Source organism: Stegostoma tigrinum, chromosome 23 (genome assembly GCF_030684315.1).
Source record: "Stegostoma tigrinum isolate sSteTig4 chromosome 23, sSteTig4.hap1, whole genome shotgun sequence".
In the NCBI taxonomy this organism is placed as follows: Eukaryota; Metazoa; Chordata; class Chondrichthyes; order Orectolobiformes; family Stegostomatidae; genus Stegostoma; species Stegostoma tigrinum.
In genome coordinates, this window is record NC_081376.1 from 15,230,657 (window position 1) to 15,302,745 (window position 72,089).

Sequence of the window (72,089 nt, forward strand, 5' to 3'; positions counted from 1 at the left end):
GCAAAATGTTTCTGCTATAATTTCATTGACACCAATTCTGCTATGAGAGTAAAGTCAGCAGTTCTTTGACAAGCATGAATATTGCAGATAGAAGTACCACCTTGTACTTATTAATTAAAACATGGTATTCATCTGATGAATGTACCAAACAAAGCGAGTTTTAGCATAGCAAAACAATGGAAGGAAGGAAGAAGAAATCACGTTTTAGCAATGTAAGGGAAATAAATTTATTTCAACCCCTTGGATATTTAATTTGATACATACATAACCAAGACATTACTGCTAGGCATTCACATAAAGCATTGATATACAATAACCGATACAGCTGATTAGAGAATGAAACAAACTGTTGAATATATTTTTGCTAATACCTTCAGTCTTGAAATAACCTTTAGATTTCTCTTCCTGCCAATAAATATATCATCTTAAAAATGACATGTAAATGCAAGCTGTTTGATTTAGTAATTTCCTAACAATATTTAACTATTTCACACAATATGAGTATCCCACAAACACTATATATTAACAATAATTTGTGAATGAAGTGAGAGAGTTGAATTATTTTAAACACATATTTTTTCCACATGCTTAACTTTAAGAGTGCTCCACCAAGACAAATATAGACTTTTCACAGGTTTCAATAATTTCATATATTTTAATAAAGTATATTTTAGTGCAGTGGTACAGTCTCCAACTGCTCTTTTTAGGTCATTTGGTTTTCAATAAAATACAGCAATCTGAATTTAGGATTTGAAAAAAAATAATCATTTCTTAGTGAAAATATTAAATTGAGATTAAAGTGCCACATGGAGAGATATATGTTCAAATCTGTACTCAGATCCCTTAGTATAAGCTCAAACATTCCTCACTGTACTAGACAGCATTTAAAGTGACATTGGCTATCAATACAAGGGAAGATTTGAGGATTCGATTCTCAAATGGGGAATTGATACAAGTTCAAATATCAGAGTAAGAGAACCCTCTTCCACAGGGAGGAATTCCATCCTTAGAACATCCAGGTTGCATTCTTTGGAAATATCTTTAGAAATATCTATAGAAGTAGCTATAGAAATACCATTTTTATATACACATAGCTGATGCTGCATTCCAGACTAGGACTCAGAGTACAGATTTTATATATTAGGCAAAAATATTCAATTATTTTTACATTTTCACAACTACAAGGTCTCTTCAGCAAGAAGAATTAGAAACTTCTAATTAGCTTCATATTTTTGGGCTCAAAGTGCAGAGTTTGGATAAGAATTAATTTCCCAAAAGGGTAAACCAGATTAGGCCTCCATCTTGCATTTCCTAGTGATTGGTTGCATAGCCTAATATAGACCTTAATCTGGGAACTGAATTAGGACTCCTATCCATCTTGTCCAGAGAAAGGGAGTAAGAGGAGAAAGGTGTAAAAAGAGAAAGCATTTTGGCATGAAATCTCAGTTTAGTAAACTGGAGGTGGATGATTTTCAACCTGCTAAGCCAGGGAATGAGCTGTATTATGGTACAACTGTAATGATTGTCACAATGGAAATTGCCCAATTTTCATTTCTATCGAACCCAATGCGACTGAAAAGAGGGCAGTTTCTGTAATTTGGATGGCAGTCTATACCCCAGGTCATCAGGTTGCTAATCTACCCTGATAGCTCTGATTGTTGATTCTTATAGACGCCTTAAGCTTTGGTAGAATAAAGTGGTCATCCTTATCAAATGCTATTTACCAAATCTCCTGGCTTTCTACTTTGGACACCATATGTCCATTGAACGTCCTACCACTTCATCTGGATTAGCATGAGTAGTGATGCATAGCACCACCAAGTGGTAAACAAACAGGATTGCATCAGTGGGTTCCCCACATGCCTGGTTGCTGATCAGAGCAGGCCTAGTGGTGCAGAGGCTAAGTGGGTTCTGATGTCAGCAAGGAAGGAAAGAAAACTGGACAATTCCATTAGATGGCCTGCACAGCTTCACAGAGAAGTTGTTTTTCAGTGTTAGTCATTGAAAACATATTACGTGCACTAGAATTGTGGGGAGGGGATGGTCTTGTGGATCGAACAGTAATAATAGCTTACATCTATACTGCATCAATTTTGCAAACGGTCTAAGATGCCTTCAAAGACTAAAGACAACATAAACAACCTTGCAATTATTTAGACTGAAGCAAAACACTGTGGATGCCGAAAGAAAAACAGAATATGCTGGAAATTCTCAACAGGTCAGGAAACATCTGTGGAGCTTCATTTGAGCTGATGATAAAAGGTCACAGAGCTAAAACATTAACTCAGTTTCTCTCTCCATCAATGCTAGCTCACCCAATGAGAATTTTCCATTCATTTGCTGTTTTGCATGTCCTCAGGATGTTCCGAGGTAATCTACAGCCATTGAATTACTTTCGAAGTGCAGTCACTGCTGTTATATGGGAAATCAGAGCTGCCAGTTTGTGCACAGAAATATCTTGCAAACATCAAATGAGTAGTTATGTTGCTTTGGTTGAATTGTTGGCTATGATACTGAGATAGATTAGAAGAGATAAATAGGTTTTAAGGCAGAACAATTCTATAGCAATATTACAGGGTTCAGTCAAAGTTCCTTCACAACTAAGCCTATAGTTCGTAGGTTATAATCATGATACTAGTTCGACACCTTCAAAACGCTTTGTACATTAAAATAGTTATTTTTTCAATTAAAACCAACAACTTCTTTAAAAATCTCAAAAAAACCCAAAAAACATTTCTCAACAAATAGAAATTTTCCAGAATGTATAAATTATTGAGGCTTCCTACTAATAGGATTTTAAAAAGGGGATTCAGGTGTAACTTTGCAGAAGTGTGAGATGATGAGTTTTATTATGCTTCCAGCAATCACATCATTTAACACAGGGTCGCAATCTGGTCTGATGGAGATTCAGAATTAACATGCTCGATCTCTCTAATAGATCACTGCCTGCACACAGATCGCAATTCACTGAATGAGTTAAGGAATTTCTAGTAAAAATTAGTGAAAATACCCTTGACCTGTGCATTAGCTGGGTTTCTATTGATGGCAATTGCATTCAAGGCAGAAAATCATGCATCAAAATCCCATTCCCTAACAACGCCGCAACTGGTCGTTGTTACATTGTTTATGGTACAATATTTAAGATAATTTGCAAACAAAAACAGAGGAAGAATGAGAATCACACATGAAATCAGATAGGACAGTACACCACTCAACCCATCAAGCCTGTTCTTCCATTCAATCCCAAAACTGCTGGCCCTGGGCTTTTACTCCTCTTATCACTCCACTCCCTAAATCCTTTGGTTTCCTGAGAGACTTCAAATCTGTCCAATCCAGGCTTAAATATATTCAACAACAGAGCCCCCAAAATATTCTGGGGAAAATGAGAATTGCAAAGATTCATAACTTTTTTAGTGAAGGAATTTCTCTCATTTCAGTGCTAAATTATCAGCTCCTTATCCTGACAATGAATCTTCAACTCATGGAGAAAATCTCCTGACACCAATCTATTATATCCCATTGAAAAACTGGAGATATTCCCTAATGTTAAAAACTTACCAGGACAAAGCTCTTTTGGAGAATTGATGCGGGTACACAGGTCAAATTCTTTCCTTCTGTACTGTCAAGTTTTAGCTGAACAACATGCTTAAATTCTGGAAAATTTTCTTTCAGTATAGAAATGTGTGTTGAGCCAGAAAATGACATTGTAGATTTAAGACCATTCACTTTCGTGTCACCAGTGCATCATTCTCAACATTAAGCCTTGCCGTCAGCAGATGATCCCAGAAACTCCTTCATATTAAGAAGGTCTTCTCTTCTAGATCGGGAGAGCTAATGTTGCAATAATCAGCCAGGCAAGAACATTAGTGGTGATCAGAATGTAGTGGGATGTTGGACAGGGGCCTCAGAGAGACTGAAACAAAGAACTACGAATACTGAAGATTCAAAACGAGAACTGAAATTGAAACAAAAAGCAAAAACCAAAACATAGTTTCTCCTGCAATTTCTGTTTTTGCCTCAGAGAGACTGATTTATTGGAGCAAAAGGTTTTTTCTTATTCCTATTATTCAGTTGTGATTCTCTGCACAAACCAGCGGAGCCATGAGCTCTTGTTTCTGCTACATTCTAACAGTGACTGCACTGCACGAGTCCCTCAAAAATTGGGAAGTGCTTTGGGCCGTCTGGAAGTCATGATAGATGCTATAAAAAGGCTAAGTCTTTCTATTTTCTCATGATCTGGCCAGTGAATGTAAAATTTATTTTGATTTAGGTACGGATGTTGGAAAAGATTCTTATTCTCCCAATCCGGGCTTCAACCCAAATTCCAAAGAGGAATTGTCAACGACCGACTTCATAGCAACATCCACCATTCAAGCCCACACTTTCAGACCTCCTGTGTCATTCAGCACTGTGCTGCCACTGATTGTAACACATTTTCACAATACAATGTTGGTCGATTTCATTGTATTGGCACAAACTGTAGGACCAAGCCAAGAGGTGCATTTACCCATCATTGAAGAGTCTGAGATGCACAAATTCTTGACGGTCACTTTACGTCCAAGTTAAGACGATCGCAAAAGGATGCGCCTCAAATATGATTGTCTCTGGATAGAAGGCTTGAAATCGGGAACAAAAAGCAAATTTGGGAAAACTCTTACTCCAGGAAACAAATTGACCATTTTACAGACATTTCATCCATGGATCCATGATTGTCACAAGGGAATACAGAAAAAAACGCAAACACATTCACAATATTGGCCCGCAGTGAAGAAATGGAGACACATTTTACGCTGCATTTCTTTCTAGTAAGTGAAGTAAAAAGCAATTATTACAATTTCAGCATAAGCTATTTCACAGTGTGCTGTTGTTGCTAAATAAGGGCATTCAGTTTCTGCTTTATTTTCTGAATAGGTACAGAACACAGTTGATAGATGTTGCGTTCTCTCCTCTGCAAACACATTAGCATTTGGCTGCCTTACACACATAATGAATCTGAAGACATGAACAGAGACCATAACAAACTGCACAACGTGCTCATGCTTGGTAATTTGTAGTATTTATATTTGTTACAGCAATTCATCAATGCTCAGTGTGTGTCAGCCCTCCTATCTCCCACCACCCAGCTGGCTAGCAAGTCATTTACAATCCTGCCACAAACCATCCTCTCAGTCTGAAACAGGTTTCACCCCCATCTCTCTTTCACCATTTGTGTGGCTTCCCCTTCAGCCCTTCTTATAATCAGAATCCTCTTTCTGTCTTGTGAAATCTTAAGCCTGTATTCACTATTGAGATCACATTAGCTCCCCAGCATGAAAGATCACATTTGGTAGAGGGTACATTGGAAACCCCAGCCTGCCCATACCTCAGGGTGGAACCAGCGACAAGATCATAGCCCTCTCCCCCGCTCCGTGCACAGCCCTCATCCTCTCCATTTCACCTTCAGAAAATCTCTCAAAACAAATCCCATTTAAAAAGAACGTTCCGAGGATAAAGCACCCGATTTTATGTAAGTGGTCCAAATTTTGCTGGCATTTTTATACGGACTTTTTCCAACTGCCCTTCAGCTCAGAACATTTCTGCCCTGCAGGTTGCTGCAAATGAGGCTGATGACAAGATTGCGCATCCTGGATGAAGCCCAGAAGTGACAGACTGGCTCTTTAACCAAAGGGATTAAAAGATTAAGAATGAAACTGAGGAATAATGAAGAAGGGAATGCAGCAAATACATCAAACCAGGCCCTGAGAACAAAGATGAAAGGGCGGATTAACAGAGACAAAATAAAATGGCGAACTAACTAACTATTTTTAAAAAAATTTTAAATCAACATCAATCTTCCACAACAATTTGCTACCAATAGGAATGAGACTTGGCATTTTAGACAGATTGCCTTCTGGGTCAGAGGTTGAGGGTTAAGCAGGAGCATACATTTCCTCATTAAAGGAGTTTTTATTTGCTAATACTATCTTTCTATGGTGAGTTTGTAGACGTATGCAGCAACTTGATCACAGTGGCTCAGAAGTTAGCACGACTACTACATAGAGCTAGGGACCTGGGTTCAATTTCAGCCTTGGGTGACTGTCTGTACAGTCTCCCTGTGTCAGTGTGGGTTCCCACAGGTGCTCTGGTTTCCTCCCGCAATCCAAAAATGTGCAGGTTAGGTGGGTTGGCCTTGCTAAATTGCCCATTGTGTGCAGGCAATGGATTAACCATACGAGCATTATAAGGCAACGGGGTGAGTCTGGGTAGGATGTTCTTTGGAGAGTCAGCCTGGGCTGAAAGGCCTGCTTCCACACCATTGGGATTCCATGGATCAGAGGGAGGTGAAGGATGAGCAAGCAGTGTCCTGAAACCTCATGGTAGAAGGACACAAATTTTCCAGTGATCTGTAGTGATTCAACATTTAGGGGAGAATCTCTTTCTTACCATAAATTGCTGGGTGACTTTGTACATTAGTGATGCTGAAAGCCATTAAAGTCAATGTTATTTAAGTCACAAATCCTGGGACATTATTTCAGGGCAGCAAGTGGCTACAGATAGATTAGTTTCCCAAACAGTCTGTTTAGAAAAGTTATGACACAGTTCTTGAGCAGGTGGGACTTGAATGTAGAACTTCTAGCTCAAAGATAGAGACCCTACTGCAGCACCCTTTTCACTGATTAATGGTAAGCTGATGATAGAGGCAGACAAATACCATATTCGCTGCAACTCCTTGCTCAGCCAATGAATATACTCAAAGTATACTCCCTTTTAGTACAAGGAAAGAACCACATCCACACAGCAGTAAATCAGTAGACAACAGGAGCAGCTCAGTGGTTAGCACTGCCACCTCACAGTGCCAGAGACCTGCATTCGATTCCACCCTCAGGCGACTGTCTGTATGGAGTTTGCACATTCTCCCTGTGTTACGTGGGTTTCCTCCGGGTGCTCTGGTTCCCTCCCACAGTCCAAAGATGTGCAGGTTTGGTGGATTGGCCATGCTGAATTGTCAATAGTGTCCAGGGATGTGCAGGTTGGGTGGATTAGCCATGAGAAATGCCAGGATAGAGAAGGGATGTGGGTCTGTGTGGAATGCTGTTCAGAGAGTTTGTGTGGACTTGACGGGCCAAATGGCCTGCTTCCACACTGTACAGATTCTATGATTGCAACAGTCATGTACTTTTTTTTTCTGTCTCTGTTACATTTAAAAAGCAAAATGCTGGATCCTTTACAGATCTACCTCTATTATCAGTCGTTAGAGGAACATTATCTCCTCTTCAGTCTGAGACAGAAATTCTTAAAAGCTATTTATGAAAAATATAGCTGGAAGATCTGAAGGTCTGGAAATTGGATATTTTCAAATATTGGTAAATATATCCTGAAAAATGATCTGCACTTTCTCCCTTCTCTGGAGGAATGCATTTTGGGATCACAACAAGAGGCAGGTTCCAATGCTTCCAGACTGGATACCAAAACAGTTCTGTTTCTGCTGTTGTGAAACATAGATGATAACAACCAGAACACAGGCTGACTAGCAGAGATGATATTTTGTAGGATTTTGTGCAGACAGAGTGTTCATTTCTGTTTGTCAGAATACTGAGCTGCATTTCCAGTCCACAATGCTGGTGTCAATGGGCAGAACTTGTGCCCTCCTGCTTCACGGGTTGGTCAATGGGAAGGGCATTTAATCAGGTAAGTGGTTGATGGCAGGGCTCTGCTATCTTCCTGTCTCCACCCCAGTTAAGTCCTTAGTGGGATGACTCAGAACAGTACTTTCCACTCTGCTAAAAATCGACACCTTTAAAGGGGCAATTATGCCCAATTGTGTCACTCACCCCACTGCCACTGGTATTAAGCCAGCAAGGGGCACTGTAAAGAACCAGAAGGGGAGCTGGGGCTGGTCAGTAGTTCTCAGGTTGGGGGGGGGAAGGTGTGCAAGGAAGTTGGGGAGGGTGGTGGGGATTTGATGCCTCTAGAGCAAAGTTGTGAGATCCACCAAGTCCCATCTCCTGTCCTTATTGCGGATCTCCTCCATCTCCCCCATGACTTACCACCTCCTCCCCCGCCACCCATTACTTCCCTGGGCTTGGCTCCCTCATTTTCCAAGGTTTTGATTGGTGTGGTACAGGCAGATGATACCAACTCCCCAGTGCTGATGTTGGCTATAAAAAGATCCAAAATCTGCCACTCCCCACTTGGACGGAATTTTAAATCAGGAGGAACACGGTGAAGCCCACCATGTTTATTTGGCTTGGACCCTGGGCAGCGAGAGTGGGCATCTTACTCAAAGTCCCTCTTTTCCATAATGGGCACCCCACTGCCTCTCTCAAAGTGTGCCACCCCTCTGCGGAGGCTGTCACCCCAATGCCAACACCCCCAGACTCTCCATCGAGGCCCACAATCCTCTGCCCCCCTCCCTTGGGCCTCACCTCCTTCCCTGGCCTGTAAAGCCCCAGCCCCATCCTGATCTCTGGGGACCCTCCACTGGCCACTGGAGCTCCAAGGCTGAGGTAGAGTGTGTGACAGAAGTCCTGTCACTGACACTTTTCGGAGTGTTAAATGGCATGGCCGCAGGGGTCTGTGATCCGTGGGGATTCCATCTCTGCTGTGCCTTCAGTTGGTGGGGCAAAAATTTCTGTCATCTGAAAAGTCTTGCCCAAGTGGCACAAGGTACAGTAGGCTTTGCAGCCAAGACCCCCAATCCCTTTACAACATTCCCACCTGCTTGGTAACATCTAATTGAGGTGTAGTATGGGATGAATGGGATATAAATCTTCCCCCACTTTACTCTCATGTACCCTTCCTTTAAAAGAGCTCCATCTAGTTGCATCAGTTTTTATTTTCACTTCTCATGTTAGCATTCTCCACTTGGAATTCCAAATAGCTTTGTACTCAAGTCCCACATCCCTGGATTGTGATTGCCAAATTTTCAGAGCTTGAAGGGCTCTTAAGAGGAGAAAACCGCTCACTTAGCAATGCCAGGTTTAAACTCACATGCTGGAGGTGAAAGGGCAGTTTTACAGCTTTGTGCCATTCAGCATCTATACTACTACACTGCACAACCAAACGGTATAATGGAAAACACACACACATTACAACGGAACTGTAATTTTGTTTCAAGATAATGGCTGTCCTCACATAAAAATTTAAACGTGAAGTCAATGATTTCTTACCATGAAATGCATTTTTCAAAGACTTTTGTAAACAGAACCACTAACCCAATGGGGCTGATTGATTCATGAGACTTGTACCACCAGAAATGAAATGCGGACCATTTATTTTATGTGGGGAGTGTAACTCCTTCCATATGTATGTTCAAAGAGTGCCCCCAACTTTCAAAGTCTACACCTTCATTCTTTACCAAAGAGCAACTGTACAGACAGACAGACAGACAGACACACACACACACACACACACACACACACACACACACACACACACACACACACACACACACTCTCTCACATACAGACAAACACACACACACTCTTGCTCTCTCTCTCTCGCTTGCTCACTCACTCACTCGCTCACTCTCACTCACTCACTCACACTCACTCACTCACACACACACACACTCACACACACACACACACACACACACACACACACACACACTCACTCACTCACTCACTCACTCACTCACTCACTCACTCACTCACTCACTCACTCACTCACTCACTCACTCACTCTCACACACACACACACACACAAACACGGAGGACCACCAACAATTGCAGTTAACACTCACATTTAGCCCAAAGTGAGCTCTGGACCTTTAAAAGATTTTGCAGTGCTCTCCACAAGCACTTGGCCAACTACCAAGCAGTGGAGAGCACTTTGTCAGAACTCATGAGCATCACTACGTGTGGCTGGGGCACCTTCCTTAAATCTGACTTGTTTGCATGCAGCCATTTGGTTCAGCCAATCTCTGTGTCATACATGTATCTGGAAATCGACTCTTCTCTTGCTTTTGTTCAGTTGTGTCTTCAACGCCATTGGTCTTGCACGAGCACAGAACTTTCTGGAAACTCTTCTTGAAGTTGTCTGACAGAAACCCATAGAGTACAGGATTGGCGCAACTGTTGGCATAGGAGAGGACCACCACAAAGAAATATATTCCCACAGAAACAGGTTCCTCTGGCAAGGTGGAAATTTGATTAACAATATTCAGGATGTAAAATGGGAGCCAGCAAATCACAAATACAACGACAATGACAATGACCATTCTGGTAACCTTTCTTTCAGACTTTCTTCGTTTGGTTGATCCAACACGTAAACCAGAAGACTTAACTTTGATTATAATCAGTAGGTAACAGAGACATATTATTAACAGTGGGCCAAAGAAGCCCAGAACTGCTGTGTATATGATAAAGGCTGCACCCCAAACTGACTTGGGCTCTGGCCAGTTAATGTTGCAAGTGTTAATATCAGTTTGGACCTCAGAGTATATGATAACCGGAAGAACAACCACAATGGATGATATCCACACAGAGGCATTGATCATCTTGGCAATCCGAGGACAACGCCATTTGGTGGATCTGATAGGATGCACCACCGCAAGGTAGCGATCAATGCTCATGACGGTCAGGCAGAAGATGCTGGTGAACTGGTTGATGCCATCGACAGTTAGGACCAGCCGGCACATGAATGATCCAAACGGCCAATAGCTCAAGGCATTTTGAGCAGCAATAAAGGGCAGTCCAAGCATAAAGAGTTCATCAGCCACAGCTAGGTTCAGGATATAGATATTGGTCACTGTCTTCATTTTGGCATAGCATACAACAACATAGATAACTAGAGTATTCCCACTGAGACCTACTACACAAACAATGAAATAAATTACAGGAAGCACAATGGTGTGAACGCTAGACATGAATGGCTCTCCATGCGTCCCATTATGGGACTCATTCCTGAATGCTGATCCATTGATCTTCTCTGTGCTTTGTTCCCAGATAGGGACAGTGGATATCTTTAGAGGCTCCATCTCTTGCAGTGTAGTCCTCAAGGTTTCACTCTGGACAAAATTATACCTATGTCCAATGTTCCCCTAGGAAAAGAATTAAAGGAAACGTTGAAGGTTTGAAAGAGTAGATAGAGAAAAAAAAAAAATCCCTGTTCAGGGCAAGGTAAGACATAGATCTAATTGATGAAATAGGCTCAACTCATTGAATGGCCCATATAAGAATTTTCCATTTGTAAAATGTTAACGTGACGTGTTTAATTCAATCCATACAGGATGTTGATTCAGGATGTAAGGCAAAGATGGCAAAGCTCCACAAATCTACATCAAGTCTTCCTGGTGTTCAAAACATACAATGCCTTTTGTTTTAATGGTGGGAGGTTTTGTAAGATTTTGGTTGTCTAAACCTGAGGAAATGGTAGGTGACTTGTGACATTTAACTCTCGGGAAGAGAGGAAGAGATTGATCGGGAAGGAAATACCACTCCTGTCAAGTGATTGATTGCAAAACACATATCTTTAAACTAACCACATGGGGAGCAGAGGTCACTCTGCTGTCAGTTAAATCTCTATGTTCCTCATGTTGCATTCTGTTCAATCTCACAGTTTCCGGAGTTTCTTTGTGGAATCCTGCGTGTATCGATTTTATGAGTTTGAACACAATAGGATAACATTGGCAACCTCATCAACAATGACTCATGGACTCAAAACACTTTCGAATCTTTATATTTTGGGTCAAGATCATTGCCACACCCTTGAGTACAATACCTAGAACATAGAACATAGAACATTACAGCACAGTACAGGCCCTTCGGCCCTCGATGATGTGCCAACCTGTCATACCAATCTGAAGCCCATCTAACCTACACTATTCCATGTACGTCCATATGCTTATCCAATGACAACTTAAATGTACCTAAAGTTGGCGAATCTACTACCATTGCAGGCAAAGCGTTCCATTCCCTTACTACTCTCTGAGTAAAGGAACTACCTCTGACATCAGTCCTATATCTTTCAACCCCTCAATTTAAAGCTATCACCCTCATGCTCGCCATCACCATCCGAGGAAAAAGGCTCTCCCTATCCACTCTATTTAACCCTCTGATTATTTTATACGTTTCAATTAAGTCATCGCTCAACCTTTTCTCTAACGAAAACAGCCTCAAGTCCCTCAGCCTTTCCTCATAAGACCTTCCCTCCATACCAGGCAACATCCTAGTAAATCTCCTCGGCACCCTTTCCAAAGCTTCCACATCCTTCTTATAATGCAGTGACCAGAACTGTACGCAATATTCCAAGTGCGGCCGCACCAGAGTTTTGTACAGCTGCAGCATAACCTCAAGGTTCCAGAACTCGATCCCTCTTTTAATAAAAGCTAAAACACTGAATGCCTTCTTAACAGCCCTGTCAACCTGGGAGGCAGCTTTCAAGGATCTGTGTACATGGACACTGAGATCTCTCTGCTCATCTAGACTACCAAGAATCTTACCATTAGCCCAGTACTTTGCCTTCTGGTTACTCCTACCAAAGTGCATCACCTCACACTTGTCCACATTAAACTCCATTTGCCACCTCTCAGCCCAGCTCTGCAGCTTATCTATGTCTCTCTGTAACCTACAACATCCTTCGTCACTATCCACAACTCCACCGACCTTAGTGTCGTCTGCAAATTTACTAACCCATCCTTCTACGCCCTCATCCAGGTCATTTATAAAAATGACAAACAGCAGTGGACCCAACACTGACCCTTGCGGTACACCACTAGTAACTGGTGTCCAGGATGAACATTTCCCATCAACTACCACCCTCCATCTTTTTTCAGCAAGCCAATTTCCGATCCAAACTGCTATATCTCACACAATCCCATTCCTCCGCATTTTGTACAATAGCCTACTGTGGGGGACCTTATCAAATGCCTTGCTGAAATCCATATACACCATATCAACCGGTTTACTCTCATCTACCTGTTAGAGACGCAAGCTCCAGTGCTGGAATGAGGCAATGCTATACAATCTAAGATGCTGCCTTTCAAATGTGATGTTAAACTGAGATCCTGAGGACTGAGACTCCTGAGGACTAAACATTACCATATATTGCAACAATATGCGAGTGTAAATAGAGTCTAATCCTAGAGTCCAACTGCCTCCAGAGGGAAGTTGATAAAATCTCTCTAGAACAGGACGAGCGAGTCAAACTCAACTTTCAATTTGCCCATTGACACAGTTTACAATTCTTTGGTTTAGCATTGATAAGAAGATCAAATCACGGGTATGAAACCACTGTGGTGTTGATCTAGAGATGACATTCTATCCTGTACATTCCACGAAGTTGATGGATAATGATTCCCAATGAGGAATTAATGATTCCGACAGTGATTTAATTTTCAATAAATTAGCAGTCATTACTGATAATCTCTGAAGGCAGCAGTAAAGTAATCTGATCATTAGCTTATTTTTCTACTCATAACATTGTTTTAATCAGGAAATATCGTTATGAATAATTCAATACATGTAACAAGTCTGTATGATTATCAATGAGTCTGTCTAAAACAATGGGTCACTGTTTTGAACCGAATGAACCAGATATAATGGTTTTTCTCCACTTCAGAAGTAATGAGGCAAAAAGCAGGCCAATTGCCTGAACACCTCAGTCCACTCCCTGCTTGTCTTTATCTGCAATTGAAATTCCCTGTACATCGCTGGCGTGTCTCCTAATGTGACGGGGAAAGGTTTTAATCTCATCCTGTTTGAGAAGGTTGCAGATGGGATTTGCCAGACTAACACCAGAAATGTGGGGGCTTCAGTTACATGAAAGACTGAAGGAAAACACATGGTTCTACTTCCAGCAGGGAAGCTCATTGAGAAACTGATGTTTTTGCTGGTGAGTAACTGAAGGGCAGATGTTTAAGGGGAGCTGAGGAGATTTTGAATGCAGTGGATTGTTAAGATCTGGAATGCAAGGCCTTACTAAATAGTAGTAACAGATCCAACAGTAATATTCAAAAGAGAATTGGATATATGTTTGAAGGGGATCAATTTTCAAGGCTATGGGGTTGTGCTTCGGGAGAGGGACTCTTTTAAACAGCCAGCAGTGGCACAATGGATCAAAAAGCCTTTACTGTAACTGATTGTCTATCATTCATTTTTGAAAAATGAGACAATAAGATATAAAAATGCTTCATATTTCAGTATGGTTGAGTGATTCATGTCAATTAGACCGGAAGATTTCTCAACTGTATTGGATGGCAGCTGTGTGATGCCTCCCTGGTTTGAATAGAAGATTTTGTCACTCTGGGCATGCAGGAGAGGGGGCACCCAAAGACAATCTATTTCCTGCGGCTCTAAATGTTTTAACTCCTCATTCTCACTTTAAATTGTGCCTGATGATATCTAAGCTCGTCGTTAAACTGAGAGAAAGTAACTGAAACAAAGGACTTGGAATTAGTGTTATGTATCATCATTTTCATGGCACTAGATTTGATTCTTCTTCCTTAATGCTGCCTGATAAAAGCGATTTGTTGGAAACCTTTGCCAGTTTATCAAAAAAAGCTGAAAATTAATGGAAAGAGAAAAAGGTTTGTGATAATGTAGCTGCTTCCATGACCTCAGGATGTCCCAACATGCTTTACACACAATAACATGCTTTTAGAAATGTAGTCAGGGTTTCAACATAGGAAATGCACCAGCCAGTTTGTACACAAGGAATTTTCAAACACAGCATTGAGGGCAGGAAGAAAACACTTGTTTTAGATTTGAGGAAGAGTCACTGGACCTAAAACATAAATTGCTTTCTCTCCATAGATGCTGCCAGATCTGCTGAGTCTCTCTAGCAATTTCTGCACTTATTTCAGTGATGTGTTGGTTGGGAGGCAAGTATCAGACAGAACACTTGGAGAAACTCCCCTGGTCATCTGCGAAATGGCACTATGGGATATTTCATCCCCACCTGACTGGGCAGACTAAGCCTCAGTTTAATGGGCAGTACCTCTGACAGCGAGTGCAATGTTCTCTGGGTAATTACGATGTGGAGTTGCCTGTGTTGGACTGGGATGGACAAAGTCAGAAGTCACACAACACCAGGTTATAGTCAATGGGTTTATTTGAAAGCACAAGCTTTCGGAGCACTGCTTCATCACCTGACAAAGCAGCAGTATTTTAAAAGCTTGTGCTTTCAAATAAACCTGTTGAACTATAACCTGGTGTCATGTGACTTCTGACTCTTGAGCAATTCAGGGATATTCATGCTCACATCTCCTGGGGTGGGATCTGATCGCACAACCTTCTGATTCACAGACAAGCATGCTATCAAGGGAACCACAGCCAGAATTCAACATGTGAATCAGTGGTGGGCCATTCAGCCCTTTTAGGCTCCTCTCCTATTCAATAAGATGATGGCCGATCTGACTGTAATCTTAATTCCACTTTGCCACCTCCCCCGATAACCTTTCACCGCCTTGCGTAACAAGAATCTACCCCTTTCTGCCTCAGAGCTATTTAAAGATCTGCTGTCACCACCTTTTCAGGAAAAGAGTTCAGAAGACCCATGACCCTCTGAGAGAAAAGATTTCAACTCCCTGTTTTAAATAGACAACGCTTGATCTTTTAAACATAGATCCTGGTTCAAGATTCTCACACAAACATCCTACCCACATCCATTCCAGCAAGTTCCCTGAGGATTTTATACGTTTCAATCAAGTCATCTCTTACTCTCCTGAAGGTACAAGCTTAGCTTGTCTGACCTTGCCTCAGAAAACAGCCAGCTTATTCCAGGTAGAAGTCTGGCAAACCTTCTCTGAATCACCTCCAACATTTTTACATCCTTCCTTATTTAAGGTGACCAATACTGCACACAGTACTCCATTAATCGATTACTCAGTTAATAACTTACCAGGCTTATCGAACAAAGAGTAAGAGGCGTTAAGGGGCACTGAGTAGCATCTCCTGGTTAAGCTTCAACTGGACCTCACTGCATTCCAGGGGATTCCTTATACATTAAACTTTGACAGCTCATATTTCTGATGCTTTAAGGTATACAACTCGGGTTTGTCCTTGGTGCGTGCATAATGTCTAAATCTCTATACATGACAAACTTCATAAAAATAGATTGCTCAGTCACAATGTTCAGATGTCATTAAACACAGAGATGTTGCTTTCCAGTTGAGACATTAAATTGAGGCTCCCACCTGCCCTCTCAAATGGATGTGCAAGATCTGCTTGAGGGGTGACCTATTTGAGATTTATAAAATCACGAGGGGCATAGATAAGGTGAATAGCCAAGGGCCTTTTCCCCAGGGTGGCAGAGTTCAAAACTAAGGGAGATACTTTTAGCTGAGAGCAGAAAGTTTAAAGAAGGACATGAGGGACAACCTTTTACACATGTGTGAAATAAACTGCCAGAGGAAGTGCTGGATGCAGGTCCAGTTACACCATTCAATAGACATTTGAATAGAAACATGAATAGGAAATGTTTGGAGGGATATGGACCAGGAACAGGAAGGTGGGACTAGTTTAGTTTGTGATTATGCTCGACATGTACTGGTAGGGCTGAAGGGTCTGTTTCCATGCTGTACGACCCTATGGCTATATGTCTCTTAGTGCAGAGATGTTCGCTCAAGTGTCCTGTCAAATAGGTACCTCTCAAGCCACACTGCAGACGCAATGTTTTTAGCCCTTATGATATTACTGTTTGCAGGAGCTTCCTGAATACAAATTTACTAACATTTCTTTTCTAGGTTACAACAATGGCTATGCTTCAAAAACACTCCTTTGTCATTTCAGACATCCTAGATTCATATATCAAAGCAAGCGTTCTCTTTCTTTGCAAGGCTTACTTAATAAGTAATAATACCAATGACCTCAGTGTTAAAAAGGGGAAAACCGATCAGAATCTTGCTCCTGACTAATGAGCAATGTTCCCTTTGAGAATTGCATGTGCGGAGGTATCGAGTAGATGATATCTGGACTGAGCACAATGGGTTGCCTTGGTTTACCAGAAGGCTGCTGGTGTCCACGAGGAGACAAAAACAACATAAGTTATTCCATTTCTAATAGGCAGTCTGCGTTAATATTGCTCTACCAATGCTAACCCATTGGGACTTGACATAATAGGGTAACTAAAGGCAACAATTCTTGTTTTGCATTGAGATAAATAGAAAGAGTGTCAGTAATCAGCTAAACACCCAAAGAATTGAAGCAATACTCAGCAAATTGTGAATAATTTTGACATTGTCAATGAATCTGGCAATAAGTGGCTAAATTGATACTGTCAAATTATTGTCTAAAGATAAAATGATCCATTGCTGGTGGAAAGCATAGTGACTGCAAAACCAGTCTGAGTTGCTCCATGCCATACTTACAGTCCCGCTCAAATGTGATAAACAGCAGATAAGGACATTCAAGGTTGAAATATCAGTGTCACAAAAGTGTTACACTTCTTAAACCATTCCTTTGTCTCCCCTTTTACATGTTTCATTTTAAAACATTGACTGAGATGAATGCTGAGTCACTTTCTTGTGCTCCAGGTGTTGGTGCAAAATCCGTAAGTAGACTTTACACTTGGAAAAGTACTGGTGTATCTCCACCACTGCTTCAGCAAATCAAACCAAGCTGACAGAAGTAAATTATCTCTTCTCTGCTGACCAGTATCCGAAAGCAAATGAGCTCAACACTTGTAACTAAATTCTTGGTGTGCCCATGTCCACCGCACAAAGATTACTCATTATGTTGACACCAGCTGGCAATGATATTTATGCCCATTTCCCAGCAATCCATGCCATCTTTCTAGGCCTTTGAGAACAGTGGTAGGGATATTATGACAGTGCCAAAAAAGCCCTAAGACTAGACTAGCATTCCTCTTCAGATTGAAGATAAAGTAATGATGACATAGTTCTACTCCTTGTTAAAGAGAGATGACTAGTGATGAATTTAAAATAACAAAGTGTGTAGCTGGATGAACACAGCAGGCCAAGCAGCATCTCAGGAGCACAAAAGCTAATGTTTCGGACCTAGACCCTTCATCAGAAAGGGGGATGGGGAGAGGGTTCTGGAATAAATAGGGAGAGAGGGGGAGGCGGACCAAAGATGGATAGAGGAGAAGATAGATGGAGAGGAGAGTATAGGTGGGGAGGTGGGGAGGGGATAGTCAGTCCGGGGAGGACGGACAGGTCAAGGAGGCAGGATGAGGTTGGTAGGTGGGAAATGGAGGTGCAGCTTCAGGTGGGAGGAGGGGATAGGTGAGACAAAGAATAGGTTAGGGAGGCGGCGACAAGCTGGGCTGGTTGTGTGGTGCAGTGGGGAGGGAGGGGACGAGCTGGGCTCGTTTTGGGATGCAGTGGGGGAGGGGGAGATTTTGAAGCTTGTGAAGTTCACATTGATACCATTGGGCTGCAGGGTTCCCAAGCGGAATATGAGTTGCTGTTCCTGCAACCTTTGGGTGGCATCATTGTGGCACTGCAGGAGGCCCATGATGGACATGTCGTCTAAGGAATGGGAGGGGGAGTTCAAATGGTTCGCGACTGGGAGGTGTAGTTGTTTATTGCGAACCGAACGGAGGTGTTCTGCAAAGCGGTCCCCAAGCGTCCGCTTGGTTTCCCCAATGTAGCTGAATTTAACCTGAGTGTCACCATCACCTCAGGCAAGGGGGAAGATTGGGAAGGAACTGGGTCCACACTGTTGGCTTCACAGTGCATTGCAAACCAGCCATCCAGTGAACCGAGCTAACTGACTCCCATTGAATATTTTTAATTAACCTGTTCAGAGATGTTATGACACACCTCCGGAGCAGGTGGGAGTTGAACCCAGGCCTCCTGACTCAGAGGTATGAACGCTACCATTGTACAACAAGACCCCAAACAATTCCCATTGAAGATGGAGGGATGATCCAAAGCAAGTGTTAACAAGTAAAGAGTTTTATAGAGTGAGGAAAGTGACTGCGGTACCGTCACTGCCTCTAAGCTACGAGACCAAGGTTCAGGTCCCACCAGCTCCAGAGAACACGGAAGAGGTTTATTCAAAAAAATGGGTAGAAGAAATTGGAAACCGTTTCCCTCAAAAAAACTGTTGAAGGTAAGGGGTCAATTGAAAATCTTCAAATCAAAACGGATGTACTTTTGTTAGGCAGAAGTATTAAGGGATATGGAATCAAGCAAATGGATGGAATTAGAAAAGAGATCAACCAAGCTCTAAGCAAATGTCATAATGGGTAAGAGGAGCTGAATTATTTACTCCTGGAGGTCAGCCTGTTGAGGATAATGGGTACCTCGTATTCCTATATCATTGATTAGCTGCAGCTAAACGCGGGTTTTTGAGTACAGTACTGAGGGAACACTGCACTAACAGTGGGGACATTGTGGGATCAGACTAACAAACAGTGAGCCTTTTCAGATGATTTCCAAGATTCCATGCCATCACTTGAAAAAGGAATTAGATGTTGCCTGCAATGACAGGGTCAGTAATTATCGCTCAGTTAACATCATTGAAGAATTGTGTTTAGTTATAAAGTTACATTTGGTAGAATATACACTGTATGAACTAGATGCCATTAAGATTATATACTCAGAAGTTTCACTGGGTTTAAAACAGTTTGGAAGATGAGGTCATGAAATATAGCAAATGTAAGCCTTATGCTTCTCTAGCGAAACAAAGATGAGGAAAGACAGCCTGGCATACAAACATATTTCTCAACACTGGCCTTGCATTTCCTGCAAATTTCAGTGACCTGCAATCCTGTCTGATTCCAGTTCCAACACCATCCTGCATTCTCGCCGCCTCCCAGGCTCAACACTACCTGCATTCCCTATTCATCACAGTTCCAGCACTATCCTGCATTCCCAACTGGTCCCAGTCCCAAAAATGTCTGGCATTCTGTACAGATCCCAGTTGCAACACTGTCGTGCATTCTGTACTAATCCTAGTCCCAACATTATCCTGGATTCATTACTGGTCCCAGTCCGAAAACAATTCTGCATCTGTACAGATCCCAGTCGCAACACTGTCCTGCATTCTGTACTGATTCCAGGCACCAACACCATCCTGCATTCTGTACTGATCCCAGTCCCAACACCGTCCTGCATTCTGTACTGATCCCAGTCCCAACACCGTCCTGCATTCTGTACTGGACCCAGTCCCACCCCTGTCCTGCATTCTGTACTGATCCCAGTCCCAACACTGACCTGCATTCTGTACTGGTCCCAGTCACAACACCGACCTGCATTCTGTACTGATCCCAGTCCCAACACCGTCCTGCATTCTGTTCTGATCCCAGTCCCAACACCGTCCTGCATTCTGTACTGATCCCAGTCCCAACACCGTCCTGCATTCTGTACCGGTCCCAGTCCCAACACTGTCCTGCATTCTGTACCGGTCCCAGTCCCAATACTGTCCTGCATTCTGTACTGGTCCCAGTCCCAACACCGTTCTGCATTCTGTCCTGGTCTCAGTCCCAACACCGTCCTGCATTCCGTACTGATCCTAGTCCCAACACCGTCCTGCATTCTGTACTGATCCCAGTCCCAACACTGTCCTGCATTCTGTACTGATCCTTGTCCCAACACCGTCCTGCATTCTGTACTGGTCCCAGTCCCAACACCGTCCGGCATTCTGTGCTGATCCCAGTCCCAACAACGTTCTGCATTCTGTACTGATCCCAGTCCCAACACTGTCCTGCATTCTGTACTGATCCCAGTCCCAACACCGTCCTGCATTCTGTACTGATCCCAGTCCCAACACTGTCCTGCATTCTGTACTGGTCCCAGTCCCAACACTGTCCTGCATTCTGTACTGATCCCAGTCCCAACACTATCCTGCATTCTGTACTGGTCCCAGTCCCAACACTGTCCTGCATTCTGTACTGATCCCAGTCCCAACACTGTCCTGCATTCTGTACTGATCCCAGTCCCAACACCATCCTGCATTCTGTATTGATCCCAGTCCCAACACCATCCTGCATTCTGTACTGGTCCAAGTCCCAACACCGTCCTGCATTCTGTACTGATCCCAGTCCCAACACTTGTCCTGCATTTTGTTCTGATCCCAGTCCCAACACTGTCCTGCATTCCGTACTGATCCCAATCCCAACACCGTCCTGCATTCTGTACTGATCCCAATCCCAACACCGTCCTGCATTCTGTACTGATCCCAGTCCCAACACTGTCCTGCATTCTGTACTGATCCCAGTCCCAACACCGTCCTGCATTCTGTACTGATCCCAGTCCCAACACAGTCCTGCATTCTGTACTGATCCCAGTCCCAACACCGTCCTGCATTCTGTACTGATCCCAGTCCCAACACCGTCCTGCATTCTGTACTGATCCCAGTCCCAACACAGTCCTGCATTCTGTACTGATCCCAGTCCCAACACCATCCTGCATTCTGTACTGATCCCAGTCCCAACACCGTCCCGCATTCTGTACTGATCCCAGTCCCAACACCGTCCTGCATTCTGTACTGATCCAAGTCCCAACACTATCCTGCATTCTGTACTGATCCCAGTCCCAACACCGTTCTGCATTCTGTAAAGATCCCAGTCCCAACACCGTCCTGCATTCTGTACTGATCCCAGTCCCAACACTGTCCTGCATTCTGTACTGATCCCAGTCCCAACACCGTCCTGCATTCTGTACTGATCCCAGTCCAAACACTGTCCTGCATTCTGTACTGATCCCAGTCCCAACACTGTCCTGCATTCCGTACTGATTCCAGTCCCAACACTGTCCTGCATTCTGTACTGGTCCCAGTCCCAACACCGTCCTGCATTCTGTACTGGTCCCAGTCCCAACACTGTCCTGCATTCTGTACTGATCCCAGTCACAACCCTGTCCTGCATTCTGTACTGATCCCAGTCCCAACACAGTCCTGCATTCTGTACTGATCCCAGTCCCAACACCGTCCTGCATTCTGTACTGATCCCAGTCCCAACACCGTCCTGCATTCCGTACTGATCCCAGTCCCAACACCGTCCTGCATTCTGTACTGATCCCAGTCCCACCCCTGTCCTGCATTCTGTACTGATCCCAGTCCCAACACTGTCCTGCATTCTGTACTGATCCCAGTCCCAACACCATCCTGCATTCTGTTCTGATCCCAGTCCCAACACCGTCCTGCATTCTGTTCTGATCCCAGTCCCAACATCGTCCTGCATTCTGTACTGATCCCAGTCCCAACACCGTCCTGCATTCTGTTCTGATCCCAGTCCCAACACCGTCCTGCATTCTGTTCTGATCCCAGTCCCAACATCGTCCTGCATTCTGAACTGATCCCAGTCCCAACACCGTCCTGCATTCTGTTCTGATCCCAGTCCCAACACTGTCCTGCATTCTGTACTGATCCCAGTCACAACCCTGTCCTGCATTCTGTACTGGTCCCAGTCCCAACACTGTCCTGCATTCTGTAAAGATCCCAGTCCCAACACCGTCCTGCATTCTGTACTGATCCCAGTCCCAACACCGTCCTGCATTCCGTACTGATCCCAGTCCCAACACTGTCCTGCATTCTGTACTGATCCCAGTCCCAACACTGTCCTGCATTCTGTACTGATCCCAGTCCCAACACCGTCCTGCATTCTGTTCTGATCCCAGTCCCAACACCGTCCTGCATTCTGTTCTGATCCCAGTCCCAACATCGTCCTGCATTCTGTTCTGATCCCAGTCCCAACATCGTCCTGCATTCTGTACTGATCCCAGTCCCAACACCGTCCTGCATTCTGTTCTGATCCCAGTCCCAACACCGTCCTGCATTCTGTTCTGATCCCAGTCCCAACATCGTCCTGCATTCTGTACTGATCCCAGTCCCAACACTGTCCTACATTCTGTATTGGTCCCAGTCCCAACACTGTCCTGCATTCTGTACTGATCCCAGTCCCAACACCGTCCTGCATTCTGTACTGATCCCAGTCCCAACACTATCCTGCATTCTGTACTGATCCCAGTCCCAACACTGTCCTGCATTCTGTACTGGTTCCAATCCCAACACTGTCCTGCATTCTGTACTGATCCCAGTCCCAACACCGTCCTGCATTCTGTACTGATCCCAGTCCCAACACCGTCCTGCATTCTGTACTGATCCCAGTCCCAACACTATCCTGCATTCTGTACTGATCCCAGTCCCAACACTGTCCTGCATTCTGTACTGATCCCATCCCAACACTGTCCTGCATTCTGTACTGATCCCAGTCCCAACACCGTCCTGCATTCTGTACTGATCCCAGTCCCAACACCGTCCTGCATTCTGTACTGATCCCAGTCCCAATACTGTCCTGCATTCTGTACTGATCCCAGTCCCAACACTGTCCTGCATTCTGTACTGATCCCAGTCCCAACACTGTCCTGCATTCTGTACTGATCCCAGTCCCAATACTGTCCTGCATTCTGTACTGATCCCAGTCCCAATACTGTCCTACATTCCCTGCATTTCCTCTCTGTCTGAGACCCAACACTGAGCTGCAACAGCTGATGATGTGAACCTAAAGACCTGTCCTTTCTGGCTGGCTGATAACATTGCCACTAGTGAAAGCTAACGCTGACGGAAAGAACAAGCACGGCTCATTCTCCCGGCTTTCTACCTGCAGACAGGTATCTGGAGCGCTGCCATCTCCACCACCGGGCTTAACCCTTTACCCACCTGAATTGTTGAACACAGTCAGAATGCGAATAGCGTTAAACTCTTTTAACAGAACCCTGGCCTGAAAAACCCACTGTAATGTGATGTTAGTGTTAGATTCTCTGTTCACTCCAGGCCTGCTCGCGGTTTCTGAGTTAACATTCCACAGCATTTGCTCGTTCACCACATCAGCACTAAGACTCTCGAGTCAGGTATTTCAAACAGCAATCCCGTTCAAATGAAGCCTTCACTTCCTTTTTAATATTTGATTGGGAAAATAATTGGCAAATTAAACTGGCCTGGCCCGGCAGTCCACATTAAATTTAGAGGGTGCTGTAGAAATGTGAGCGAGCAGGGAAATGAAACTTGGCAGCAGAACTCCTCCACCTCCCAGCCAGCTCCTCATGACGGGAGAATAAGTCAGCACAGAATGAGGCCGTTCAACCCATCTGCCGGCCGTATGCACGAGCCAGCCTCCCTTTTATTTTTCCACGCAGCGTTACAAATGCGAGCTCCTCCATTATTTAGACACTCCCCACTTTTTTTAAGTTATTAAACAAAACGCCAGTAGTCCAGTTTTATTTAACAACATTTTTTTCTCTCTCTCTCATGGTCCTACCAGAATTTACCAACTTGGCAGCACGACCTGAAATGGACAGACATCCACTGGCCACTCTGTTCGACGTTAAAACACTGGAAGAACTCTCCAATGTCTACACGTATAATGTGGTTAGTACAGAAATGTTGGCTCGTTCGTACCCAATTTCCGTCATTCCGCGCCTTTCTATTCCGTTACCTGGTGGGTTATTTCCAGCATATGTGCCATCCAATCGTGAGGGTTGGAGATCTGGAATTTAAAAAGGTCCGACAGGAGAGCGCAGGGCAGCGAGGGCTTTTCAATAAGCTCTTGACCTTTAAAGTGGTTCAAGGAAGATGCTCCAGGACAGTTCAGGAGCGTGTGAAGCAGATCGAAGGAGCTGGTTATAGACACCTGATCGGAGACAAGCAGCCCTGCTGGCTCTAAGCTTGTTCAATTCTAAGCGACTTTGCAGAACATCTGAGTTCCTGTCTGAGGCATTCAGTGATTAGGAGAGCGAGAGAGGCATTGGTTGCAGACTGGATTCTCTCTCTGTGTGTGTGTGTGTTGGGAGGGGAGTCTCAGATCTGCATGTACTCCCCTCCTCAAACAAACTGTCGAATCAGTAGATCGTAGTGCGTATGAGTCACCAAAGAACACAAGCATTACATGTGGAACACACAGCCTCTTAGCTCCAACAGATGTAACCCGATCCATTCATCAGCCATTATACAGATTCAAATGTGGCACTTAACCCATGAGTCTTCACCGACTGAGTGAATATTAAAAGTGAGCAAGAGTGCATGTTAATTGACTGAGATCTTCCCAAACCGTCGAATTTTCCATCTGAAACAGAACTACAGACGCATGTTCCGCTGGTCACAAACTCAGGAGCAGTGCTCCGTGGTCATCTCGCCTCCTTTCAGGGATGGGTTCTCTTCCTTGCTCGCCCCCTCTCCGGTCTTCCTCTTCACACTTCCAGTCACTTCTCGGCTCGTTCCCCAATTCTGGGCAAAACCATGTCTTCTGTTCCAAAGCACACAGAGGCCGAAAGGTAACGTTGATATTTGGAGGGGGTCAGTGACAGCCGGTACTGAGTGCCTGTATAGTTAACTAGACGGGTAAATCAGCTTCTCTCCTCCCTAGGACGATTCACTTCTATACTAATGCAGTCCATAGACTGACGATTGTTTAACAGGGGGTGTCTCAGTTTGAAAGTAACATGTCCCGGAACCTGTAAGGCCGATGAAATAGTCATGAAAATATAGTCATTGTTGTAGACTTCTATATTAACCTAATGTTTCTCTTTTACACGCCCGATTTTAAATGGGACGCAGCTTCACTGTACGCGAGTGTTATAAAACGCTGGAATGCCACTAAATAGCAACGAGGTTTGATGTTCCTGTGTCCGTTGCGCTTTGTATTTTAAAAGCCTATTAACATTTAGAAACTGCGCCATCAGTTAATTTTTAAAAGAATAAAGGCGCAGTACGATTGGAAAACTTTCCTAAGTCACATTCCACGTTACAGAGAATGAGGTTTTATCCTCCTGTAAAATAAAATGCAAAAAATAAAGGAAATGATGAACGAGGTTCACCAACAACATAAAAACCCGGGGTATAGCCAACTCGCGTATTCCTGAAGACGGGCAGGATGATTTGATATCATTAGTATGGCTCCGCTGTGTGGAACGAGAAACACCAATTTGTCCTGGGATCGTTTGCAAAGTGGAACAGGTCAGTGTCTCAGCACGATCAATAGCTCCCTCTGGCGACACAGCAATGAGTACAGGCCACACAGAGGCGTAGACTGGAACAGGTCTGCCACAAACGGGAGGGCTAGCGATAGGGTTTGCTGTGTGGGCGCGAGCAAGACCATTATCGATTGCACATCCCTAGTTGCCCTTGTGAATGCGTTGGGGGTGGGGGGGGGGGTGGTCTTGAACTAAAGAAAACCCAAAGAACTGCGGATGCTGCAAGTCAGTTCTTCTTGAACTGTTGCGAAGGCGCTTTCACAATGTTAATAGCTGGGGAGTTCCACATGGAGCGATGGATTAAAATCTGAGCAAACCATGTTATGTAACCTGGAAAGGAACTATGGAATTGTAGTGTCCCCAACCTTTTGCTCCGTCTGTCCTTGCAGGTGCTGAAAAAAGGGGTGTGGAATGTACTGTTGAGGAATCCTGGATAAAGTTATACAGCATATCCTTGCCGCCACCATATGCTGGGATTGGAGGGCGTGGAGGCTGTGATTGCAATGTTAATTAGTAAACTGTTTCGTCCCAGTTAAAGTCAGTACTACCCAGACCAAAAAGTGTTATTTGTATTTATAAAGTGATTCATCACATTTCATAGGTGAGCTAATGTGAAGTGTGGTGACATTCCTACCTTCTCAAGAATAGGACAACAAAGATAGCGACAATACATCTGGTATCTGGGAGACAATGAGCTAATTACTGGGAAGTCTAAAGTCGCTGCCTTTCTTTCATCCAACAAATGCCATTCCTTCACCATCTCCAACCCTAACAACTGACTTGAGCTGAGCCAGATTTTCATCTTGCGTTTGGTCCTGAGACCACCTATCAATCACATATCCATCCTGTAATGAAACCTCTTTCCACCTCTGCAGTACCTAATTCTGCTCCAGCCTCAGTGCCTCTGTTGCTGAAACAATCACCTTCTGACTTTGTTAACTCCGAACATGATTATGTCATTGCTCTTCTGGCCAGCCTGTCAGCTATCACCTGCCTCAAACTGTTTTAATCTCATCCAAAACTTTGCTGGCCCTTTCTGAACTTGTTCAATGCTCCAGTCATCCATCACTTGAGGACTTGCTGTCATGTGCAGATGGAGGATTGACAGTGCCTTGCTTTCAAACACCTTATCTTCCTTTTCAAGTTCCTCCACGGCTTCACACGTACTCATCCTGAATCTCTATCTGCCCCACAATCTTCCAAGATGTCCATGCTGACAGAATTCTATCCTTTTGGTTGTCCTGGACTTTAACCAAAGCCTCTGCATTCACTTGCACTGAGCCTAAACCCTGAAAATCCCTCTGTAACTGTCTCAACACCTCACTTTCCCTTTTGTCCTTTAAGATCCTTTAAATCTAATTTCCTAAAGCCTACCCCCTTGAGTATAAGGTATCAGAATGACCAAGGCTTTGGTTATCAGTTATCAAAAATATATTGGTTAATAATACAATTGCTAAGCACCATGGGACATTTTGCTACATTGAAGGCACCATCTAAATGCATATGGTTGTTAGGTAGGCAAACAGGACGAGCATTTCTAAACAAAAACAGGATGAATGGCCAATTTGAAGTGAGGATTGATTACACACTTTAAGGTTGCTGTGTTATGAACTGTATGATTTGGGCCAGTCTTGTTGATTATTAGCACTTGACTTCCTAATGTTGTACGGAGTAATTATGCTGCAACAATTAATCTGTTAGTTTATTATATGTCAATATTATACAGGATGCAGCACACAATATATTGGTGTCTGCTCCTCACCTTGCTGAGACATTATTGTAAAGCTTTCTCACCTGTGCCAGTCTCTAAAATGCTCCTTTATAATCTGCCACATATGTTTGTAAAAAGGTTTTTCTTTTAAAAAAGTGTTTAATTCCCCTTTGCTTCCCTCATCTGCAATGCTGCACCTCCTTAATGACAGTCCTTATCTTCAGGTCCCTCAAATGCTTTGCTTCCCCTATCCTTGCCATCGTGTCTAATCCAATGATATGTCACACCTCCACTGGTCTTCAAGCTTTGGTCTACTCTCCTCCGCTCTTTCCCAGAGACATACATCACTCCCCAGCCTGCTGCCTCATAGCAGCATTTATAAGGCTTGTTGTATATTAGGTGACATGCTGGCTCAGTGGTTAGCACTGCTGCCTCATAATAGTAGGGACCCTGGTTCAATTCTAGCCTTGGATAGCTGGGTGGATTTCCCCCACAGTCCTGAGAGGTGTAGGTTACATGGATTGGCTGTGGTAAGATCTGCAGGCTGGGTGGGTTAACCATGTGAAATGCAAGTGAAGAGGATTGGGTCTGGGTGGGATGCTCTTTGGAGCATTGATGTGCACTTGATGAGCCAGATAACTTGCCCCACACTGTAGGGGTTCTATTAGACAAGTGGTAAACAAAAGATCTTTCTTTCTTTCATTTTATCAGTGATGTTCTCAGTTTGAGGCTTATAGATTCAAGTCCCAATCCTGAGTTTTGAGTGCAAGCGAGGCCCATATTCCCAGTGCAATATTGGAGGCACGCCTTTTATATGAGGGCCCCAGTGCCCTCTCAAGTGGAATCAGAGGCAGGGGAGCTTTCCATGGAATCCTCAACAATATGTACCCATGAACTATCATCAAACATGGCATATGCTCACCATTTCAATGCTGAATCTGTAGAGCTTGCAAATTAACTGCACTGTTTCCTACATTACAAAGTGACTATACTTCAAAAGGTCTTCATTGACTTTACAGCTCTTGGGGTATCCTGAGGTGGTGAAATGTAATGTAGAGATTGTTTCTTATTTCTTTACCACTGCAGAGTTCTGAAAAATTGATGTGCAGAGCATTAGTTGATAAGTGCATGCTCATGTTTTTAATGACTTTAGCTGAGGCTTACTTTGAGGTGATAGTCCTGATGGTGTTCATGAACATGATTACTCGGTGATTGTTTCTCTCTAGATTGAGCTGCTTTTGGCTTTAGGGCTGTGTTTACAATATATTCCTTTGCCTTTTATTTTGTAAGTTTTGTATCTCCATAAATATTTCAAAACTACTAACTGGTTGTAAATGTACTACCATACCCTTTATTATGAATCAGAATTGAAAATTACATTTGTGCAACCAGAAGATTATCCCTAGGAATTAAACTCTCCCCTCAAGTTACTGTCAGCTGGAATAGAAAGACCTAAACTCTATTTTTGAGCATCATTCTGATCCCTGAAGCTGAATGAGGCTGTTCGCCATGTTCATGATGTGTTTGACCTTGTGATAAGCTTCCAACCATTACTGGTCTATCATCAAGACTGTCGACTTTCACCTGCTGAACATTACTCAACTCTGCAGCTTAAATCCTGACCTATACCTTTGTAACCACTAGACTCTATCCATCTTTGATCCGCCTCCCCCTCTCTCCCTATTTATTTCAGAACCCTCTCCCCCTCCCCCTTTTCTGTTGAAGGGTCGAGGACCAAAACGTCAGCTTTTGTGCTCCTAAGATGCTGTTTGGCCTGCTGCGTTCATCCAGCTCTACAGTTTGTTACCTCAGATCCTCCAGCATCTGCAGTTCCCATTATCTCTGATACAATTTTAACCTCACTGCGAAGCCTCTTCCAGGGATGCCTAATCTGAAGAAGTTACCCTCGTCCCTCCGGACCAACCTCAGGGAATCTCTCTCCCACTGCAACAGTCTTCTCTTCTATCCATCTTTGATCCGCCTCCCCCTCTCTCCCTATTTATTTCAGAACCCTCTCCCTTCCCCCTTTTCTGATGAAGGGTCTAGGCCCGAAACGTCAGCTTTTGTGCTGTTAAGATGCTGCTTGGCCTGTTGTGTTCATCCAGCTCCACACTTTGTTATCTCGGATTCTCCAGCATCTGCAGTTCCCGTTTATCTCTGACTCAATTACAAAGCTCTTATGACTGGCCTCCCATCCTCCCCTCTTTGCAAACCCTGTGCTCTTAACCCAGTCTAAATCTTGTTAACCAATTACCTTTTGTTGATTTATGTGTTGAAGCCGACAACACCTTTTTTTTAAGTCTTTTGCCCTGTTTTTAAATTCTTCCCTAATGTCACTCTCTCAATCTCCTCCAGTCTGACAAGCCTTCGATACATCTCTGTGCTCCTCCAATTCTGGTGTGTTCCTCATTCTCGATTTTAATTACTGTGCCGTTGTTGGCAATTCTTTTAGCTGCCAAAGTTGTAAAGTCTGGAAGCCCCTCTGTAGATGTCTCTGCTACTCTTTCCTCTTATAAGCTGTTCTTTAAAATGTATTTCCTTGGCTCAGCTTTCAGCCATTTGCCTTAATTTCTGTCTCTACAGCTCCATGGTGAAAACTTTTTTGTTAATACTACTTGTTACTAGCTCCGTATAACATTTAAAGATGCCATGTAAATACAAAGTATTAATGCTGTTGTTGGAAGAAACATAAATTCAGGGCAGACCTTTCAGCCCCTCAAAAATTATCCTGCCACATGATACAATCACAGCTAATCTAGTCATAGAGTCAATGCATCGTAGAAACAGACCCTTCAGTCCAACAGTCCAGGCCAAACATTATCCCAAACTAAACTAGTCCCAGCTGCCTGCTCCTGGTCCATATCCCTCCAAACCTTTTCTATTTATGTACTTATTCAAATATCTTTTAAACATTGTAATTGTACCCACATGCACCGCTTCCTCAGGAAGTTCATTCCACATGTGAACCACACTCTGTGTAAAAAAATTTCCCTCATGTCTTTTTTAAATGTCTCTCCTCTCACCTTTAAAATATGTCCCCTAGTCTTGAAATCCCTCATTTTAGGGAAGAGACAACCACCATAAATTGATTCCACAACCCCTTCCCTAACAAAATCTATCAATCTGAACTACCAAACGCACAGTTGTCCACTTGCCACAATACATTTGTGGCTCCAAAATCGGTGCTGTTTGACCACAGTTAGAATTAGTGCCTGGTGTGTATTGCATTGGGAAGCATTGAGGTGTAAAGCAGAACCACTGTCTAGAGCTAGGCCTTCCTAAAGGAGTGTCTGTGATAAATATTTAGCAATCTAATAGCCATTATAAACTGAGCCTTCCATCTCCAGCCTTTCATTATGTCATGTCTTGGAATTATTGCATTGCCGAGTACACAAGGTAATTTAAATTCATCAGTCTTTCAATAGAAAATAAGGTTCTGCACCATTGAGTTAAGTGAACCATGATTAAATCACTCAAATCTAAAACTAAAAATTGTGTGTAGATTGATTTTGTTACCTTGTTGGCTACTTTTTGTTAATAGCCTCTGTTTGGCTGGCTATTGATTGACTTTACAAACATGGTCCTTGATAGCTGCGTAGGTACCTCAAGGGCAGCTAGGGACGGACAATAAAAAAAAGTGCTGGCCAACCAGCAATGGTCTTATTCCCACAAGTGAATAAATAAAACAAAAAGATAGCATTGCGAACTGCAATGATGACTCATTTGATACACACTCTACGATTGCTGTGGCTTCACCTATTCAAGCCATATGAATGAAGAAACAACATGAGAGGATCATGCTATTGCTTAATTAACAAACCATTAACATTTTTACCTGTACTAGGGAGGGATTTTTCTTGCTGGAAGTCTTTCATTTTAGTGGTCGTGCAAATTCTACATTGTACCAAGAGCTATATCAGTTGTCTAGGCCGTCCTGTGGCACTGTGTTAGTGTCTCTACGCCTCGACCAGGAGCCATGGATTCAAATCCCACCTACTCCAAAGGTGTGTAGTAGCATCTCTGGACAGGTTGATTAGGGAAAAAAACAGGTTAAGAAAATAGAGTGAACTTGGCTCCATTGTTTAAAGTGATTCTGGGTTTCTGTTGGAGGACCTTACCATCAGGAGATAGTTCAGCAGGTCCAAGTGAGCTAGAAAGGAGTCACCTGGACAAGAAGGGAGGATGTGCATCAAGGGTAGAGAATACATGTCCGTGTCTGCTTAGTTTGAAGTTTCTGTAACCTTTTGTTATCTCAACCCTGTTCAACCTTCCCCCATCACAACCCAACTCATTCAAATCAAATGTGCTGGAATACCTCTCTCATCTTAACCTGGACAAGTGTAATTCAAGATAACAGAGCACACACAGGTGGGTCCCATAAGTCATCGATACTCCCTGTGGCCATCAATGGAGAGTGAAATGTGCTTGTTCCAAATTACATGAACCATCCCACCTGACAGTCTCCCTAAAAGAGATCCTAAGTAAGGAAGTGAAGTGTTATCAGGGTTGAATGGAAGATGGGACAGTCACGTCACGTTTAATGGTGGAATTGGCTTGAGATGCCAGTGGCATTCTCCTGCTCTGTATGTGTGTGTTACCTTCCTGAGGCTCATCCCAGTCATCTTCACATGACTACAAGCGGTCCATGTTGCTTTCCTCCTCTTCAGTTATTCAAGGGCTGCTCTTAACATACCATTCCTCCAAAGTTGCTGGTGTCTAGGTCATCATTTAACTCCAAGCTGAATAGTTGCAGGCAGCCTTTCATCTCTCAATACATAAATCTATGATACAAGTGTGAATAAAACAAGAAATGCAAATTTCTTGACAGTCACTGAGCTTCAGTCACTCTTGTAGTGGGAATTTTGATGTAGTGAGTTTCATATATTGCACGTACATTGCCTGGTGATACAAAGGCCATTTAAAGTCCATCATATCCTTTGTAAAACAATTTTTAGTCAATGAAAATCTCAAGTATTAATTTCAAATATTAGAAGTTGGATATTGCAAGTCCATTTTCACTCTAATCATAGATCCTATTCATTAATATAATGGCAACATTCAACCAGCACTAATTGAGCTGTGAGTAGAAGTACCTTTGCATGGGGATGCAAAATTGTGACAGGCTATACTGTGCAAAGTTAATGTACACTACTTAAAAACACGCTGCAACTCTTAGAGTAAACATGCATTGTAAACCGACCAGTCATTCCAAAAGAGATTTTGATTTGTGGAACACTCAATAGTCACACAATGTGCCATCAAGTGGGTTGCAGGGTTTTTAGATGCCAACTGGAGGCCTTGGTACGGAAGGTGGGGAGAAGCAGAACATGATCTATCCATAAGGACACAGTAGGCCCTCCAGACAAACCTTGCAAAGACAGAGATAGCGGATAACCACAGCAGTCAATAGCAGAAGTCATGTCCCAAAGATCTGGATTCTGTGCTGCAAAGGCTCAGTGGCCTCAGACAAATGGTCAATCTCGGTATGAAATGCCATTTGTACCAACAGCCCCACTGATCTCACACATTCATCAATTCAGAGCTGTTCCATGACAGAGTCATACAGTTATACAGCACAGAAATAGTCCCTTCAGTCCAACACATCCGCACTGATCAGACACCCCAATCTGATCGAGTCCCATTTGCCAGTATTTGGCCCATATCTCTCCAAACCCTTCCTATTTGTGTATCCATATAAGTGACTTTTAATTGTTGTAATTGTACCAGCCTCCACCACTTCCTCTGGCGGCTCATTCCATACAGTCTCCCCGATGCCTGCCCATCATTTACCATGCACAAATCAAGAAGGAGATAGAATACTCTCACATTCTTGGCTGAGCACAGCTTCAGACTCGAGAAGCTCAACACCATCCAGCGCAAAGCAGAAGGTTTCTTTGGAACTTCAACCACTGTTTTAAACATTCACACCCTTTACCACCAATGCACACTGGCTGCAGTGTGTACTGTCTATAAAATACACTGTAGTAATGCACCAAGGTTCCTTCGACTGTACTTTCCAAATCCACAGCCACTACCATCCAGAGGAACAAAAAGAGCAGATACACCACCACGATAATAAAATGTGAGGCTGGATGAACACAGCAGGCCAAGCAGCATCTCAGGAGCACAAAAGCTGACGTTTCGGGCCTAGACCCTTCATCAGAGATCTAGGCCCGAAACGTCAGCCTTTGTGCTCCTGAGATGCTGCTTGGCCTGCTGTGTTCATCCAGCCTCACATTTTATTATCTTGGAATTCTCCAGCATCGGCAGTTCCCATTATCTCAGATACACCACCACCTTCAGTTTGACATGGTGGCACAGTGGTTAGCACTGCAGCCTTACAGTGCCAGGAACCCAGGTTCAATTCCACCCTCAGGTGAATGTCTGTGTAGAGTTTGCACATTCTCCCTGTGTCTGTGTGAGTTTCCTCCAAGTGCTGTGGTTTCCTCCCACAGTCCAAAGGTGTGCAGGCTAAGTGGATTGGCCATGGGAAATGCAGAGTTACGGTGACAGGGAAGGGGGCTGGGTCTGGGTGGCATGCTCATCAGAGGGTTAGCGTGGCTTAGTAAGACAAACGGCCTCCTTCCACACTGCAGGGATTCTATCATTCAAGTTCCCCACCAAGCCATGCACCATTTTTTCACTGTTGTTAGTTTGATGTTGGGGGAAATTTGATATTTCCATACTGGAAATAGAAGACATGATTTAATTTTGCATGGAGTGAACCTAATGCAGCTCAGAGTGGAGGGAGAGTAGGATCTCTGTAGGCATCTGTGTAATCAAGAAGGAGTGTTAATAAAAACTTTATAATATTAGTTTGGAAGGAGACAGGGTAGCACGGACACAGGTGAAGGTAGAGACCGAAACACCGGGGATCAGATTGATTGTTTCCACACTGGCTGGATGAAAGAGACCTAAACACATTAACCTGTTTAAACTTATATTTACTGTGTGTGAAGGGAGATCACAATGTGGGTAATGAGACGCTGACAGTTGGAATTCTGTAACTCCCTCCCTCAGAGCAGTGTAGATGTAATGTCACCCTAAGGATTGCAGCAGTTCAAGAAGGCAGCTCACCACCACATTCTCTTAAAGCAATTAGGTATGACCAATAAATGCTGGCCCAACCAGCAACGCCCACATCCCATGAAATAATAACAATTTAAAAAAAACACAGTTGGCAGACCCTTCTTGGGATCTGAGTGATGTGACCTTTGGCAAGACATGTAGATGAATTGGCCAGTTAGTGTAGTGAGGTACATCCCAACATTGAGATCGTCCCATTCCATCTTTCATGCTGTTCACAAGGTTTTTGCTAGATGCGAACTGATGGGGACTAATGTTTGTTAAACACCTTCTAACGCCCGCAATTCTCTTCAATAATATTCAGCCTCTCAATTTACCAAACAAGAAAGATGTTTGGAAAACTTGACAAAGAGACCAAAGAATGGGTACCTGCAGCAAGCAGCTCAGCACTTTCTCCGAGCGACCTCCATGCTGGACGTGGACAACAGCATCTCAGGGCCCAGTCCATGCACACCACACAAATTCACTCCTCCGCCTTCGATATCGCTATCTTGAATCAACCAATAGATCACAACTCTCCTGGTACTTCCATTCCCTGGAAATGTGTCCTGGAAGCACAGACTGGCATTGCAGGGTGCATCAGGCTGCATCGCAGGGCTGCTCGGTTCCACTCTCAAGCTCCCTTTACTTCTTGCCTATCTACATACTCACAGTATTCCTACCTCGCCATGTGTGTCACCCAACCAGGCAGTTTCACTTGCTGGCCAGCAGTTCAGCCAATGAGACACAAATCCTGCGGTACAGCAGCGTACAATGTCACACCAGCACCACGTGCCAGCAGAGTAATAGGCAAGCACACGGCATGTGCAGCAAGGAGGCCGTCATCGGAGTAGACCCCACTGAAATCCATGGAGGGACTCATCAGTTAAAGGGTCCCAGCACAGTTCAGGTCAAAGGCAGCCAGCCTGTATTGGCTTCAGTGAGGTATATGGACTGGGGTCTCAGACTGGGGTGGGGTTTGGTGGAAGGTTGAAGTTGGTGCCCTCTGCAGGCAAGGAAGGGTGTCACTGTTAGTGTTAACAAAGTGTGGAGCTGGATGAACACAGCAAGCCAAGCAGCATCTTAGGATCACAAAAGCTGACGTTTTTCTCCCCATCCCCCTTTTGGGATGAAGGGTCTAGGCCCGAAATGTCAGCTTTTGTGCTCCTAAGATGCTGCTTGGCCTGCTGTGTTCACCCAGCTCCACACTTTGTTATCTTGGTTTCTCCAGCATCTGCAGTTCCCATTATCTCTGTCACTGTTAGTGTATTGGCTGGAAAGCAGTAGATAGGGCTAGTGCAATCAGGAGGTTTATAGACACTAACCAGAGGGTCTGAGCACATCATACATCGTGTCATTCGAGGGAATGGACCGTGCTTATTCGATCAGTACATACACTGAAACTAAGGGGGAGAGAGAGGCAAGCCCAGATGTAGCTACAGCACCTAGCAGTGACAATTCAGTCACTGGCATGAGGGTCTGCGGGCTCTGGCCAAGGACGCAGTTCACCTGTGAGCCTGTTTTGCTATGGAACCCATTGACCCTGGAGGTTTGGTGGAGTGACTCTGGGTACATGTGTCTCGGTGGGCCAGGCATATTGAGGGTCATTTTGCCAGAGGAAAGTCTCCCTTTTTGGGCTTGGAATTGTCCAAGGTTTGGAGTTGGGGGCAGGAGAAAGGCAGGCAAGTTGTGATGGAGGGTCTTGCCACTCCTGGCACTGACCAGACTGGAGACTGCTGAGGGCTCTGTGTGAGATTCTGCCTCTGATTGGGTGCTTCCTGGCTCTGTCCTGTCTCCTGGTAAGGAAGGGGTAACTGAACTTGTGTTAGGTTTCCCCTTTCTCATGTCGCCAAACCCCTCTCCTGGGGATCATTGGCTCAGGGAATGGAGAGCAACTATGTGAGCATCTCCTGCACACCCTGAGGGGGTTGGGCCTGGATCTCCATGACAACGTCCATCAGCCTGTACATGGAGGAAGACAGGCAGACACAGGATTCACTGCATTGGCGCAACTCCTGGCTGATACACATCTGCCTACTGTAACTCCTCGCTGGGCACTTGAATGAAATCCCTGAATGCTGACGCCACTGGTTCTTCTCCTGCCTGGAGCTGATCAGGTGTCTGTTCTCTGGCAGAGAAAATAAATATAGAAGGAAAAAATTGGTTTAACTGTAACTCTATTAAAATGGTTAACGAAATAATATATATTAACTACTACTAATTAACTGTTGCAACATAGTAACGTCCCATAGACACACCCTTGGCAAAGAAAAATTCAGTAAAATAGATTGTCTCAGCATAAGAGAACTCCAGCTTTTAGCTGTGACAGAGAGAGAGAGGAGAAAGGGCTTCCACATCCAGCTTCAAGATCCGAGCATTTGCTGAAAGCTAGACCTGAAAATTCTGGTTCTGTGGGAGCTTGACCATTCAGGCTGCTTCTGCTGTCCCAACTGTTAAAAAAAAACACGGACTTACAAGCTGTTTACTTTATTTACTTTGGACCAGACTGCTCAGTACCTCTGTCTGAACATTCCTTCATTAAAAAAAGGACAAAGTACAATTCTTAAAGCCATAGTATCATTGCAAGGGTGACAGTGCGGTTAATGGGGGAGTGGCAGTAGCATGGAGGGGGACTTACATACTTAGTGGGATAGGGAGGTAATATATGCCTGTAGGAATGATCCTGGTCTTCTGTCCTCTATTTTTCTGATAGCTCAGCGAGGACACAGATATTGGGAAGCCTCCCACACTTTCAGGCTCTCCATGGACTGTCTACCCCAAGAATGAGAAGGAAAGGGGTAAAGGGTGAGATGGCACTGGATGGCATGGCTGTCCATGGGGAAAGGTGGTGAGATGTACTGAAGGACTGAGTGGACATGCAGGGTTAGTGCTACAAGGGGGGGAGCAGGTAAGGGAAAGTGTTGCAGGCAATAGTAAGATGTGTCACGTGGACCTCAGTGAGAGGTGTGAGTGCTGTAGCGAGTGTGAGGTAGCAGAGAGATGAGTGTGGCACTCATCCCGGCACAGCACAGAAGGTATTGAGCTTCCTTCTGCATTGCTAGCCATTCCTCTGCTCTCTGGATATAACACCGACATGGTGGTGATCTCAGACCCAGAATTCTGCGTCACAGAAAGCAGCTGAGGCCAAAACATTTGATGTTTTCAAGCTGGCGATAGATATAGGCCACAGGGCTCAAGGAATCGAACAGCATGGTGAGAAAGTATGAAGAGGACACTGAGCTGGATGATCAGCCATGTTGATATTCAATGGCTGAGGAGGCTCAAAGGCCATCTCCCAGTTTCTATGTTTCTTGCACTCAGCCACCAAGTTCTGATTCGGACACTTTCAAGGGTGGCTTAGATGTAGGAACTGCAGCTGGTGAGACACTACAGCCAGATCAGGGGAAATGATAGTGTCGGCTCCTGTTTATTGCACATGGGATCTGCTGCTGAGCATTGAAACAAGAGTTTTGATCGAGTGGCTTACAGCTGATGGGAGGCAGTAGTGACAATGTCACTGTGGACGAACTATCCAGACACCCATGCTAATGACTTGGGGACATGGGCTTGAATCCCAGCACAGCAGATGGTGAAATTTGAATCTATGAAAATCTATTGAAAGCTAGTCTAATGGAGATCATGTAACCATGGTCAATTGATGTTAAAACCCAGCTGATTTACTAATGTCCTTCAGGGAAGAAAATCTGTTGTCCTTACCTGACCTCATCATGTATGACTCTGGACATACAGCAATGTCTTTTAATGACTCTTAACTGTCCTGTGAAATAGTCCTAGCAAGCTAGTCAATTCAAGTGGCACCTGGAGGTGGATAACAAATGCTAGCCCAGCCAATCACCCCCATAATCTCCTTCCCAAAATCCACAAACCTGCCTGCCCTGGTCGACCCATTGTCTCAGCCTGTTCCTGCCCCACCGAACTCATCTCCACCTATCTGGACTCCATTTTCTCCCCTTTGGTCCAGGAACTCCCTACGTACATCGATGGCACCACCCATGCCCTCCACCTCCTCCAGAACTTCCAATTCCCTGGCCCCCAACACCTCATTTTCACCATGGACGTCCAGTCCCTATACACCTGTATTCCTCATGCAGATGGCCTCAAGGCCCTCCGCTTCTTCCTGTCCCGCAGGCCCGACAAATTCCGCCTCCACCGACACCCCCATCCGCCTAGCCGAACTCGTCCTCACCCTCAACAACTTCTCTTTCGATTCCTCCCACTTCCTACAGACAAAGGAGGTGGCCATGGGTACCCACATGGGCCCAAGCTATGCCTGCCGCTTTGTAGGTTATGTGGAACAGTCCCTCTTCCACACCTACACAGGCCCCAAACTCCACCTCTTCCTCCGTTACATTGATGACTGTATCGGCGGCGCCTCTTGCTCCCCAGAGGAGCTTGAACAATTCATCCACTTTACCAACACCTTCCACCCCAACCTCAAGTTCACCTGGGCCATCTCCAACACATCCCTCACCTTCCTGGACCTCTCAGTCTCCATCTCAGGTAACCAGCTAGAAACTGATGTCCATTTCAAGCCCACTGACTCCCACAGCTACCTAGAATACACCTCCTCCCACCCACCCTCCTGCAAAAATTCCATGCCCTATTCCCAATTCCTCCGCCTCCACCGCATCTGCTCCCAGGGTAAGGCATTCCACTCCCAGACATCCCAGATGTCCAAGTTCTTCAAGGACTGCAACTTTCCCCCCACAGTGGTCGAGAACGCCCTTGACCGCATCACCCACATTTCCCGCAACACATCCCTCACACCCCGCCTCCGCCACAACAGCTCCCAGAGGATCCCCCTTGTTCTCACATACCACCCTACCAACCTCTGGATACAACGTATCATCCTCTGACACTTCCACCATCTACAATCCGACCCCACCACCCAAGACATTTTTCCATCCCCACCCTTGTCTGCCTTCCGGAGAGACCACTCCCTCCGCAACTCCTTTGTCCGCTCCACACTCCCCTCCAACTCCACCACACCCGGCACCTTCCCCTGCAACCGCAGGAAGTGCTACACTTGCCCCCACACCTCCTCCCTCACCCCCATCCCAGGCCCCAGGATGACCTTCCATATCAAACAGATGTTCACCTGCACATCTGCCAATGTGGTATACTGTATCCATTGTACCCGGTGTGGCTTCCTCTACATTGGGGAAACCAAGTGGAGGCTTGGGGACTGCTTTGCAGAACACCTCCGCTCGGTTCGCAATAAACAACTGCACCTCCCAGTCGCGAACCATTTCAACTCCCCTTCCCATTCTTTAGATGACATGTCCATCCTGGGCCTCCTGCAGTGCCACAATGATGCCACCCGAAGGTTGCGGGAACAGCAACTCATATTTCACTTGGGAACCCTGCAGCCCAATGGTATCAACATGGACTTCACAAGCTTCAAAATCTCCCCTTCCCCTACTGCATCCCAAAACCAGCCCAGCTCGTCCCCTCCCCCCACTGCATCCCAAAACCAGCCTAGCCTGTCTCTGCTTCCCTCACCAGTTCTTCCTCTCACCTATCCCTTCCTCCCACCTCAAGCCGCACCTCCATTTCCTACCTACCACCTCATCCCGCCTCCTTGACCTGTCCATCTTTCCTGGACTGACCTATCCCCTCCCTACCTCCCCAACTATACTCTACTCTCCACCTATCTTGTTTCCTCTCCATCTTCGGTCCACCTCCCCCTCTCTCCCTATTTTTTCCAGTTCCCTCTCCCCATCCCCCTCTCTGATGAAGGGTCTAGGCCCGAAATGTCAGCTTTTGTGCTCCTGAGATGCTACTTGGCCTGCTATGTTCATCCAGCTCCACACTTTGTTATCACCCCCATTGTCTGATCAATGACCAAAAGGTAGTGACAATGTAATGTTTGCTGCGTTTGCTGGCCTGACTGAAACTCTAGGATCATTGGCATCAACAATAACGTGCATTTATACAGCATCTGTAATATAATCAGACATTCAAAGTACATCACAGGGACATTATAAATGATATTTTATATGGCTCACACTAGACGCTTACAGTATGTTGGATGAAAAAGGGACTTAAATCACCATAAAATAGCACATTAAGGAAGCAAATTTCACAGCTACAGTGGTTTAATTTGGATGTCTCAAGATGACATTGATGACCTGTCTTCTGAAGTTTACACTGCTAAATCCAACTTCCTTGATGTGAAAGCTGACTCATTCATCTACAAACAGATAGGAATGCTGTCAGGGCCAATCAGATTTGTGCCTGAACACTTTATAAAATACTGATTAGATCTCATTTTATCTAATTCTGGACACCACACTTTAGGAAGAATATTGGTGTTTTGGGGAGAGTACAGGGAAGTTTGATTTGAATAGTAAACGGGGGTGACAGGTCTTCAACTATGTTGAGAGACAAGGTGAGCTGATGTTCTTGAAGATTAAGTTGTTACTAGAGGTGTCCAAAATTATGATGGAATAATTATTGGAGCAGTTAAGGGAAACTGTTTCCAGTGGCAGGTGGATACAAATTAAAAATGACAAAGAATCAGGAGGGAAATACGAAGATATATGCACACAACAAGATGCCATGGTGTAGAATGCACTATCTGAAAGAAACATAGAAGATAGGAGCAGGAGGAGGCCATTCGGCTCTTTGAGCCTGCTCTGCCATTCATCATGCTCATGGCTGATCATCCAACTCAATAGCCTAATCCTGCTTCCTCCCCATAACCTTTGATCTCATTCACCCTAAGTGTTATATCTCGTCACCTCTTGAATACATTCAATGTTTTGGCATCAACTACTTCCAGAGGTAATGAATTCCACGGGCTCACCACTCTTTGGGTGAAGGAGTATCTCCTCATCTCCACCCTAAATGGTCTACACAGAAGCATTATACTGTGACCCCTGGTTCTAGAGACACCGTCCATCAGGAACATCCGCCCTGCATCTACCCTGTCCAGTCCTGTTAGAATTTTATACATCCCTGTGCGATTCCCCCTCATTCACCTGAACTCTAGCAAAAACAATCCCAACCTATTCAAACTCTCCTCATACATCAGACCCACTATCCCCGGAATCAGCTTGGTAAACCTTTGCTGCACTACCTCCCGAACAATATCATTCTTCCTCAGAAAAGAAGACCAAAACTTCACACAATATTCCAGGTGCAGGTCTCACCAAGGCCCTGTAAAACTGCAACAATACATCCCATTTTGCTTCTGAGGTGAATAACCTCACTTTTATCCAAATTATACTGCATCTACTCAAATCTTGAAACATTTGCCCACATTGTCATTATTATCTTTCCAAAAGGGCTTGAAGGTAGAAGACAGAGGGGGGTGGTGGAGGATTGCTTTTCAGACTAGAGGATTGTGACCAGAGATGTGCCACAAGGATCAATGCTGGGTCCACTGCTTTTTGTCATTATTTAAATGATTTGGATATGAACATATGGTTAGTAATTTTTCAGATGACACCAAAATTGGAAGTGTAGTGGACAGTGAAGAAGGTTACTTCGGGATCTTGATCTGATGGGCCAATGGGCCAAGGATTGGCAGATGGAGTTTAATTTAGGTAAATGTGAGGTACTGCATTTTGGAAAGGCAATTCAGAGCAGGACTTATCCACTTAATGGTAAGGTTCTGGGGAGTGTTGCTGAACAAAAAGACCTTGGAGTGCAGGTTCATAGTTCCTTGAAAGTGTAGTCACAGGTAGATAGGATTGTGAAGAAGGCATTTGGTATATTGCCTTTATTGGTCAGTGCATTGAGTATAGGAGTTGTGAGGTCATGTTGCAGCTGTACAGGACGTTAGTTAGGCCACTATTGGAATACTGCATGCAATTCTGGTCTCCCTGCCGTAGAAAGGATGTTGTAAAACTTGAAAGGGTTCAGAAAAGATTTAAAAGGATGTTGCCAGGATTGGAGGGTTTGAGCTTTAGGGAGATGCTATATAGATTGGGGCTATTTTACCTGGAGCATTGGAGGTTGAGGGGTGAGCTTACAGTTTATAAAATCATGAGGGGGCATGACAAGGTCTTTTCCCCAGGGTGGGGAAGTCCAAGACTAGAGGGCTTGGGTTTAAGTGAAAGGGGAATGATTTAAAAGGGACCTAAAGGGCAACTTTTTCTCTCAGAGGGTGGTGTATGTGTGGAATGAGCTGCCAGAAGAAGTAATGGAAGCTGGTGCAATTACAACATTTAAAAGGCATCTGGATGGGTACATGAATAGGAAGGATTTAGAGGGATATGGGCCAAATGCTGGCAAATGGGACTATGTTTATTTAGGATATCTGCTCAGCTTGATGAGTTGGACCAATGGGTCTGCTTCCATGCTGTTTCCTTCTCTATGACTTTACGAAGTAAGCAAATAAATGGAAAGATTTGCAAGGCTGTGGGGTTAGAACAGGAAGTATTAATTGGCTAGCTGTTTTATAGATTTCATACTGGCATTTTGGGTTAATTGGCCTCTCACGAGACCAGTTGGATATATGTGAATGCACTCAATGGCAGTGCGAACAGAGATTGAGCTAAGTGGTGTTGTTGATGCCTGTTTTGGCCTGAGTGCTCAGTGTAACAAGCACTTCAAGAAGCTTTCACCATCTCAGAGTTACTTGCAGAATGCTACGCAGATCCTGCCAGTCTCCATCCCATATATGACGTGCTTTATCCACTTGCCTGGATGAGTGTAGCTTCACTCCAGAGACAAAGCAGCAGAGTTTAGCACCCCTTTATCATTCACGTGTCCTACGCCAATGCACAATGATTACCATCTCCAAAGTACACCACAGCACCGTGTAGCAACTCCTGCAACATCACCTTCCAAACCTGCAATCTCAATCATTGAGATGCCCAAGAGCATTAGATGCACTGGAAGTTCATCAGTAAGTTCCCATCCAAGTCACACGCCATCCTGACTTGGAGCTACAGCACTATTCCTTTACTGTTGCTCAGTCAAAATTTGCGAGCTCCCTTCCTAACAGCACTGTAGATGTCATTGCACCCCAAAGATGGTCAGTGGTAATATTTGTAAAAAATTGGCTGAGCAAGAGGAAGCACAGAGTCAATGGATAATTTTCAGACTGGAAGAAGGTTTGCAGTAGAGTTCCCAATGATCGATATTGAAAACCTTCCTTTTCCTGATATATATGACTGATCTGGTGTGCAGGAGACAATTTCCAAGTTTGCAGACGAGGCAAAACTTGGAAGAATTGTAAATGTGAAGGGGTTCATGCAGAACTCCAAAAGGACATTGACAAGCCGGTGGAATAGTGGATAGGTCACAAATGAGGTTCAATGCAGCAAAGTATAGAATGATGCACTTTGGACGGAAGAACACTGAAAGATGTTATAAAATAAGACGTGAAATTCTAAAGGGGATGCAGGAGCAAAAAGACCTTAAACGTATATGTGCGCAGATCATTGAAGGTGGCAGAACAGGTTGAAAGAGCATTAATAAAGCATAGTGTTCTGGGTTCTAGGGGCATGATGTACAAAGGCAAGTAGATGATGTTGAACTTGTACAAGACTTTTGTTCAACCTCACTGGAGTATTGTATGCAGTTGTGGGCGCCACATTATAGGAAAGATGCAAATGCTTCAGAGAGTGATGCAGGAATTTACTAGCGTGGTTCAGTGTGAGCCACTTCATCTTTGAGGATAGATTGTAAAGTTTGGAATGTCTGTGGAGATAAGGAATTGAGTAAAGATTTGATCGAGGCTTTCAAAATCATGAGTGGGCTGGACAGAATAACTAGGATAAAGCTATTTCCACTTGTAAAAGAAAAAGAATGACAGGGCATAAATTTAAAATGATGTGTAAATGAAGCAAGGGTGAGTTATTAGGGTATGGAGTGCACTACCTGGAAGTGGATTGGAAGGATGTTCATTTTGGGTATTCAAGAGGATATTGAGTGATTATTTGAATTGTAACAGTATGCAGGGATATGACGAAAAGGCAGGAGATAGACAATAAAGCTGGACTAGAAAGTAAAGCTGGTCTAGGCACAATGGACTGAATGGCCTGCTTCTGCTCCTCAATAATTCTATGATTCTGTGAAGAACTGAAGCAGATCAGGGAGACAGCTCACCGCAGATAGGAATGGGTAATGTATGTTGCCCTAGCCAATGATGCCCACATCCCAAGATAAATACAAAAGGAGAATGGGCAGGTTCTAGATCAGGGACATAATTCAGTCCATCAGGCTGTGTAAGCCAAGTTATAAATTTGATTTTCCAGATAAAGCAGACATTTATAAGTCTAAATACAAGAAAGAATATGGAACATCATGACACAGCAACCTAGATTTACATAGCACCTGTTATGTAGGAAACTACACCAAAGTGCTTCACAGGAGTACAATCAGATAAAGTTTTACACCAAGGTAGCTTACTTGAAGAAGTAGGTTTTAGGCAATGGCATAAAGCACAGGCAGAGATGAGAGTTTTAAGGAGGAAGTGCAGAGCTTAGGACTCAGGCAAGAAGGGTAGGACCATCACTAATGAGCGAAGGAAGTAGGGAGTCAGAAGAGACTCGAGCTGAAGGGTTATGGAATTCTCGGTGGATTGTAGGATTGTACCAAGTTAAGGAGAATTTGAATATAAAAGAAAGAAATCTTAAAAATAAGGCATTTAAGTACAATACAAAGACATTTTTAAAATAAAACATTCATGGATTGGGGTTCAATTTAGATCAGCTAACACAGTGATGAGGATTGAATGGCATCTGGTGTGAATTGTGACACAGGCAAGCAGGTTGAAATTTACTAAGTGTAAATTACAGTCTAATTCCCTTTACAGCTTGTGTGGGACAGCACATCACCAAAGGAGTGAAATTGTCCAAATTCTGTTCACGATTGTGTTGGAAGTGAGATAGTCAGGTTGAAACAATATGAGTGCAAAAACAATTCCAAAGATGTGCCTTCCCACTCCTTTGAAACCAGTTCTTGGGACAAAAATATACTGCAGAGTCTGCTACAGGAAAGCAACTGCACACTCCAAAGATTTGCCCAATGACTAACTGAACCCTAGAGCAGAATACAAAGAAAAGGATGTATCAACTTGGTTGTACATTTAAATTCCACCTGGTAGAGTGGACTGAAGTGTTTTGTTTGGAATTGAGCTTGCTTAATATTACTATGGATTGAAGCACATGTTGATGCTTTAGTTCAGTATTTCCAATGCTGTTTGAAGTAAAGGTTTTTTTTCTAGGTGGTTATCAAAGATCCTTCTGAGTGCTTTAAAAAAGACGCCTGTTTATGATAACTTAGTGCAGGTTGACAAGCGTACTGTTAATTCAATACTGTTGGACCTGAAAAAATAACTAATTGTTAAAGTCAGAGATAATGGGAACTGCAGATGCTGGAGAATTCCAGGATAATAAAATGTGAGGCTGGATGAACACAGCAGGCCAAGCAGCATCTCAGGAGCACAAAAGCTGACGAATTGTTAAAGTCAGTTGGGATGCCTGAAAGGATACCGTAAATAAAAGCAAGCGCTTCCCTCTTCATCTTTCTTTCTGTTACTGGAGGCAGACTTTCAATATCTTTGTAGAGCAGAACTGCCAAAGTGCCATCTTTTAAATTAAATTTTGAAATGAGGTTTCATCTGCCCTCTGAATTGGAAGTAAAAGGTACCACGGCATTATTTCGAAGTAGCAGTTGGGATTGTCTCACTATCTTGACCAACGTTTATCCTTCAACCAACAATATAGAGAAATGCATTCACTCATCACTTATCTTATTGCAGCCTGTGTGATCTTGCTGTGCCTAAACTGGTTGCACTCACCACCCTTTGTGTGAAACACATGCTGCACAAATCCCTTTTAAACTTCCCTTGATTTTGCGCCCCTGAGTAACTGCTCTCTTCATCCTGGGAAAAAGCCTCATACTTTCCACTCTGTCTATGCCATTCACTGTCTTATAAACTTTGTTTGCTTCACATCTTGCCACCACCTCATTTACTTTACCTCATCTGCTTTTCACAACCTTGGCAGTTGCCTGCAGTACTCTTTCACAGAGATTTTGCAATGTATATGTTGTTTTTGTTAAAAAAGTAGAATTACACTAACACATAAAACAGACTTGGAACTCTGATGAAGGGTCTAGGCCCGAAACGTCAGCTTTTGTGCTCCTGAGATGCTGCTGGGCCTGCTGTGTTCATCCAGCCTCACATTTTATTATCTTGGAACAACTTGGAGGCAAGTTCCTTTGGGTCTCCTGAAATGAACAAACTAGGAAATAATTTCATCTCCTCTATATACCATCGATGATTGAACAGATTTCCACAGAACAAAAATATGAATAGCCAGGAGCAATAGCAGATCACAAACAGTGATGTGACAATGTATGATGAGGAAATGAAACAAGTTCTAAACTTCTTTAAAATAAAAACAAAAGGTTACCTTTCAATAACTCTTAAAAAAGTATCATTTAAGTCAGGGGATGAGCTCATGAATAGTTCCAGACTGTCCTGACATCTCCTAGCTTTAAAGAATAACCACTAGATGCTCCCACAAATATTCAGAGTGAAGAGGCTGAGGTGGGGGATATAAACAAATTATCAACACATTTGCTTCTCCCTGGTCTGACTCATTATGCAATTGGCTGCCACAGTTTCTTTATCACAAATTAACATTGATGACATCTTATATTAACCACGTTAAGATTTGAAGAGCAACATTACCTTGGTTCTGATGAAGTTTATAATTTTACCAAGAAAAGGGAACTGGCAGGAATTTGCATGCTGCCCACATTTTGGGTCTGTAAGATGGGTTCAGAATGCAAACATCTCAATTCAGCCCCTTGAGCCTGCTGTGGCATTCAACATCAAATCTGCCCTTTCGAATGAGTCTTAATTATGTGTAACACCAAATCTAAAATTAGGTGCGCAGTTATATAGAGTCAATAGAATGTACAGCATAGAAACAGGCCATTCAGCCCAACTGGTCTATGCTATGCTTCATATTAGTCACATCCTAACACTTTTCTCATATAATGTTATCAGTGTACCTTTCAATTTCTTGTTCCCATTCTATAGAAATTAGCTTTCCCTACTCTTTGGCGTAGCAAGTTTCACGTTCCAACTAAAACCTAAAAGAACTGTGGATGCTATAAATCAGGAACACAAACAGAAGCTGCTGGAAAAAGCTCAGCAGGTCTGGCAGCATCTGTGAAGAAAAAAATCAGAGTTGACGTTTCGCATCCGGTCATCTGGCAGTTTTCCAGAGAAGCTCAGTGGAAGCTGGAAGAACAACACTTCATTTTCCACCTGGGGACCCTACAGCCCTCCGAACTCAATATTAAGTTCAATAAATTTAGGGCCTAAACTCTCCCATGTGTAAGCCCCTACCTCACACACCAGACCTTCTTATCATATAGCCTGCCATTGCACACTATTGTCAGTCACTAACAGTCCCCATTAACAGCTACTCACCCTCCCAGCCTGATTGTTATCAACTCCTTTGTCAATCCAACTGCTCTTCTGTCAGTTTGGGCTCTATCTTTTATCGTAGTGTTTACTCCCTACCCCATCTTCCTCCCTATCTTCTGCATATAAACCAACAATTTCCTAACTACCATTAGTTCTTAGGCAGGGTCACAGGATGCAAAACGTTAACTCTGATTTTTTCTCCACAGATGCTGCCAGACCTGCTGAGCTTTTCCAGCAATTTCTATTTTAGTGTCTCACATTCTGACTATTCACTTGCTAAAGTCATTTCTTGTGACTTGACAAAACCACAAGAGGAAGAATCCTGAATATATCTTATTAAGTATTATTAGTTTTATTTTAAAAATAGCCTCGTTATTTTGTGAACACTTTCACAGGCATATCGAAATTCGACACAACAAGAGTGTACTTCTTCAGAAACTCAGCAGGTCTGGCAGCAGCTGTGGAGGAGAAAACAAAGTTAACGTGACCCTTTTTAATGACTTAGAAGAAAGCAAACACTTTCTTGCCTGGTTTCATTCTTACCTTGCCAGTCAAAGCCAGAAAATCATCTGCAATAGCTTCTCATCCAGTTCCTGGTGCTCTCCTGAATACTCTATCTGTGGCCATGCCTATTTCTTATCTACACACTGCTCCTACAGTCTAAACCGTATGTTTGCAGCTGATTTGTCACACAGTCCAGTATGTAGTGTTGGATGAGCAGACATTCCTTTCAATTCAATGCTGGAAAGATTGAAGCCATACTTTAATCCCTGCTACAACCTTCATTCACTAGCCACTGACTCTGTCCTTCTGCCTGTAGCTAAACCAAGCCATTCACAACACAGATGCTCTATTTGACCCTGAGGTGAGTGTCTACTGCTATCATCGCTATCAATGCTTCCAATCACTCAATTCCAACTCTGTCAAACTCACTTGCTGCTGAAACCCTTTTTTTATTCCTTTGTTGCACTAGACTCAACCATTTCAAGAACAAGGAACAATGAACAGTACGACACAGGACCAGGCCCTTCGGCCCTCCAAGCCTGCACCTGACACATTTTGCCCTTCCATATTAAAACGGTCTTCACTTACAGGATCTGTATCCCTCTATTCCCTTCCTATTCATGTATTCGGCTAAGTGCTTCCTGAAAGCTGCTATTGTATCTGCTTCCATCACCTCCTTTGGCAGTGTGTTCCAGGCACTCACCACCCTTTGTTTGAAATACATGCTGCACACATCTCTTTTAAACTTCCCTTGATTTTGCATCCCTGAGTAATTGATCTCTTCATCCTGGGAAAAAGCCTCATACTTTCCACATCTATGCCATTCACTGTCTTAAAAACTTCCGTCAGATTGCGCCTCAAAGTCCTGCATTCCAGTAAAAACAAACCCAGTCTCTCCAAGAGAGATAGCAAGAACTGCAGATGCTGGAGTCAGAGATAACACCAGGTGGAGCTGGAGGAACACATCGGGTTAGGCAGCATCAGAGGAGCAGAAACGTTGACGTTGCAAGTCAGGACCCTTTTCAGAAATGGGGTCCCGACCTGAAACGTCAACTTTCCTGCTCCTCTGATGCTGCTTGACCTGTTGTGTTCCTCTAGCTCCACATGGTATTATCCCAGTTTAGCCAACCTTTCTTCATAGCTAAAATCCCCCACACCAGGCAACATCCTGGTAACCTTTTCTGTACCCTCGCCAAAGCATCCATGTCCTGTGATGACCGGAACTACGTGCAATATTCCAAGTATGGCCTAACTAAAGTTCTACAAAGCTGCAGCGTAACTTTGTCTATCTTTATACTCAATGCACTTCCAATGAAGGGAAGCATGCCCTAATCCTTTTTTACTACCTTATCTACCTGCGCTGCCACCTTCAGTGATCTGTGGACCCACATACCCAGATCCCCCTGCGTATCAATACTTCTAAGGATTCTGCCGTTCACTGTATAATTTTCGCCTGTACTTGACTTTACAAAATGCATCACCTTACATTTGCCTGGATTAAACTCCATCTGCCATTCATCTGCCGATGCCTCCAACTGATTTATATCCTGATGTATCCTCTGACAACTCCACCAATCATGTATTATCTGCAAACTTACTAATCAGACCAGCTATGTTTTCCTCCAGATCATTTATGTCAATTACAAACAGCAGAGATCCTAGCACTGATCCCTGTGGAACACCACTAGTCACAGCCCTCCATTCTGAAAAGCATCCTTCAACTGCTAGCCTCTGTCTCCTATGACCAAGCCAGTTCTGCATCCATCTGGCCAGCTCATCCCTCCTACCATGTGACTTCACCTTTTGTACCAGTCTGCCATGAGGGATCTTATCAAAGGCTTTACTGAAGTCCATGTAGACAACATCAACCACCTTTCCTTCATCAAGCATCTTCATCACCTCCTCAAAAAGTTGAATTAAATTAGTGAGGCACGCCCTGCCCTGCACAAAACCGAGCTGTTTATCACTAATCTTTCCTTCTAAATGCTGATAAATTTGTCCCTGAAAACTTTTTCCAATAATTTCCCTACCACTGATGTGAGGCTCACAGGCCGGTAATTATCGGGATTACCCCTGGTACACTTCTCAAACAATGGGGTAACATTTGCTATTCTCCAGTCCTCTGGGACCTAACCGGTGGCCAAAGAGGATACAAACATGATACATTTCAGTGCACTCCTGGCTGGATGATGCATTTCCTCTCGAGAATCAAGAGTTTATCCAAAAGATCTGCTGCTCATATCCTGACTAACATCTGGTTCTAATCACCACTGTGCTGTCTGACCTACATTGGCACAGAGTCTGGCAGCATCTATCTTAAAATTCTCATCCCTGCTCCAAAGGTCCTTTGCTACATTCCCTGTCATTATGTACCCATCCAAGATTTTTATGCACTTCCAAATTTTGCCTCTTCTGCATTCCTGATTTTAATCACCTGATAATGATGGCCATATCTCCACCTATTGAGGTTGGTTGACTCGCCAAGCTGGTTTGTTGTTTTGCAGATGTTTCATTACCGAGTTGGTAACATACTCAGTGCAGCCTCTGATGAAGCGTCGGTGCGTTTTCCCACCTGGTTTTTAAACTCTGGGATCTGTTGAGATGGATTGCCTCACTTCTGGTTTTCCTTCGTAGTGGAATGTATATGAGGGTCAAGTTCAAAGTGTTTATTGATGGCTTGCTTCGTGGAGTGCCAGGCTTCTAGGAATTCCTGTGTCTGTTTCTGCCTAGCCTGTCCCAGTTGAAATGGTGGTTCTCCTTATCCATGTGGATTGAAATGGGTGAGTATTAGACGTGTCTTTTTGTAGCCAGTTGGTGTTTGTGTAGCCTTGGTGTGAGTTTCCTTCCTGTTTGTCCGATGTAGTGACTCTCGCAGTCTCTGCAGGGGATCTTGTAGATGCCATTCGTCCTGTCCATGGCAGGGAGTGGGTCTTTAGTTCGGGTGAGCAGTTGTTCTAGGGCGTCTGTGCCACTCTGATGCCCAGCGGTCGTAGGAGTCTTGTGGTTAGTTCTGAAGTGTACCTGATGTAGGGTAGTGTGATGAGTGTGCCGGGGTGTGTAGTATCTTTCTGATGTTTGTGCAGGCATCTTCTGCCCCAGTTTTTTGGATATCCATTATCCTCCAAAACCTGGAAGAGGTATTCTTCTTCTTCTTGGCGTAGTTCTGTGTTGCTGCAGTGTGTTGTGGCCCATGTAAATAGTATTTGCATGCCATCAACAACCTGCAAGTCTGCAGAACAGCAGAACAAATCGGCCCCAAGATGATAAGGGCAATGATAACCGACGCACACAACCGGCTCCACAGATACAGCAAAGAAATTACTCACCAAAAAACTTTATTCCTGGAAGCTACCAATCAAGACTGGACAACTGACATGGAACTGACTGGACAACAACATCAGCCAACAGACCACAAGGGCCAAGAAAAGACAGACCCTCCAAGACAAGCTAACAACACTTACCCACAAAAACGACAACAATAGAACGGACACCTGGAGAAGAAACCTCTCCCACAGGAAACTGACAAACACGAAAAAAGCCATTCTCACCCAAGGACTGAACTACAACTATAGGGATGCCAACAAAATGGAATTCCTAGCCACACTGGAAGCCACATTTAGGACCAACAATATCAAAGAAGAAACACAACAAACGACAAGACAGACAATAATCCCGATACTAACCAGAAGGAGCGAAATCAACACCCTCAACACATTGGAAAGACAGGCCCTGGAAGGATTGAAGAAGGACAAGAACATCACAGTAATGCCCGCAAACAAAGGCCGCATGGCCGTGATAATGAATAGAAGGGACTACATCTCCAAGGCACAGGCACTGCTCACCGATGAAAACACACGCTGGCCAGTACAAACTGAACCAACACGCAACTAGGCAACAAAATCCTCTACATGCTGCAAAGACTTAAACAGACAGGACAGATCAACAAAACAGACTTCTTGCGAATGAAACCCGAAGGAACCAACTCACCTTGATTGTACGGCTTCCCGAAAGTGCACAAGCTGGAAGTACTTCCTTAGATCCATAGTCTCTCTACCAGGCACTCCATCGCACAGATTAGCCAAGAAACTACAAAGGAGACTCAGGCACCTAGTCAGCAAATCACCCCACTCCATCCACTCAGCCCAAGAATTCCTTAACTCCAGCAAAGACATAAGGATAGATGACGAGGAGACTATGATGTCATTTGATGTCACTGCCCTATTCACATCAATATACATACTCTAGCAAGGGAAACAATGACAACTTTACCGGAAGAAGAGCAAGATTCCAGTGAAACCATCTCCAAGGACAGCATGCTCGAACTACTGGATCTATGCCTCACCACCCACTTCACTTTCAACGGCCAAACATACGAGCAAATCAACGGGACACCCATGGGATCACCTATCTCTGGACTCATAGCAGAGGCAGTGATGCAAAGACTAGAAAGGACTGCCCTTCCACAAATCCAACCAAAACTATGGATACGTGACATGGATGACACCTTTTCCATCATTAAATGGACCAAACTAGAGGAGACACACAAATTTATAAACAACACCCTCCCCGGAATAAAATTCACCAGAGAGGAGGAGAAGAACAAACAACTCCAATTCCTGGACGTCATGGTAGAGTGCAAGACAATTGGGGAACTGCAAATGAAAGTACACTGAAAACCCACACACACAGACCAGGTACTAAATTTCAACAGTAACCATCCCAGCACACACAAACGAAGCTGTGTTCGAACACTATTTAAAAGAGAACAACACACTGCAGCAACACAGAACTAAGCCAAGAGGGAGAAGAATACTTCTTCCAGGTTTTCAAGAATAATTGATATCCAAAAAACTGGGGCAGAAGATGCCTGCACAAACATCAGAAAGATACTACACACCCCGACACACTCATCACACTACCATACATCAGGTACACTTCAGAACTAACTACAAGACTCCTACGACCGCTGGGCATCAGAGTGGCACATAAGGCCACATCAGCCCTGCGACAACTGCTCACCCGAACTAAAGACCACTCCCTGCCATGGACAGGACGAATGGCATCTACAAGATCCCCTGCAGAGACTGAGAGAGTCACTACATCGGACAAACAGGAAGGAAACTCACACCAAGGCTACACAAACACCAACCGGCTACAAAAAGACACGTCTAATACTCACCCATTTCAATCCACGTGGATAAGGAGAACCACCATTTCAACTGGGACAACACCAAAATCCTGGGACAAAGCTAAGCAGAGACAAGTATGGGAATTCCTAGAAACCTGGCACTCCACAAAGAAAGCCATTAATAAACATATAGAACTTGACCCCATAAATACTCCACTATGAAGGAAAACCGGAAATGAGGCAATCCAGCTCAATAGACACCAGAGTTTAAAAGCCAGGTGGGAAAACACATCGACGCTTCATCAGAGGATGATGCGGATGAGGATCACTGAGGATGTTACCAAGCATGGTGACAAAACATCTGCGGAACAACAAACCATGGCGAGCCAATCACCCTCAACACCCACAACCCAAGCTCCAGGTCTACTCCAAAACCTTAGATATCTTCATCTACCGACACATAAAACTATATAGATCCCTCCATAAGTAACTCCACTTCTCTGTTTCTTTTTAAAATGTCCCGTAAAATCTACTGATGGCCTAGTGGTAATATCACTGACCTATTAATCCAATTGTTCTTGACAAATATTCTGGACACCCGAGTTTGAATCCTGCGGTGGCTGATGGTGAATTTGAAATCCATAAAAAAAACCTAAAATTAAGAGTTTGGTGATTACAATGAAGTTATTGTTGATTGTCAGAAAAACCCATCTGGTTGACTTATGTCCTATAGGGAATGACATCTGTCACCCTTACATGGTCTGGCCTACACATGACTCCAGACCCACAGCAATGCAATAGATTATACAAATTAGAAAAAATGTTTCAGTCAATTGTCCAATGTCTGAGTGAGTCATTGTCAAATTTTGTTTGATAACATTCCTGTGAAGCGATTTATTGCATTTTACTGAATTAAATGCACTGCATAAATGCAAGTTGTGGTTGTTCATTTGTGCATTCTTCAGATATCCTCTATTTGGCTTGTAGTGAGCTGTTCACTGCTCATTGTTCCTCCCTGCAGTAATTTAGGCATCTCAGGATGATTTGATTCTGTATTAAATCAACTGAAAATTGACAGTTTGTCCTGAAACAAAATATTGTAGCTCTAACGATGCCTATAAGATTCTGCAGAACAGTACTGACTCAAAAAATGTTTTCCCATTACAGGATTTCCCATTCCATGTGGAAAGGAAACAAGGCTTTCTTTCCCTGAACATGAATGAAAATACTTAAAGATTCTGAAGTTTTTACCTGTAAAGAATTATCTTTAGATCTATTTTGGGACCTTAGAAGTTATGCTTACCTATAATAACTGCTGATATGTGTTTCAATATATAGTGCACACACATTTATAAGTATCACTTTGGTAGCAGGCTAATCTCTGACTTAGAAGGTTGGAAATTGGAGACCCATTTTCAAGAGTGCAACACAAAACCTGGACTGTTATTTTAGTGGAGCATTGAGGAAGTGCTGTATTGTCAGGACACCTGTTTTCAGTTAAGATGTTCACGTAAGGTCATGTTTGACTTTTCAGGTGGAAGTGAAAGTAATTTTTCCCTTGTCAGCATTCCTCTCTCAGCAACTAGAATCTCTGCTAAAATAGAGTGTCCATTAGTTATTCGTTCACTCCTTATTGTTGGATCTGGTTATTTGCAAAATAACTGCCGTGCTTGCGGTCACAGAGCTGCAGATTCAGAAGTAAATTCTTTAGTTAGCAAATGCCTGTGGAAACGTTGAGTGTGTAAGGTTACAATACAAAGTTCACTCCTTCTTCCTCTTCATGGTATTTGCATATGGTATGGTAACTTTGCTCAGTTAGCAGTCCTCTCATTTGTCATGAGAAGGACTTACATGGCAATATTTGTAGAGCATTGATTAGTTAGCAGTACCATTGTTAGAAGGCGTACAAAGTACAAATCAAAGGCAAAACATGCTGGAATCTAAGACATTAGAACAAAAACCGACCTCTGATGGAAGATCATTAGCTTGAAACACTCTTCTTTTTCTCTCACTACAGATAGTTTCTAGCCTGTTAAATATTTCTAGTATTTGCTGTTTATATTAAGTTGATGTTCCTGTTCGAGTGGCTCAGCTATTTGTTGAAAATTGCACGGCATGACTTGAAGAAATGTAATATGTATTCCTGTTGCTGTGACAACCCTCCTCACAAGTTTGCCTTCTCTAGGATATAGCTGCTGCACAAAGGCTGCTGTGCTCGTCTATATAACAACAGTCCCACACTCCAAAAAGCAACTTGCGACATGAAAGATGTTGAGGTGCTTGGACGTGATGCGCAGAATTTTCCTGAAAAGGACAGAATCCCAACAGCAGCCACAAGGATGTGTTGGCAGCGCGGAAGGCTAGTCGACGGGGCTACCCCCTTGATTTTACAGAAAACAGCTTCTGGAGAAGCCTCTGCCATTATTGTCAGCCTGTACAGCATGGCCACCTACTGCAAAACATAATCAGGCGCACAGCAGCTTCACAAACATCAACATGAAAAATAGCCAGTGTTGAAGAAGTCAGGGTCCCTGTAGCCTACACCAGGAAGATTGAAGAAAATGTAACTCTGTTACATGTGGAGATTCCTTCAAGCTTAAAGTGGTGTATCGAGATGAGGTACTCTTCTGGTCTGACCTTCAGTTAATATTTCAGTCAAATTAAAAGAATCTTGTTGAATAAACAATGTGATGTTTATTGCATCAGTGTAACTATTGATATTTTCCGTGAATATGAGCTGCATTACTACAGAGAATGAGGAGCACTAGCCTCAGGCCTGTCTCCAACCATTTCCATCTTAAAGCTGCCCACGTTTTCATGTCTGAGTGGGATGTGCTGACCACACTCAGTGTATTATTAAACCTTCTGGAACTCAAAACAATAAAAAAGAAGCATCAAAATGATCTTGGTAGAGGAGAATCCCTCTAAGCAAAATTCTGAAGCCATGTGGGCTGCCTTCCCTGCCCCCTCTTTGAGTAAAAACATGCTTCCTACATCTCGGACTGCTGCTGTTGCTGTTGGTTTACAGACCAACTGTCAGTCATCATTGACTGATGCATGCTTCAGGGTAATGCCTCCACCAATCAGAGTCTACTTGTCAACCAATCCATGCTCCCCTCTCATATAGTATAAATGATGCCTTCCCTTTACTTTGGCATTTTTGCAAGTTGTACTGATGAGTTCAAGATGAAAATCTTTGAGCCATCCTGAAAGCCCTAAAAGCAACATCGGAACACAGAGAGGCCCTTCAGCCCCTTGAGCCTTTTCTATCATTGAATAAATCGTGGCTGACTGGAACCTTAACTCCATTCACCTGCTATAGTTGCATAAACCATAATTTCCTTGACTGTCAAAAATCTGTTAATTTCAGTCCTGAAATTTTCAGTTAACTCATAGAATCCCTATAGTGCAATTGGAGGCCATTCACCCCACTGCGTCTCTGAGCCTCCAAAGAGCTTCCAACCCTAGCCCCATAACCCTGCATTTACCATGGCTAACCCATCTAGCCTACACATCCCTGGACACTGTGGACAATTTAGTATGGTCAATCCACCTAACCTCCACATCTTTGGACTATGGATGGAAACTGGACCACCCAGAGGAAACCAAGCAGATACGGGAGAATGTACAAACTTCATACAGACAGTCACCAGAGAGTGGAGTAAAACCCAGGTTCCTGGCGCTGTGATGCAGCAACATTAACAACTGAGTCACCATGCTGTCCCAAGCTTCAACAATACTAGTGGGGGAATAGCGATTCAGATTCCACTATACTTAGTGTGCTTACTGACCATCTTTGAATGGCCTAGTGCTAATTTTTAAGTTTTGTCACTTTCTAGCATCTCCCATTGGAGGAAATAGTTTATGCCCATTTATTCTATTAAATATTTTAATCACCTTAAAAAACCTTATTCACATTGCTCCTTAATATTCTATACTCAAGGAAGTAGAAGCATGTCTATGAAATCTGTCTTCCTAATGTAGTTTGTTAACTCTCTGGTAACATCATTCTGGTGAATCAGCACCACATGAGATAAATTGGTGTTGTTGTATTCTGCCCCTGTTTCTGTGCCAAACTACAAGAAGACAAACAGAAGTTCCTTGATGTTCCTCAGCATCCACAGTCCTTAGAATTGAGAGTAAGTTGCGAGTTATGGAGATGACCACAAATGAGCATAACTTTAACCAGATAAACAAAAGCCTCTCCACAGTCCCCAAGAGAAATGCAGCAAATGCATCAAAAATAATAGTAACTGGAAAACAAAATAAAGCAAGGATCTAGCTTTCTGCTTAAAGTACATTATTACTGAGTTACTGCTACAATATTGCACCAGTTGGATGAACCATTGAGAGGGGATTAATGCACAAACCAAACAATAATTTCCCTACCACTTTTATTATGATTTATCTCTTTATTAAGTTGGAAACAGAATTTTTTTCGACGCACAACTGATGTTCAACTCATGGACACTGAAACACAAGTGAGTTTGATTTGAAGAAGTGCTAAAAGAGAAACTTCTCTACAGGCCATTCATTGGTCCCCTGGAGACCATCATTCACAGTAAACAGGCCACTCGCTTCTACCTTGGCAGATAAATCTGGGTGAGAGAGCAAACAAAACAGGAAAGATAATGGACACAACATACAGTATGTTTGCATTAACTGGAGCTTCTGGCAGAGTTGACTTGGTGCTCTGTGCTTAGAAAATCACTCGTGAGCTGCCCGTGTGTGAAGTGCAAGCCTTCTTTAAATATGCTCTTGGGATTTAGATGACTCTGACTGGACCAGCATTTATTGCCTATCCCTAATTGCCCTTGAGAAGGTGGTGATGAGCAGTCTTCTTGAACCATTGTTGTCAATTTTGTCCAAGCAGACCCACAATGCCATTGGGGAAGGAATTCCAGAATTTTGAACGAGCGGCGGTGAAGAAACAGTGAAAATTTCCAAATCAGGATGGTGAGGGCTTGGAGGGGAACTTACAGGGGCTGGTATTCCCGTGTATCTGCTGTCCTTGTCCCTCGAGATGGAAGTAGTTGTTAGTTCGGAAGGTGCTGTCAGAGGATCTTTGGTGAATTGCTGTGGTGCATCTTACCGACAGCACACACTGCTGCTACTGAGTGTCAGTGGTGGATGAAGTGGGTGTTTGTCGATGTGGTGCGAATGAAGTAGGCTATTTTATCCTTGATGGTGTTAAGCTTCTTGATTGTTGCTGGAGTTGCACACAGCTGCACATGGGGAATATTCCATCTCACTCCTGAATTGTGGCTTGGAGCAGACACTGGAAACTCACTGCAGGATTCCTAGCCTCTAACCTACTCTTGTTACCATTATATTATGAGGCTAGTGTACTTCAGACTCTGGTCAATGCCCAGGGTGTTGATAGATGATGACCACATGATTAGATGTCAAGGGTCAGTGATTAGCATCTCTCTTGTTAGGCTGGGGCTAGTTATTCTACGTTCCTTGGCATTGATAAGAAACTGTGTAGCAGGTCAATGATGTCAACTTTCGTTGAGTTGCAACATGAGCCTTACTTTAGCCTTGATCTGACTGTAATTAACTTATACTCAATGCTCACATTGACCCTGACTCTGTAGTTGCCTCAAAACTACGTACTGTGCCAATATCTATGCTGGTGTGTGCAAATGTCAGATCAAATGACAAGGCCTCTTTGGTGTTGCTGTGCCACTGTTTTCTCTCCCTGTCCTCGGGGAGGTCTGTGGCTGGCCAGGTGGCAGCCCAGGCAGTCTGAAGGTAGAAAAGCAGACAAGTCAGGCGAGACAGTAAGGTTGGCTTCAAAACCAACAGCAAGACTGGAAAGGTTTTTGCCTCTTACGCGTGAAAGACCCATCCATGTAGGGGAACAGGAGGCAGTGGGATCAGAGGCATAAATTAGCTGAATGTGAAGAGATGCTTCTGGACACCAGAAATCCTCGCCAGCAATGATGGTAGCAGACCTGGTAAGTGAAGAGTTAGAACAGAGTGAAAGCATCCAGAAAAATCAACAATGGCCAAAGCAATATCTATAAAATAGCTATAGCTGTGGCCACAGGCAGATTGATGAACAGTTGTTAAATGTGCCCTTAATGACAGTCTAGGAAATAAAGTTAGATCGCCTCAGCTCAGTGGAATGCCATGTCAGAAATCCTGAGCACTTCTTTTGGCCTGGTCAACCACATGCAGAAAGTACCACCAGCTAGAACAGCTTGAGCTACTGATTTCAGAGCTGAAATAACTGGAATCTCCACAAATCCGGGAATTTCAGAGACACTGGAGATAGACAAGCTGCTGCTTGAAAATGTGAGTACACGGAGGCAATAGGTGATTGCTAGAAATGCAAAGGGAACCAAATTGGCAGGCAGGGAGCACGACAATCCCATAAGCTCATCTCACTCACCAACTAGTGTTCAGTTCTGAATCTTGATGAGAATGATGGTGTGTCTGAGGTGTGCTGCCAGAGCAAAGAGCTCAACACTTTGGGAGGTAGTGATGCGTGGGCTAGGGGAGGAAGAGGAGTAGATGATTAAAAGTGGGCACAAAGTAGACTAGAGGATGGCATGTTGCTTCTCTGGTGCCAGGCAGCGTCAGGCATGCCACTGAGTGACTACAGGGAACTCTGAGGATGCAGAGTGAACAGCTTAAGATCGTGACTCACCAACTCCAAAGTCATTAGATGAAAGATGGCTGAGGCCCCACAGGCTGAGCTTAGGGAGCTGGGAAAGAGAAAGATTGAAATGGATTGTCATATTATCTCCTATTGGAGAGGTAAGACCTAAACAGTACAGGCAAGATGTATCTTATCAAGGCTGGAACTAAAATCCTTGTTGGGGAATTTGATTGTCCTGCTGAGGAGGGAGAATTTAAATTGACTTGACAAGGGGATAGGAACCTGACAGTAGAAACATAAGGGAGAAAAGTTGGAAATGGAAAGCAGGTTAGTATGCTTACGAGGCTAGAAAATAGATAACAAAGGCATTTGGCAATACCTCAATGCTGAAGTTAGGGAACAAGGGAGATGAACTGCATGCAGAGGCTAACGTGTGCTTTATGCCACTACTTTAAGCATGCACATTGAGATGCCAGTCTGGAATACCTCGGGCTGTCAGTGTCTGCACACACTCTCTCATTGAGAATGTTTGTTGTTTATCTCTAAGAAAGGTTGTTTGATTCCTGAGATACTGAAACACTCTTTTATTTGCATTGGTATACAATATATTTTCAATTACAGATCTCTAGCGTAAAGTCTCAGACCTCCCTTTTCACATGCCGTCTCTAAACTAGTATCTTCTATGTGCCTGACGTTGGAATCATGTGATTCATTACATCATCATGATTTATATGAATTTCATCATATCACATTATGAACGTAAAACTGTTACTGGGTCACAACTGAATGAATTGTAGATAGATAGGGTGATTAAAAAGGATGGAGGTTTGTAACAGTGATGGAATAAACAATTATGATTATGAGGAGGGATGATGTGTAGAGGATCAGCGAATGAGGGTATACGGATTGACCTGAATTACAAAAACAGGGGGATAAGCTCACAACTGTGTGTACCTAAGACTCCAAACTACCAGAGGGGTAAGAGAAAAGCAAATATGCAGGCAAGTCTCTGTGAAAGGCAAACACAATAGAACAATAATAAAGGGAGGCTTCAATAATCCTAATAATTAACTGAAGTAGCATTGAGCATTGTGAAAGAAAGAGGGACCAGGATTCTTAAAACAAAATATTGAGGAGAAATTTATTTTCTGTCCAGTATGCAAAAAGTCAAAGAAGAGAGGAATTGATTCTGAATTTCATTTTAGGGAATGAAATATGTAGAAGGAATATCTATTGCAGAGGGCTTTGATGGAAGTGATCATAATTTAGTTAGATTTAGGGTAGTTACAAAAAAGAACTAAAATAGACAAAAAAAAATAAAAAAGGCCTCAATTAGGGAAAGTCTAATTTTACTCAGCTATATTGTGATTGAACTAAATTGGAGGGTTAATCTGTGGGAGGCATTCAAGGAAGAGTTAGTGAGAGTTCAGAGCAACTATATTGTCTGCAGAAGGTGGTGGGACAAATCCGAACCGTCCAAGATATCAAGGATTTAAAGGAGAAGATAAAGAAAAAAGAAGAGCGAGCTTAAAAGTGCAGAAAATTGTGAATTAAAAAAAATCAGGGTGAAATTAAAAAGAAAATTCATAAGCATTACTTTGATTTTAACTTTATGTCTATTCAAGGTCATAAGTTTCTGCTGTGAATCTTAATGTGACTGTTCAGGCTGATTCTTAACATGTAGAACTTTGGACACATCGGATTGAATATTCCACAAGATAATGAGATCCAGACTACAAGATGTGTTTCCTTTTCTTTCCTTCTCTGCCTCTACTTTGCCCCATCGCTAAGTCATTGGGATTCTAAGCATAATGCAGTTTGATGGACAGGTTGTCATCTCGCCATCTTGGATGATTGATGATAAGTTCTTCCCAGTCATTAATATCATTGCCTCCATTTTGGATGATTGATAGTAAGTTCTTCCCAGTCATTAATATCATTGCCTCCATTTTTGATGATTGATTGTAAGTTCTTCCTCTTCGCAATGTCATTGCCTCCATGCTTCAAGGAGACTTTGAGAGTGCTTTAGCCGTCTCCTGGAACATTGGTGATTTTAGAGCAGAGAAAACAAGTAGCTGAGAAGATTTTTTTTCTGGCCATTCAGAAACCATGTCCAGTCCATTGTGCTTGGTTTAGAATTTTGAGTGGATGCTTGTGGACTAGGTTCAAGAAGATTGTCCTCTTTTTGAATCCAGAGAATACAGCAAAGACATTGGCAATACCATTTCTCTAGCATTTTTAACTACCTCTGAGACATAGTCCAGGTCACACTGAAGCACATGAGCACATAGAATTGGAAGTTAAGACTTTCAATGAACCACAGTGGTCTTGGTTGCCAAACACTTGCTCCTACAGTTTGTATAAGGCTGAGGTCATGTGTCTGGTCCACCATTGGATCTGCTTGTCAATGATGACCGCTTGAGTGAAGTGGATACCAGGGTTGGGAATGTTCAATATTTCAGTGTCTGATCTTCACATTATGGCAGATGGAATATTTCACCAACCAATGCGGATTGTTATATGAGGAAATTAGGAAGATGGCTGATAACTTGGAATGCAAATAGAGGGCTTGAAGCAAATATTGACAAGCCAAGGAAAATTCAAAGCTTTTTTTTATAAATACATAAAGAGCAAGAGGATAACTAAAAAAGAAAGTAAAGAATGAATGTTGTCAATTCAGGACCATAAGGATAACCCAGTGTAAAGGCATAGAACAAAGTATGGACCTAAATGAATAATTTGTGCCTGTTTTCACAAAAAGCTAGGAAAATACATTCAGGGAGTAGGAGTATGAAATATGAAATGAAATCAATGTAGTGAGAGAAGTAGTGAAGGGTTTAATTTCTTTAAATCTCAGGCCCAGGTGAAATGTATTCTAGGCTATTCAGGGAAGCAAGGAAAGAAGTGAATATCATTTTCAAATCTCTGCCTACAGATGTGGTCTCAGGGGACTGGCAGATAGCTGACATTGTATCATTGTTATAAAAGAGAGAGAGCAATTGACAGAGAAGTAAGCTGGCCCATCTCTATGCTATTGGGAAAAAAATGTTACAGGATAAATTTTCATTGAGAAAAATACACATTGATCACAGACAATCAGGATGGATTTGTGAAAGAAAAATCATGTCTGACTGACATGACTGACTTTTTGAGAAGGAACATAGAACACAGAACTTCACAGCACAGTACAGGCCCTTCGGCCCACATCGAGGAGAGTTGGTGATAACAGTGCAATTAATGCAATCTTTATGAAGTTAAGCAACTTTTAATAGTCCACGCATGGAAGACTAGTAATGAAAGTACAAACCCGTGGGATCCAAGGAAATGGCAATTCGGATGGGACTTTGCCTCAAAGGAAAGAAACAAAGGGTGATGTTTGACAGATGCTTTGTCATTGAAAGGCTATTTCCAGTGGGATTTTGTAGAATTCAGTACTTGGTCCCTTATTTTGTTTTTAAAGAACATATCAATGGATTATATTTGAATGTAGGGGATATGATTAGGAGCTTTGCAGATGAGACAAAAGCTGGAAGTGTAGTTCATGACGTAGAAGAAACCTATGGACTGCAGGTTGATATGAATGGGAGAAAAGTAGCAAATGGAGTTCTGTCTTGAGAAGTGTAAGGGAATATACTTCAGAAAAGCTAACAAGGCAAGGGAATACACGAGAATGGTAGAATACTGGGAAGCATAGAAGAACAGACTGATGTCCACAGATCGTTGGAGGAAGCAGGACAAGTAGGCAGATGGTTCAGATGTCAAATATGACACTTCCCTTTATTAGTTCAGGCATGTTGTACACAGACTGGGAAATTCTGCTGAAACTGTTGTTATGATCTCTTTGGAGGCCTACAAACCTAAGGAATGAATTTACCAGATAATAAAGTGTAGAGTTGGATGAACCTTGTTATCTTGCATTCTCCAGCATCTGCAGTTCCTATTATCTCTGAATGAATTTACCAAATGACCACGAGGAGAAAGACAATGGATGAGAATTCACTGTTTAAAACTTTTACTGTCATAACCAAGTTCAACATTAATGTGAATTAAGGAGCAATTGTTGGGAAAATTGTGGTCATTTGTACACTACAAATTGCACAATAAATAGAAGATACAAAAAATGTTGTATCCGAACTGTTTATAGAGTCATAGACATGTACATCTTGACCAGATATCCTAAATTAATCTGGTCCCATTTTCCAGCATTTGGCTCATATCCCTTTAAACCCTTCCTATTCACATACCCATCCAGATGCCTTTTAAATGTTGTAATTGTACCTACCTCCACCACTTCCTCTGGCAGTTCATTCCATACACGCACTACCCTCTGCGTGAAAAAGTTGCCCCTTATGTCCCTTTTAAATCTTTCCCCTCACGCCTTAAACCTATGCCCTCTAGTTCTGGACTCCCCCACCCTGAGGGAAAGACTTTGGCTATTCACCCTATCCATGCTCCTTATGATTTTATAAATCTCTATAAGGTCACCCTTCGGCCTCCAATGCTTCAGTTAAAATAGCCCCAGCCTATTCAGCCTCTCCCTATAGCACAAATCCTCCAAACCTGGCAACAGACTTGTAAATTTTTCTGAACCCCCTCAAGTTTCACAACATCTTTCCTATAACAGGGGAACCATTTACCATATACACTTGTGCAAAGGTTGAGTTTCTAGGATAAAACTTTTAGTCAAAACCTAAATAAGTTACATTTCGGAGGGGGTGAAGTCCATTCTGTGCTATCACCTCACCATCACAGAGGTGACAGGTCGGAGACTGCTCCCTACTCCAAAAAGTAGCACAAAGGGACCAAGGTGCATTTTTGTGATTTTTAAAATTTAAGTTTACATGAAATCTTGGTCCTTCTGTTAGAGTAAAAACATTATTTCTCTTCATAGACCCTGGTACAATATTGAAGGCTGACTTTGAAATCTGCAACGCATCATTTTCTTGCTTGTTAAAGGCCGAAGATTTGAATAGATCCTCAAAAACTGAGAGCCCTTTCTGGCAATTTTCATTCATGTAGTTTGTAACTTTATTTTCCAACTGTAGACCCCGAGTAGCCTTTATCTGTTTGCATATTTATTCGAAGCCATTGCCCAAGCTGTGTAGAGAGCTTCCTCTAATCTCTAACATTCCTCTCCAATAGCTTTAATTCTCCAGTGCTGAACAATTAATTGTCTGCTTAGCAATTTCAATGACTTTAAGTTTGAACTGGGCTACGTATCAGCCATTACTTCTTAATATGTGCTTATTGTCATGTTAAAGGATGGGATTGGTGAGAATGCAGTGCACAGTAGCAAGGAGATACTGTTGATCGTACAAACTGACATATGCAGACAGCAAGAGCTGAACAGCCACCTTCAATCATATGCTAATCTATAATTTTGTCGTTGAGTGGTTTTGTACCAGGGTAAATTTGACTTCAGTGGTGAGTGGGTGATCGGTAGAAAGAGAAGGAATTTCCTGTTCAGTAATTGGGGTTTGAATTATATGCAAGATTGATCACTATTTAAGTATATATGGTACTTACCAAACACCTTAGCACATTTTGCATCAGTATCTGTCCCAAGTCCTTCAAATCTCTGTCTTTCTAACAGAATTTCAGCTCTTTTTCTCAGAGACACCTGATTCCCAATCAGCAATGTGCAATCAACCTGAGTTCCACGAGCACATGGACTTCCCCAAAAGGGTGCATATCTGCAGAATTTCTCAACTCTGGTGATGATCCGCTAATTTTATTTTCAAGTAGCTGAAGCAGCTGCAGCAACTGAGAATTTGCCTATTCCCAAGTCCTGGGGGATCTATTCTCACTGTTTTTTGTTGAGCCATCTGGCTCAAATGGCAAACGGTATCCTTTTATCTGTTTTCACCCAGTTTCTGCTTGCCAGAGATTTTGGTTTGTAATCTCAGTTCTAGAATAGTAACGCCAGAAATCCAAGTTCCGTTTTCTTTCTCAGTTTCCCTTTTCAGTTAGGATCTGTCTCAGAAAATGCAAGCTTTGAAAGCATAGACTCTCTTGGACTGTATAAATCTTCAGTTCTGGCCACGAATACAACAGGAGGATATGATCGCATGAGAGAAGGTACAAAGGAGATTTGGGAGAGACGTTGCCTGGAAAGAAGAATGTTAACTATGAGAAAAAAATTGAGTCGGCTAAACGGTTGATTTGTTTGGAATAGAAGACACTGATCGGAGGCCTGACTGATATGCAGTGAACTCTGAAAGACCTGGGTAAAATGAATTATGGAATTTTGTGCTGAAGCGGATATTGCCCCAGAGACAAAAGCCGTGGACTTGACCATTCAAATAGGTTGGGTATCAACCAATAAATCTTCTGATATGTGTATGGAAGGAGGTAAGAGAGGGAAAGTTGCCTGATCAGCCATGTTTGACGTGAAATAGCATCCCTTAAATTAGAGCCTCTGGTAACAGGCTAGCCTTTTGAGGAACATCTAGCAATGGAAACAGGCATCAGGATAGTCCCCATCTGACTCATATGCCCCTAGGTGTGTGAATAGCAAATGATAAAATCGAGCAGAAAGGAAAGTCTTCATTTGCCTAGATTGAGGGATCGACGAGGGACATAGACTTTGGGTAAGAGGTAGGAGGTTTCTAGGAGACTCAAGGGGAAAAAATCTCTTACTCTGAGCATGGTGGCAGCTGGGAAATGACAGCCTGAAGGGTCATACATGCAGAAACCCTCTTGCATTTTAAAAGTAAAAAAAACACACGGATGTGAACTTAAAGAGCCATAACTTCCCAAGCTATGGAACAACGGTTAGAAATTGCGATCAGGTTGGATGGCCACTTGATAGCAAGCAGTGATAGCATCCTGCAGTAAATGTTCATGAGTTCTGGTCTCTAATTTGGACAACAATCTTAAAGCAAGACCATTGGCTTAAAGTTGCAACCTTTTGTTCAAGGCTGGCGCACAAGGAGAAATATCAAAATCCTTTCATCAGTTTAAATACATCAACTAGATTTCCTTTAATCTTTTATTTTCAAAGGACCACAGTGCCCCCGACATAAAATACAGTTGCTTTGTGTGTTATCCACCCACTCTCAATTAGAAAGCTATTTGATAGAATGCAGAGCTCTGACTCACATACTTCCTATTTATACCAAGCAAGGGGAGGTAAATTTCAGCATGTAACTTTTGTATTTACAGGTCATATGTTCTAACACTGGAAACAGATTCAGTTTCCTCATCTTTCCATTGTGTTTGAATATATTCCATGTTTTCTTTCCTATCAGATAAAAGGGGACATTTTGTGTATTTGCTCCATGTATTATTGAAATCGTAAAACTTGCCCTTCTTTATTTATCTGGAAATAAAACAAAACATATTGCGGAAGCCACCCGCCAAGCCCATTTTCTTGATTGAGTGAGCAAGAAACTGAAAACTCCCTTTGGGGCAATGTGAGCATTTCCAAGGCATCAGGTTTGTTTTTACAACACATACCACTCTGAGTCCTCAGTATAACATCATCAAACATATTCAGGAATTTGGCCGCTGTTTCCTTCTCTGACAGCCCATATATCATCCTAAGTACCTAATGGATTTAGATCATTTTACATAGGTTTTGCTTTTACATAGGCTGCTTGTAAGTTGAGGTTCCTGTCCAGGGACTTGAGCTCAGAATTTCGGCTAACACTCAAGTGCAGGACTGAGAAGTGCTACACATTCGGAGCTGCCATCCTTCAGCTGAAGTATAAGGTAATGAAAGAGTTAATGTTGAAGCTGCATTAAGCTCCACCCATTCTGATGGTGTCACACAGAATGAAGAGAAAATACTCCAGAACAAGGTCCCAGTGAAGGCAAACATTTTGTCAAATAGTCAAAACCTTGAACCTTTTGCTATCATGCAATAAACCAGACAAATCCTGAAAGGGAAAGAATAACTTTACAACAGGTGATCAACAGAAAGTATTCACTTTATAAAGTGCAAACACTCTACAGACACATGTAACCAGCCAATTCAAATAGCAAATACTCAGAGTCAGTATCAACGGTGTGGAGTGAAAGGGTCTCATAAACAGTGCCCAACTCTGACAAAAGATTGGTACATCTGTAAAGCTATAAATGTAAGGTCACTGTAGTTCCACTGTCTCATCAGAGAGAGACAACTGATGGTGGTTTGACCCAAGGGTCACCATTTCTCAGGCTAGAGAAGAGATTGCCATGGAATAACCTATGTAGTACCCTCAGCCAATGTGGGAATTGAACTCATGCTGTTGGTATTGCTCTACAACACAAAGCAGCTGTCCAGCTGATGTAACTGAGCCCAGGTTACACCCAGAAGATGTGCAAAGCTAGGATACCATTTCAGATCAGCACAAAGCCAACTCTTCCAGAAGGTATTCATGTGCAAGAGAAGAGTAAAGTGGATGCCTATGAAATGTAATGGCATTATTTGTTGTGCAGATCAATACACAGGCTGGTGCTATCATTCATATGCTGAAGAAGGATGGCACAATCGGGATATGTTTTGGGCTCAAATGATCTCAATCTCTCTCGAAAGAGATGCCCATGTAAAATTCCAACATTAGAGGGAAGTTCAGCAGACACGGCTGCCAGATACCAAATGCATGTGTAGTTATCTGTATTCGCAAGATGCAATCTGAATTGTTAAATAACCTGTGTGAGATTTTCAGGTAATTTACATCCGCACTGTTTAATTTGTTTGGTTTATCAGTAACACAAGAAATATGATATATGCAAGTTCCCTTTCCCTCATCACAACTTTCCGACTCCTTTATTCTGCTTGAAGACATCAAAGTGGTATTTCCTGTATAATCACAGCAGCTCAAGGAAGAAAAGAGAAAGCAACAAGATAACTGTATTAAAACAGGCCTCATCAAATGACTCCTGCAGCCACCAGATTAAATATTGATACTGAATGCACTGTGGAGGCAACATGAGACTGGTATGATAATAAAGTGTGAAGCTGGATGAACACAGCAGGCCAAGCAACATCTCAGGAGCATAAAAGCTGACGTTTTGGGCCTAGACCCTTCTCTTTGATGAAGGGTCTAGGCCCGAAACGTCGGCTTTTGTGCTCCTGAGATGCTGCTTGGCCTGCTGTGTTCATCCAGCTTCACACTTTATTATCTTGGATTCTCCAGCATCTGCAGTTCCCATTATCTCTGATACAATGGGACTGGTATGAGCTAGGTTATCCAGCACAGCAGACTGCACCCAGGCCAGGAATGGTTTGTTTGCCAGTCCCTGGTGGATGAAGTTACCGATGAGCTCTGCTATGGAGGATTCAGGTTTGGATCTCTCAATGAGGCAGCATACAGGAGAGCGCTGATGGAAACTGGATGCAATGGCCAGTCTGCTATCACTGGTAAGTAGCCTGGAGGAGTCTAGCTGCTAGAGGGGACAGAAGCTTCTACTGTATCTCCGAATCAGACTGTAATCTATCTGTGGGCAGGTCAGCAAATTCACCGCCCTCCCTGATTCAGAAATACGAGGTGGCACATTCACTCATTTTAACACCTCTGGAAATATTCTAGTACATGTCCAGACACTTGCCAATGGCAGAAGCTGTTGGAGTCTTTTACATGCAGTTTAGGTGCCTGGCAATTTGAGGAGTTCTAGTACTAGGATCCTCCATACCTGTTGCTTGTAGTGTGGTATGTGATTGACAAATGAGTTGCTTGGGCCTGCATGCTCCAAATGTGGTACTCTGGTGTCACATCGGGCAGCTGCTATGGAGATGTTAAGGTCAGTACTCATGAACTTAACCTGCTGTAGGACTGTAGGAAGAAGCAAAGACTGAGGAATCTAATTAATTCATTACTTTACAAATCACTGTGAAAGCATCATTAATATTCATGAGTTCCAATTAGATTTATTTTGACAGATTCACCAAGGACATGATCAATAATACCTTCCTAAGCTGCAGTGGCAGGAATGTCTTCATTGTTTTATTTTCCTATTATATCATTCTTGTCATTACTAGTTAGCTACTAGCAGGGTGAAGATAACCAGGGAAATAGGGCTAGTGGACCGCTCTTCCTAAGAGTATGTGCAGGCATAATCATAGAACCATAAAGTAGTTCCAGCGCAGCAAGAAGCCAATGAGTCGCTCAAATTAGCTGAGGAAGGGTCACCGGACCCGAAACGTGAACTCTGATTTTTTTCTTCACAGATGCTTCCAGACCTGCTGAGCTTTTCCAGCAACTTCTGTTTTTTTGGTTCCTCTAATTAGCAATAGCTCTCTGAGAGAGCAAGTCGCTTAGTTCCACGTCCCTAACTTTTCCCTACAACCCTGCCCTTTTCATTACATTCAAGTTCTCCAAATCCATTTTGAAAGCCTCCATTAAATCTGCATCCACCTCACTCTTCGATCAAGCATTTCACGCCCATGTCATCATTGATCCTTTTCATGAATACCTTATATCAGTGCCAATGGTTCTTAGCCCCTGTACCAATGGGTAGAGTTACACCTTAGCTATTCTGTCTATATCCTCAAGACTTTGACTATCTCCATTCAACGTCCTCTCATTCCACTCTTCACTGAGGATATAGTTGGCAGCATTAGCAATTTAGCCTTGTAATTGTATTGACTCATCTCTGCATTACTCTGGTTTTTTTTAATTCACTTTACACATGTGCCAGCATTTATTACCCATCCATAGTTACCCTTGACAAGGTGGTGGTGAGCTGCCTTATTGAACCACTGGAAAACAAATGCTGTAGGTTGGTGCACTATGCCCTTAAAGACGGAATCCTAGGATTTTGACCCAGTGACAGTAAAAGGTTGGCGATATATTTCCAAGTCAGGATGGTGGTGGCATTCCCATGTATATGCTGCCTATGTCCATTGAGATGGGAAGTGATCATGCTTTTGGAAGGTGCTGTGTGAGGATCTTTGGCAAATCTCTGCAGTGCATCTTGCAGATAGTACAAACTGCTGAATTATATTGAATTAACTTTGTTGTCACATTAATTCAAATGTGTCCAGTGAGAAAGTTTACAAGGTGCCATCTTAGATACTAGGTAGAAGTTCTAAGGAAAAAAGTTAGAAAAATAAAGAAATAAAAGGTCCATCATTCAGACCAATGGGAATAATTTAGAAAATAGAAAAATAAAAAGTTCAGAACAACAGTTTCTCCAGTTCAGTCCATGCTGGCACCTAGCCTCCACTTGACACCAGACATTGATTTTAGATTGCTCTGGGCTTAACCTAGAGGCTCTTGAGGCTGGGAGACTGGTCTGGACTCACCTTGAAGCTGGAAGTTCACAATGAATCCATGCCTGGCCAAAAGACCGTCACGCCAGGCCGAGAGGGCCCCTCGCCGGGTCCATGCTGAGGCCAAGAGTCTGAGTCCATGCTGAGGCCAGGAGTCCGAGCCACTGCTCCTGTGTACCTCAAATGTGAGGGACACATTGCATCTACTGAGCATTGGTGTTGGAGGGAGCAAATGTTTGTGCATGTCGTGCCAATCAAGCAGGCTATTTTGTCTTGAACGATGTCAAGCTTCTTGAGGTTTCTTAGAGCTACACTCATCCAGACAAGTGGGGAGTATTCCATCACACTCTGACTTGTGCCTTTTGGATGGTGCACAGGCTTTGAGCGATTCGGTGCAGTATTCCCAGCCTCCGACCTGCTATTGTAGCCACTCAGTGTAGGTGGTAAGTCCAATTGAGTTTCTGGTCAACAGTATCCCCTTGGATGTTGATAGTGGAGATTTCATTGATGTTAACAGTACAGAATGTTGTTTAAATTTTCTGTTTATAAGCTGTTTTTGGTCTATTTCTGTGCTGTGATTTTTATGTAATACTCTG

General features: G+C 43.3%; 1 protein-coding gene across 2 annotated transcripts; it reads right to left on the reverse strand.

Moving 5' to 3' along the window:
• Positions 1–244: 244 nt before the first annotated feature.
• Positions 245–26,307, reverse strand: LOC125462288 (somatostatin receptor type 5-like). 2 transcript variants are annotated; one of them, XM_048552152.2, is made up of 3 exons: positions 26,224–26,307; positions 24,325–25,339; positions 245–11,023 (listed from the first exon to the last, which is right to left on the reverse strand). In XM_048552152.2, exons 2-3 carry the CDS (start codon positions 24,352–24,354, stop codon positions 9,860–9,862), a joined length of 1,194 nt encoding a protein of 397 aa, XP_048408109.1. In that variant the 5' UTR covers positions 24,355–25,339; positions 26,224–26,307; the 3' UTR covers positions 245–9,859. The 2 variants fall into 2 exon arrangements, with proteins under 2 accessions (XP_048408109.1, XP_048408110.1); XM_048552153.2 differs by lacking the exons at positions 24,325–25,339; positions 26,224–26,307 and adding an exon at positions 23,550–23,634.
• Between the last annotated feature and the right edge of the window lie 45,782 nt (positions 26,308–72,089).

Coding starts and splice junctions, on each gene's coding strand:
- LOC125462288 (XM_048552152.2), bottom strand. CDS start 24,354: ATGGCACATATGCTGGAAATAACCCACCAG. Junction 11,024..24,324: donor TGCTGGAAATAACCCACCAG/GTAACGGAATAG, acceptor TTCTTTTCCTAG/GGGAACATTGGACATAGGTA.